This window comes from Rhinatrema bivittatum, chromosome 4, assembly GCF_901001135.1.
Source record: "Rhinatrema bivittatum chromosome 4, aRhiBiv1.1, whole genome shotgun sequence".
Taxonomy (NCBI): Eukaryota; Metazoa; Chordata; class Amphibia; order Gymnophiona; family Rhinatrematidae; genus Rhinatrema; species Rhinatrema bivittatum.
In genome coordinates, this window is record NC_042618.1 from 386,719,606 (window position 1) to 386,791,694 (window position 72,089).

A 72,089-nucleotide genomic window follows, 5' to 3' on the forward strand; every position below is an offset into this window, starting at 1 on the left:
ACCACTGCCACTTCCATTATCAGTGTTGTCCCCTACAGCTCAATGTACTGCCAAAGATATTCAACAACTATGGACTCAGACAAAAGAGATGCTTCTTAAAGGAGGACTTCAAGCTAAAAAAGGGAAACGATGCTCACCACTCAAGGCTCCAGAGTTTCAGCCTGGTGATAAAGTCTGGCTATCCACTAAGCACTTGAGACTTAAACAACCTTCAGCTTGCTTCACTCCTCACTTCACTGGACCATTTCCCATTCTCTGACAACTAGGCAACCTCACTTATAGTCTGAAGCTACCATCTACATTGAAGATCCACAACACATTCCACGTCTCACTATTGAAGCCATTGATCCTTAGTGAGTTCTCTAACAGGACACCAGAAGCTACACCAATAGATGCAGAAGAAGACATTGAATATAAAGTAGATGCTATTCTCGATGTGAGAAAAAGAGGCAGAGTATGGGAATATCTTCTATCTTGGGAAGACTATGGAACTGAAGAAAATCCGTGGACTCCATTGACCAATATACTGGATAAAGAGATGCTACAAGACTTCCATAGATTGCATCCTCAAAAACCAAGACCTGGTAGGAAACAGTGTGGACGCCCTTTGAAGGGGGGTACTGTTGCATCCGTCAGTGCTCGACGGCTTCGCCCCGTTTGCCTCACCTTATTCACGGCTCCTCCCACTTACCTAGGAAAGATGGCTACCGCCGCGTCTACAAGCTGACCTCTCCGGCGTCCCCGGAACAGCTATGGTGCTGCCTCCCACCATGCTCCTCCCAGGAACCTACTAGGGTGCATGCATGCATGCACATCACCCATGTCTTTATGCAACCCTTGGCGCGAACCTCGGGGGCATTCCCCCTTACTGATGTCTTGCCATCCAGGTATACAACATCTTCAATTTTGCTAGCTCATTGAGTTAGCAAGGACTCTATTCCGGATACGCTCCATTCCTGTCTACGCTACTCTGCCGCTGGAAACTCTCTCTCTGCCCTTCGGGGTAACTGCTAACCTGGGTACCCGCTCCTCGGGGGCCCTCTGCTTTATTTCAGGTGCCTTACAGGGAACAGGTACTCGCTCCTCGAGGGCCTGCTCTCCCTGCCTCGGTGCCTGTACTTTCTTCTACAACCTGGTGGAATCGCCTATCTACAGCAAACATCTAATGAGTACTCTAACTCTCAGTCTATCCCATCCACAGTACTTCCTTGCTGGGAAACCTGCTTCGGAACTTCCAAATACCAACTGGGAGAGAAGGGCTCCCTCTGCCGAGGTCCCTGAGACTGCAACTACCAGACTGCCTCACTACTGCCACCTCTGGTGACACTTTTCAAGCTGTTTAATAAAGACTAACTGTGTTTTTGCATTCTGAGTCTAGCCTAGTACTGTGGCTCCTCAAGGGGCTCCTCCCCAATGGTGTGGTCACCTGCCACAGTACCCAAGTATCCATCCAAACACCGCTCATTCATAACACCTACTAGGCGATTATGATATTCTCAACATGGCCTTCTGGATGTCCCTTTGATGAAATATGCTTGGCTTGGAGAAACTCATTAATACTCTCTTTCTCCATTGCTGCTCCAGAGCTATGGAATCTCTTACCTGAAAATATGTATTTAATAGAATGCACTAAGTCTTTTAAATCATTGCTCAAGACCTTTTTCGTTCAAACAAATTTTTGCAGATTTTTAAAATGATGTTTTGATTACTTCACCAGTGATACCTGATTTCATGCCTTTTCTGCCTCCGTTATCTTAAACCATTCTTATCGTTTTGATAAATTTGTAACTAGTATTTTATTGTGTTTTAGTTTATTTTGTAGTAAAGTTATATATTTAATGTCTTGTACATAACAAGATTATGTACAGTATGTTCATGAAGTAAATCTCCTAGAGCTTTGGCACTTACATAATTAATACATGAAAATAAATACTGAATACCGGGTATATTACATTTCTATATATAGCAGTTTAGAGTAGACCCTACTCGGTTTGTCATTGTTGATTTTATATAGTCTCTGTTTACAGCCAGCTCTATGCAGTCAGCCAGAGACCTGGCCGGCCTGCTATACCATCCCACACTTTTGCTTTACATTCTTATTCTCCAGTTATAGCTGCTGATAATACTGCCTAGTTACCCCCAGGGCCTGTGGAGTTGCTAGGTCATGCTTCTGCTATTTCCTATTTTAAAATTAAGATCCTCTGCACTTAACCCATGCCTTCTTAAAGACTGTTCCATGCATTCACCACCCTTTTCCATGAAAAATAGTTTCCTGCCATTCCTCCTTAGTTTACCACCTTAGAGACCCCCTTGGACATCCTGATAACCAGATCCATTTTCATCCCTTCATGACCAAACCTTAATAAACCTGTGCTACAGTGATAGGTAATCACTGGAAGGCCACCTTGAAGGCATTTTCTTCTGTTGATTTCTAATCTGATAGTGGTACTAATTTCTGAGAAATGAGAGAAAAGGTGCAGTTCCAACAGTTAATGAACATTTAAAACTTCTATAACAATTCTATAATATAGTAACACAGAAACATATTATAAAAGGGGTTTAAGAATGAACACACTGTAGAATTATTCTAATGTGATATGACAAGCAAAGATTGTTTTATTTGAATCTTAATGGTGACTAACGAAGGAACTATAGAAAAAGAGAACCTGAAGCTAGAATCCTTTATATAAAATCAGGTATTCAAAAAAAAAAATGTGTATATTTATGACAGTTTGCTTGTCAGCCTGAGGCAGGTACTTTCATATTCACTTTAGTCACCAGGGTGCCATATCAAGGAAAGAACAATTTATAAAGGGAAAGAAAATCAAAATGTGACAGAGTTCCTTTCAGCCATGAGCTTAAGTAAAAGTCAGCATAATATGTTATGTTCCCATCGTATTTAGTACTCCCCCAGGAAAGCAAAGGACAAGTATTGTAAAAAATAATCAAGGTAGGAGCCTTCATTTCAAGTGTTGCTTATTCAAGTGCTGGAGGTCTTTAATTATTTTGGTGAACTTATTCTAAATGAAACAAGGAACAATGAAAATGATGACAAATGAGTAAATATTTTTAGGGTAATTTTGTAGCATCCCGGGTAACTTATGGGACACTTCTTTGCAAAAGTTACAGCAATTTTCAAAACATTATTTTGCGCATGTTTGCTATGAAAATTATCGAAAACACTGTGCCCAAACTCACCTCCACAACATCACACCTGCTCTTTGCAGGGTGTAACTCATTCCTGTTATTTTACATGCATGCTTTTTAAAATCAAATGTATCAGGTGAATTTTCAAAGGAGTTATGTGTGTAAATGTAACACATTATCATAGCAATTTTCAAAAACCATTTACTCTAGTAAAGTGCACTTATACAAGTAAATCTTATGTACAATTCAATGGTACTTATGGCAACAATTTTCAAAAGCCGGCTTTCTCAAGTAAAGTGAATTTACTCGAGTAAAACCCAATTTTAAGATGACAACTTTCAAACTTCCGGGCCGGCGTGCGCACATGGACGCGCTGATTCTATAACATGCTTGAGTCGACACGCATATGTTATAAAATCCACTACCCACGTGCAAATGTGTGCACGATTTTATATCGGTGCTCGCATGTGTGCGCAAGTGCCATCTCGAGCGTGTAAGTAGGGGGAATTTAGTAGATGCACGTGGCGACGGAATAGGCCTTTTGCCTCGTTCCCTCCCACTCCAGTCCAGTAAAGGATTGGACTGGAAGGGAAGTTCCTAAATTGCCGACCTAACCTGCCTCCCTTTTACCCAACTAGCTCAAACCCCTAAAACCCCGCTAACTACCCTAGATTTTTTTGTTTTTTTACTTACTTGCTCTCCGGAACAGCAACAGATTGCACGGGCCGGTCAGATCCCGGTTCGCGCTTCAGCAGGACAGTGACTAATGGCACTGTCCCAGTCCACCCACAACCCACCCATTCCCCGCCCCCAGCCCCCACCTTCCAATGCGCGTACCAGGAGATGCGCATGTGGCTGCAGGCCTCTGAAAATCTGCATGACTTGCATGCGGCCCAGCTGCGTGCATATCTCCCTGATTTTGCGCATGCAGGGCTTTTATAATTGGGCCTGATTTTCAAAGCATTTACATGCTTAAAACTGGGCTTTACACGTGTAAATGTACTTTACCTGTATAAGTAGGCTATTGAAAATTGTTACAATATGGACTATTGAATTTTTCCATATGGTTACTTTATGCAAGTAAATGGCTTTTGAAAATTGCTACGATAGAATGTTACATTTACGCACAGAACTCCTTTTGAAAATTCACCTTTAAATGCTTAAATCAAACCTCCACCCAAACTTATTGCTCCCCCCCATCCCGAATGCTTATCTTTTGTGCATTTAAAAAGTATGGTCAGAATAGGGCTACACATATTCTTTTATGTGCACAAGATAGGCATTCTGGGGGGAATGTAAAATTGGGATGGAGTTTGGATTCAGTGCATACTTAACCATAATGTACTGAGTCAGAGTGTATGTGTGAGTATTTGTGTGGGGAATAAGCTCCTGGATTCAAGCCCCCAGTTATAGTCCCAGTAATTGTGTATGTGTGTTTACACTGGGTAAGCTCCCAAAGTTGCAGGCAGAAGCCCCTTGGATAAAATTAATAAATGTGAATTCTAAAAGCCTGGCGCATGCATCAGTTAGGGGATGTGTGCACAAGTCGGGCTTACATGCGCCCACTCTATTTTAAAAACACAGAGATGCATATGCATTTCAAGCTGTATGCACATTTCACAGAGGGTGGGGCATAGGCGTGGTCTGGCAGGGCAAAGAGATGTGTGCATATGTGCCTGCATGCCTAGGCATGCATGTGCACTACTGCTATGGATAAGTGTAAGTTAAAAACTTACACTCATCCATAGCAACTTTCAGAGGGGTTTATAGGCTCTGGGGTAACTGGGGGGAATGCAGGCTATTAAACCAGGGGGTTTGGAGGACCTAGCTCATAACTGGGCAAACTGGTGGATGAACTGGTGAAACTGGCAATAGCATGGACAGGAGCCTGTTTTAAGAATTCCCTGACTTATTTATTTATTTATTTATTTAACAACTTTTAATATACCGACGTTCGTATGGCACATCACGCCGGTTTACAAGTAACTCAATTAAAGGAGGAATTACAATGAACAGGGGGCGGGGGATGGGAGCAGGCCAGAAAGAGGGGAGGGCTAAGGGAGACAGGAGAGGAGAGGGAAAGATAGGTAGCGAGAAATAGAGAATAAAGAACAACCATAAAAATAAAAATAAAAGGAACTTATTTACAGAAGGATCTATTTACAATAGTTGCAACTAAAGTAAAATTGTTTACCTCAGTTTATCTGAAAGATTTTGTAAAATTGCAGAGCGATAAAATGAAGGGGCGGGAGGGGGATGGCAATGAGGTATTGCCTTAGGATAAGGGGAAGGGCGGGCGGGGTGGGAGGGAGGGAGACTAGGAGACTAGACGGGGGGGACAGGGTAGGTGTGTCTAGGTTTGGTTGGTTTCAGGATAGGCCTTTCTGAAAAGCCACGTTTTTATGCCTTTTTTGAAAGTGGCCAGGCAAGGTTCAAGGCGGAGGAAGGTGGGAAGAGTGTTCCAGAGTGTAGGGCCCGCTATGGTAAAGGCCCTTTCTCTCGTGGAAGTGAGATGAGCAATTTTAAGAGAGGGAGTATGTAGGGTACCTGCGTGGGAGGATCTGGTTGGACGGTTGGTTATACTTGCATGGTAGAAGCACATTTACGTGGCTAGGTACACAGCCATTTAAAATTGGGCACCCATTTCCACGCATCCATATTTGCACACATGTTATAAAATTGGTTTGTTCCTGGGAGCGTGCCGGTGCACATGCCCCAGTGTACAGCTGTGCGCCAAGTTTGAAAGTTACCATTCCTGTGTTTGCAGTCAGAACCCAGAACACTCATATGTTCGCTTTTAAAATACTCAGTAAAGTCTGCGTATGTAATATATGCATGGACTTTACCACTTTGAAGGCTGTTATAAAATTACCTGCCTTATATTTAATAGTGGTAGTAAAATAAAAACCTCAAATAGTGAAAAAACCACACACTAGGAAACATATAAATGTTTAGAAAGTGGAGAAACTTTTTTTTCGTTGTAAAAATTTATAATTAGAGCGTTCACTTATTATGGTAAACTGATATCTTCATGTGTTACCAAAGTGACTATATACCCACTCTAAAATATAATCACTGGGCTTTCCACTTTACTAACCTTAATGCCACATCTCTTATTTTAATGATGTTAATTATTAATTTTTTCAAAACAAAAGACACTTATCGTTTCTCTCCGCATATCGCATTAGTGCACGGCCTGATACAGCGCATGTTTCGTAAACCTTCTTCAGGGGCCTTAATAGTAATTATTTGCACTATTCTGAAAGAACAAAACAAGATATAACATTTAAATACCTAAATATGCCCAGAATAATAATCAAATAAACTGTACCATATACATACATGTCTTAGTTCCAATCTACATGCTCTCATTTCAAACAGTGGCCATAGCGTTTCCAAAGGATCCGCCATTTTACTTAACTTGGCTTTTAAACCCTCCTACAACTCAACATTCAACCAGTCGCTGACCAATAGGATAAATCTATTAGAACCAATAGGATAGCAAAAACAGGCTCTTTAAATCAACGCCATCCATTCTACGTTCTCATTCATTCCGAACGGAAATTATGATGCAAGATTATAAATCCAACGCTGCTCTTTATAATTCAACAAAGATCCTATGTCACCTCCCCTGTTTGACGTTTGAACAACATCCAAAATATTACATTGAAATTGTTCAAAAACATGTTGCTTTGACAAACAATGTTTAACTATGGGAGCATCTGTATTTTGCATATGAAGCTGACTTCAATGTTCCCTCAACCGTACTTTGATAGGTCTAGATGTACGACCAACATAGAGTTGAGGGCAAATGCACTACAAAACATACACAACATTATAAGAATTACAATCAATGTGAAATTTCTTCTTATAATTTCTACCCGTGATGGGATGTTGCCAAATATCTCCTGGTATTGTGAATGGACACATGTCACAACTACCACATGCTTGATGACCAAGGTTATTAAAAGACTGTATAGTAGTGGGTAAGGCAGTGCGAACAATCTGAATTTTAATATTAGGTCCTCTTTTAAAAGATATCATTGGCTCCTCAGAAAACACTAAATGAAGTTGTAAAATATGCCAATGGCCATGAATGCTTTGTAAAATTGCTGAAGACTTATCCATGTGCTGTAATAAGCAAACATTCTGAGACAAAAAGGGTTTTGTCTGATATTCCAACAATGAAGATCTAGGTGAATAGAGAGATCTCTTATAAGTAATCCATATTATCGATAGTGGATACCCACATTGCAAAAAGCATGTGGCCAAATCATATGACTGTTTATTTTAATTCCTCTACAATTTCAAGTCAACATCAATAGTGGTAGTAGTCATATGGACACTGACCTTGTTGAAAGCATCTAATATGATTCATTCAGCTGGTGTGCACTTCCAAGTAATTCTCAGTCAAGCTGTGGAAAACCCAAGAAACCTTACTACAGCTTAATGTCTCTTTTGTACATTTTCCATTTCCTTAGGCACTGCCAGCTGTTTGTTTGTTTTTTAATTTACTGGTGCTTTTTACCTGCTTTTCTAAGAAAGAATCCATTCAAAGTGGCAAAAACATAAATTATCAACAAGGCACATTCTATTAATAAAACAATAAAAATACATAAATAAACAAAAAATAAAATAATAGTCAAATATAATAGGAATCAGTAAACAAAATTAAATCTCTTTATAATTAAAATCTTGCCAATAGCAAAACTGAACAAAACTCCAAAAAAACTCATGAAAAAACAGATGTTTAACAAGCAGCAAAACAATAAAGGTGAATTTTAAAAGACTGATGTGCACATTAATTCGGAGATGCACAAATATGTCGGGCTTTCATGAGCTGAGCAGATTTTAAAAGCCACCTGGATACAGCATACATGCCATTGCATACACATCTTGAACTTTTCAAAAAGGGATGAAGTGTGGGCATGGTTTGGCGGGGCATGGGCATTTCGATACCAGAAATTTGTGCGTAAATACTTTTGCAATCTGACAAACACTGAGGTCTCTTGCCACGTAACTTTAGTTCTTCAATGGATGGTGTGTAAGTTTAAAAAAATAATGAAACATATCAGAGGGGTGTAAAGGGTCTGGGGTAACTGGGGGGTGTATAGGCTATCAAACTGGTGGGGGGGGGGGGGGTTAAAGGATCTATCTGTTAACTGCGTAAACTGGGGAGGAACTGGTAAAACAGGCAATCATGTCCACGCACATCCCTTTAAAATTTTACCACTTTCGTGGTAGAATTGGCATTTGCATGCACAGGCATACATTCACTTAAAATTAGGTGCAGTTGTGCATGCGGCCAGCAATTTTATAACATGCGTGCATATAGACACTTATGTTATAAAATAGGTGCGTTCCTGGTTGCGGATCGAAGAATGTTCACACATGTGCGCCTCTTTGAAAGTTACCGTCTCTGTATTTATTGTGATGTATATCTTGTTTCATCACACAATTAAACAACATAAAATAAGAGATTAAAAATAATTCAGCAACTAAAACAAACAATGAAATGCAATAAATTTTAAAAACAACCAGGGCCTCCCAACCACTCAAACAGATTATGCTCACTTCTAATTTCTAATGCCATGTTCAGATAAATGATGGTGCTGAAGTTGATTTCAGTTTTATGACTGTTGTACTTACACCGAGGCTGGAGAGCCCCCGTTGCTTCTGACGCCGGTGCAGGATCTTCGCTGCGCAGGATGCCAGAAGGACACCGAAGCCAGAGAGCCTCTGTTACTTTCAACGCCTGCGCAGGGCCGCCGGCATGCAGGATGCTGCTGGCTCTGCCCCCAGCTGCTTCCTGCTCTAGGCGTGCACGTGCGCCTTCTACTGAAATTTAAAGGGCCCAGGGCAGGAAATCACCACCGGCCCTTCCTACTGATGTCAGAGCTCTCCACCTATTTAAACCCTTAGCAGACATCCCTCCAACGACTTGGCAACAAGTATGCTACATATGTTAGTCTTCTGTTCCTGCCTCCAAGTCCTGTTTCTGCCTTCCAAGTCCTGTTCCTGCTCCAGCCCCCATCTTTGGTTCCATTGGACAGGTTTTCTGGCTTTGACCCTAGACCTGCTATTGGTGACTCTCTGGCTTCTGACCTTGGACTGGCTTTCAGTGACTCTTCTGGCTTTGACCTTGGCCTGGATTTTGGTGATTTTTCTGGCTTTGACCTCGGACTGGCTATCGACGACTCTCTGGCTTCCATCTCTGGACTGGCTATCGGTGATCCGCTGGCTTCTGATCCTGGACTGACTTCGGATGACTCTTCTGACTGTGAAGCCACCATCTTTACAGGGGTCCACCTAAGACCAGCTGGCCCTATGCACCCAAGGGCTCAACCTGCGGGGAACAAGGCGGGTATTGGTGAAGCTCCAGCCGTCCCCTCTGTCTGTGTGGTCTTGCTTTCCAACGGTGGGGATCTGCGGGGGTTCTCCTCCTCAGGTAGTGCCAACTCCACCTCGGGCAAAGGGTCCACAACCTCATCCGTCGACACAACAACGACAGACAAAGAAGGAACCCAGTCTAGTCTTATTCCCTGGGCACAGTGGCTTAGCAGGATATGTCACTGCATTCAGTGAGTAAAGTAAAAAGGAGCTAATTCATATAATGACTTAAACCCAATGTTAAGACCAAACTTGTAATAAAAACATAGTAAAAGCCAATTAAAATTGTAAGATTGAAAATAATACTGTCAGACCATTTCTTATTTGTCACCAACTGTACTAACTAGAGTTCATGTAAACTCTTTTTAGAAAAGGCCAAATATAAGGCATTGTGGTAGTTATGTAGGACTGTTGTAACCAAATTATTGTCCTATAAGGTCTGAATCTGGCGCGTAATAGAGGAAAGGTGGGATAGGGGAGATATGCTAGAAATATTTAAATACCTGCAAGATTTACATGCACAGGAGGTGAACCTCTTTCAAAAGAAAGGAGGCTCTAGAATGAGGGGTCATGAGATGAGGATGAGAGGTAAGTGGGAATAATCAAATAAAATATTGCCTTACAGAGAGTGTAGGGGATGCATAGTGTGTTGATTTTAAAAAAAGCAAGGAATAAGCACAAAGAATCTCTGAGAGAGTAAAAGGAATTATAAGCAGAATTAGTTGATGTGGATGGGCAGACTAAGTAGGCTATATGGTCTTTTTTTGCTATTACATTTCTGTGTTTATGCATGTAAAACACAGTTTTACACATTTATACAGGCCTTTTGAAAATAACCTTGGGGCTTTTATGTGTAAAAGTATGCACAGAAGAGATTTCACATGTACTTTTGTACGTACTTGAAATAGTCATTCCTGGGACAAAGTTAGGGCAGGGAAACCATTTAAGTGCACACCTTCAAAAATTGAAAGGATGCATATAAATGTAAGTACATTTACAGCTACACACAGCCCCTCAGTCCTACGCAAGCTGTAATAAAATTGGGCTCAATGTAATTTCCCAAATGCTTTCTTTAAAACCCTATCCATCGGTAAATCCATGGCAAGAGCAGTCTGGAATCATTCTGAGGCTGGAAACCTGGCTTTTCGACGGGCTGACAATATTATTTATAATAATAATAATGCAGCCACAAATCTACAGCTTGTAGTCAGTTATTTAAACAAGATCAGAATCAACTTGGATAATAAAAGGTGAATATCATAAGCATAAAAATAATAAGATAAATTTCACTGGGAAATAATGCCTGCCAGTGGCTTCAAATAAACATTAAAAAGTATAGGAGACACTATTTTACCCTGGAGGACTTTCAATTATAGTGGACAGGGTTTTGAATAAGTATTATCCCATAAATTTTGTTGCATATATCATGAAAGAAAAGCCTGAAATTAGCGTAAGACTATGCCCCTCCCCTCCAGACACAATAGACCACTCCATAGAATTGAATAGTCTACCATGTCAAAGGCAGAGGAGAAAGTCTAATAGGACAAGAACAGTCTATTTATTTTTCTTTGTCCATAATAAGAAGAAAACCATCTGATAAAACAAGAAGTATGGTCTCCATTCCATAACCCAGGTGAAACCTGGATTGGAAAGGATCAAATATATGAAATTCCAACAAGTGTTCCTGTGATTGGAAAGCAACCACATACAGATCTATCAATTTGAAAACATAAAGAGAATTTGAAATTGGGTAATATTGATTTATTGATTTATTTATTTATTTATACTTGATTACTTGGTTTCTTGGTAATTCAACAATAGGTAAAATACCCCATAAACATGGGGAAGGCAATTTTAAACTACTCCGCTATGGAAGGTAAAAGGTACACCCACAGTTTCAAAAGAGGCAAGGGTAGGTCAGGAGAGGGAGCGTACACACTGATATTTCATTTTGAAATCTCTGCCTGTATTTTGCTTCTGCTATAAAAATGAGCTTGCAGGGTTTGGAATTGACCCAGTTATTAAAATGAATTATAAATTCATCAGCTTAAAAGGGTAAAATAAGTATCACTTATCAAGGCAAGGTTTTGTTGGTAGAGGCAGGTGAAAATGAAAGACCAATGGACAATTTTAATATGTGTGGCAGCAGAAGGAATAACATAGATCAGTTCTCTCTATGAGGCTTCAATCATCACACCAACAGCTTTACATATTTATTAATTCCCTAAATCTTATTCTATGTGTAAGACCTACAAAATTCCCTTAGGTATTCCATACTACTTTCTGCTCCTTCAGCTTTATAAAAGAAAAATAAAAGCAAGAGCAAATGTTTGATCTTGTGAAATTTTATTCAATTCCAGTTCTGTTATCTAGCAAAATGGTAGTTCTGCAGACATATCCTATGTAGGATAAAATGCAACCTTGGTTTCCAAGAAGCACCTTTAGATTAAAATATCGACCTCTACTTTTAACTCAATAACACAACATCAATAATGATAGCACTAATGCAATAATGCTTTGTAATGTATTCCATATACTTGATTGTTATTATTATTGCTAAAATTCATTTCAATCTAAAGCTTTGGAAGGGACATTTTGAAAAGAGTCAATCCTACCTCTTCAACTGGGGAAAAAAAATGCCACTAACAAAGACATTATTTTGAAACAAAACTGTCAGTCATCTTGACTGAATCTCAATGCAGATGGTACCCAGAGATAAAATAAAATGTTTCAATGAAATGTTTAGTATTTATTAAATTTACTAAAATCAGTTTAGAATCATTTCCAGGGCCATAGAGAAATGGCCTGTGCATTGCTATTTCTACTTGAAAGCACCCCAGGGTTTGTTTCAAGATGTGCTTTTGTTGGTGCAGGTAATTAGGAACCTATAAAGAGGCACTGAGTTAAATATATTGGGCCTGATATTGTTCCCATTCTGGGGGGGGGGGGGGGGGGGAAGCTTAGTGAATCACATTTGCTTTTTTTAAATATTGACTGATAATCATTAGAGGAGAGCTATATTTTAGAATGAATTTCTTACAGTCTGGGTCTATTATTGTATAAATTTCAGGTAAAAAATAATCAGTTTGAAAATTCTACAGAATGAGGTAAAACTGTGTTGCTTATTTAAAATGCTGCAAAATCTCAATTTGTTTTAATCCCATTGTCATGACTGAGTGCCTTCACACAGTCTGATTATATTTTATTTATCAGTCACTATTTAGCTTGTCTTTCTTGCATTAGGATTCTCAAGATGTTGTATTATCTTTCATGGCACAGACAAAGATTTTCTATAGGCCTCACTAGTCCCTTTCTGATATATCTTGGCATCAGTGAAAGTGAAGGCGGAATTTACACAGAAAGACACATCTCTTTTTTTATCTATGCAGTTTTGGATGTTTCCGAGGACACTAATTAGATGGATGTTAACGAGTGTGGAGAAGGGGAAATGCGAGTGAAGAGGAAGGAGGTGTGCGAGTGAATGAAGAGGAGTCATTCCTGTCAGTGATGAAAAATGAACATAGAAAAGAGAGATTTTCATTAAAGCAGAGGTAAGAAGACTTTTATCTTCTCATGGAGTAGCATGCGTCTTTTGAGATCACAAGCATCACCGGGACAGGTGAGTGTGTGTGATTATGAGAAAAAGACGATTTAGAAGATCAGGAATAGCAGTTTACTTGGAAATTTAAAAATGTAACTTCTTAGTCTAATTGGGTTGATTTTCAAAAGGATTTATATGCATTAAACCCGGTTTATACATGGAAATCACCTTTTTAAAATCAACCAAAGGGGTGGTGTTTGTAAAAGTTTGCTCAATCTTTTTTGTGCACTCATAAGAGGTGCATACTTTTTATTTTTGACTATCTGAGCCTAAACAGGTGGAACTTTGCACCCCTATCATGGCGTATGTACAGGCGGCACCTGTGAATTTTCAAAGCAAACTTATGGCATAAGTCTGCTTTGAAAATTCAGGCTAAAGTCTGTAGGTACAAAGTACCCACAAACATAAGTGCTATGCAGGATGCTTGAAAATTACTCTATTACCATTGCTGTGCAGTGGAAAAGGTACAGAGAATTGCAATAAAAATGATAAAGGGAATGGAACGGCTCCCTAGGAAGAAAAGGTAAATGGGTTTGTCCTCTTCAGCTTGGAGAAGAGATGACTGAAGGGATATGATAGAGGTTTATAAAATCATGAGTGGTGTGGAATAGGTTAATAGAGAACAGTTAATTAGCTTTTCAAATAGTACTAGGACTAGGGGACATTCTATGAAACAATTTGGTAGCAGATCTTAAACTAATTTAAGAAAGGGGTTTTTTTTGTTTTTTTTTTGGTTGTGGAATTTGTTGAAGAGAATGTGGTCAAAGTTAATGGCATAGCTGGGTTTAAAAATAATTTTGACAATTTCTGGAGGACAGGCTCATTAGCACATTAGCCGGGCAAGCGAAAGGTTCATTACCTCCCACATCTGAGAATGAGCAGTAGGTAAGATGTGTTCCAGGTATTCCCAAGTGACTTGGCCTGACTACTGTCAGGGGCAGGATGCTGGGCTTGATGGGCCATTTGTCTAACCCAGCATGACACTTCATAGTATATTGTGATATTCAGAAATGTTTAATAAATCTTACATTTGGTGGAGTTCATTGATTTTTGAGTTCCATATTAAGTATTCCACTTCTTTCTCATATTTTTGTACATGATCCTTAAGAATTGATGCCTATGCTGAAAACATATTGGTATTTAATTAATAGGTTATTTATACGATGGGATATAATGTCCACAACAAACCCTCCTTGTACTGAATACATAGACTACCTAAGTTTGAGTCTTGTGATTTTTTGCATTAGATGATGCATATATGATTTGTTGATCTGTGAGAAAATGATACATTAATATGGCATTGGTCTACACCATCAATGGTTGGTTTTGATGCAACTTTTACCTTTGTTTTGAATGCATGGCTTACTTCCTTTTTGTTCCTTTTCATGTATCTGCTCACAATTTTTCAGTAAATAGGACTGTACAATTTTATGACCTTACCTCCAAACTGTATTTTTTTAATATATGAATTGTCATACTGGGTCAGACTGAGGCTCCATCAAGCCCAGTATCCCGTTTCCAGTAGTGACCAATCCAGGTCACAAGATTGGCAACTGGCAAAATTCCAAACAGTAAATAGATTCCATGCTTCTGTCACGCAGTTAAAAAGTAGTGGCTATAGTCTACTTCAGTGGTTCTCAACCTTTTTTCTATTGAGACACACCTGGCAAATAATGCTTACAGGTGTGATACACAGAACACTTGACCATCACGGGGTTCAATGTAAACATTTAGGGGAAGATTTTAAGAAATTGTGCGTGGGCATCCATGTCCATGCGCTACCCAGCGTGAGCACATGGGTGCCCGATTTTATAACATGTGCGCACAGGTGCGCGCATGTAATAAAATCGGGGGATGGCTCGCACAAGGGGGCATCGGCACGCGCAGGGTGCACAATTGTGCACCCTGCGCGTGCCGATGCCCGCAGCCTTCACCCGTTCCCTTCCAGGTCGCTCCAATTTCAGAGCGGCCAGGAAGGGAACTTCCTAATCCCCTAATCTAACCCTCCCACCCCCTAGCCCTATCCTAACCCCCCCCCTCCAGCATCCCCAACCTCCTTTCCTCCACCATCCACAGGGTGAAGAGCGCATCAGCAGCATCACTCCTAGACTCAGCAGGGAAAACTAAAGTTTGCATCCCATCTGGCCCAGAACAGCAGGAGCTGGCAATGTCTTGCTCTGATCTGGGTGAAGGAGGAAACAGCCTCCCACTGGTCCAGAGAGAAGAGAAGGAAATGAGAGTAGCCTCCTATCAGGCCTAATTTAAGAGAAGTCAACCAACTCCCACTCGGGCTGATAAGGAGGCAGCCATATGCTGGCTGTGCGACATATCACCCAGGACCTCGCAACATACCAGTGTGTCCCGACATACCTGTTGAGAACCACTGGTCTACTTGGTTAATAACAGTTTATGGACTTCTTCTTCAGGAATGTTTCCAAACATTTTTAAAACTAACTATACTGACTGCCTTAACCACATTTTCAGCAATGAATTCCAGAACTTAATTCTGCATTGAGTGAAAAAGAAATTTCTCTAATATTTTGGGAATATGTTACTAACTTCATGGAGTACCCCCTAGTCTTTGTATTTTTTGGAAGAATAAATAACTGATTTACATTTACCCATTCTATTCCACTCATGATTTTATACACCTCAGTCGTTTCTTCTCCAAGCTGAACAAGCCTAACCTCTTTAGCCTTTTCTTATAGGAGAGTCATGCCATCCCCTTTATTATTTTGGTCATCCTTATCTATACATTTTCCATTGCTAAAATACAAAATCTTAATCATGGGGAGGGCAATTTTCAAGAGAATCTGCTTGGGAGTCTAAGCAGCTACTGGGATAAATTCTCTGGGCTGAATATTGAAATCCTCTCGGTGATCAAATCTATGTGTGCTTTGATCACCAACAGGGCCTAGTCTGGGGGATGGGGAAGGCAAAGTATATACAGGGATTTCATTTTGAAATCCTCACGCCTATTTTACAGTGCATACTCTGAACTTACTGTGAAACAGGTCAAACCACTTGGTCACAAGAGTACTTGCAGTCCCCACAAGCCCTACATTTTCAAAGAGAAAGTCTGAAGGGAGTTTCCCTTTGAAAATTAATCTGCAGGTGCCTGGGTACAAGGTATCTGTGGACTTGCTTGCTACCAGTGGGGTATGAAAATTGACACCCCCCCCCCCCACGCCACCATCTGTTTTAAAGTATATTACAAGAATTCGGTTTAATTGATTATAGTTTTCTTTTATTATGATCCGTGAAGAATATAAACTGCTGGAAGTAAAGAAATAAATCCCTCTGCATATATTTTTTTATTATTATACAAATCATATTGCACAAATGAATATGATAGTGTAGACTATAATTACCTACTGGAAAAGTACAGTAGCATCATCCTATCCCCTCTTTGCCTCTTTGACAGATATATTTTGTCACATTGAATATCAGGGCATCCTTTCCTTTGGAACTTTATTATCACACTCTCTCAATAGTTCTTCATTGACAATGATACAGTCAGCAACCTTTCATTAATTAATGGTTCTGGGAAGTCAGTGATCATATTCCATTATTAATGGTACTAAATAAGAGCAGGTAATCTATAACTAAAATCAATAAGTGTGTAAACAGTACTGGCCATCATAACTCAGCTGAGTCTCTTTTGTCTATTTGTTTATCAACTGGAGAGAAAGCATTGAGTTTAGCTAAAACAAATATTCAGGAATATATTTTTTAGAGTCCACGCTGCTAGCTAAAGAATCTTTCTTTCTTTTTTTTGCCCAAGTAGTTTCCTCATTTCAGTAACAGTCCTGGACTGGGAAGCCCAGTACTTCCAGAATCCTGCAATTATGGACCATGAATCCAGTGACCAGATGTCACCCTTAAGCAACGATTATGACTCTCTTCACCCATGTGCTGTGAATGCTGCTTTAGCAGCATCCCCAGCCAACCTGGGGAGTGGAAGACCCAACTGGGAGAATTGAACTGGGAACCTTCTACATAGTAGTGCACAGCACTTGCCACCTGAGCCAGCTCAAGCATTCTTAATTTCTACTCTAAAATTTTACAGAACTGATCTTACAAGTTATATTTATTCCTGAGAACAACCACATGAAATCTAAATCTTCAATTATTACAAATCTTGCATTAACACAAATATATGATTTTAAGGGATGTGCATTCATTTCAAACGGATTTAAAAAATGTGATGAATAATGGCAATTCGTTTCATTTGGGGGAGTCCTCCCAAATGAAATAAACCTTATTCTTTGAATCCATTTGAAATTAATGCATTGAGCCTACATCTAGGCCCAAAGCCAATGCCTCGCCTAAGGTATAGGCTGAGACCCAAAATAGGGGTAATAGCCTATCCCCTAGCATGACATCAGTGCCTTGGCCTAGGCCCTAAGCCGGGGCCTTGCCTAGGGCATAGGCCAAGGCCCAAAGTAGGGGCCATGACCTAGGCCTGAGCGTGACTCCGGGGTTTTTTACCTGATCCATCTGGGGTATCTGATGGCAAGGCTGGGCCTTGGGTCGCGAAGTCTGGGCTTAAGCCAGAGCCTGGGCCCAGGCCAGACGCTGTGACCCAGCCTGAAATCTGGGTCCTGACACCGTGTCCTCAGTCTGGACTCACGTATAACACCATGACCCAGCCTGGAGGCTGGATACTGATGCTTGGGCCTTGGCCTTAGCTGGAGCCCAGATGCAGGTATGACACTATTATACAGTCCAGAGGCCAGGTCCTGATTCCTGGGCTTTGGCCTAGGCTGGAACATGAGGACCAGGAGGACAGGTTGCAAGGCTGGGGCCTAGGCCAGATCCCAACACTGAGGCATTGGACTGGACCCAACCCGACTCTGACCTGGCCAGGAGATTGAATCCCAATGCTGGGGCCTAGGCTGATTCCTGACCCTGGGGCCTAGGCCTGGACCTAGGCCCAATGCCAGAACCTGGCCTGGAGATGAGGCCCAAGGCCTGTGCCTCGGCCTCAGGTAAGACCGAGGCCCAGGAGTTGGGACCCGGCCTCCAGGTCAGGCCCCAGCATCGGGCTTAGATCCAGATCAAGACCCCAGCATCAGGACCCAACCTCCAGGCCGGCATCAGGCCTGGATCCGGGCTCCAGCCTAGGCCAGCACCCAGGCATCAGGACCCAGCCTTTGGGCCGGATTACAGAATCAAGCCTGCGGTCCCTGGCTGAGTCCCCGGCATCAGGACCCAACCTCTGGGTTGGGTCATGGCCTACGCCCTGAGTCCAGGCTCTGTCCTAGGCCGAGACCCAGGCATCAGAATCTGACTCTAGGTTGAGCTGCGCCATAGGGCCTGGTTCCAGACCAGGCCCTGGCATCGGGCCTGTGTTCGGCTAAGGCATCATCCTTGAATAAGCTGAGGACACAGTAGGTCATCATGACCTTGGCCTAACCAAGACTGAGGATTTACCCTGGGCCTAGGCCTCACGGGCATATCCCCTGAGGACCTGGTAAGTGGGGGCTAAGGGGGATCCTGACCCTGGCATTTTCCTGGGCTGAAGAGCGGGCGCCCCCATTTTTTATTTTTGGCCTTTTTTTTTTTTTTACGTTTGATTCATTTTTTTCTCATGAATTAAACAAATCAAAGAATCCACAAACTGAAATTCATGGGAAAAGAAACGGACCCATAATAAAAATGAATATTTTTCCCCAGCACATCCCAAATGATTTTATTGTACTTGTCCTAGCTTGCAATCTGATTTAGGCCTAGATTTAAAGACTAGAGTTCTCCTCTGTACCCAAAAAAGCCAGTATAATTAGAAATATTTTTTTAAGCAGTTATAACAGATTTGAGGTTTGCATGGATAACTTCCCAATCATGCAAAAAATTAAAGTAATATATAAATAAAGTAATGAGTTTAACCCCAGACTTATTTGGAAAGTGAAATGTGACATTTTTATATTATGGGAAGGCAGCAAGGCAGGGTGGGAAGTTAACAAGGATAACCTAATTCCTAACCCGGCCTGAGAGCACTGTACTCCCAGCATGCCCAAATGAGGGAAGAGGAGAGAGAAGGGGAGGGGTGAATGCCCTAAAGCCTCAACCTTCATAGTTGCAACCATGCAGTGAAAAATTACCTTTGCTGGTTGGTGGTCCATCAAGGGGAGGTTATAGGGAAGAGGATGCTGGAGGCAGAAGGGATAAAAGGTAGTGTTAAAATGGATTATAAGCAGATGTGATAATTTTGGATACTTTATTTTCTTAATGAAATACAATAAGTATTGGTATAGAGAAGCATTACTTTATTCTTTGTTTTATGTTGATTTATTAATAATTTTATTAACAATTTTATTTTTATTACATTTTAATGTACCTTTTTAAACAATTTTATAGTTGATTTTATGATTTTGTAACATGTAAACTGTTGTGATGTATATTATGAATGACGGTATACAAGAATCTTTAAATAAATAAATAAATACATAAATAAATAAGCTTCTTAGAAAACAGATTGCCAGATAGGAAACTTCAAACATGAGAAGTAAATCAAAATTTTGTTTATATCAAAATCTCAATGCTTTATGCAATAGTTTTCAGCAAAATGGTTGACTGCAAAATAGAAAATCTGTACAAAAGAGGAAGGTAATTGGAACAAATGACATTCTGATAAAAGAGTGATGTATTGTAATCCAGAAATTGAAAAATAATGATTTAATAAGAAAAATACATATAATGGAAGTTCTATATTCATTGTAAATACAGTGTAAAACTTTGGAACATACAAAATTGCAAGAACTGGCAACCAAAGATTTATTACAAACTGTTGAATAAGTAAACTGATGAACAGAGTAACTTTTCACTTTACCCTCCGTTGCCTCAGATACAAAATTAGATTGTAATCCACTTTGTTGTACACTTTGAAGTGCTGAAAAGCAGAATATAAAAATCTAAATAAATAAATAAAAAGGTTACCTGGACAAAAACCTGTAATTGGACATTTCATGCTCTTGCTGGCTAAATTTAAGTTGTGTACATTTTTAGCTGGATAGCACTGATATTGAGTCCTACCCAGATAAGCCTGCCCATGTAAGTGTGGTCAGACAAAACACAATACAGTAACTTTTAAACAGGCGCACATGCACATTCATCACCCCGCACCCAGGTACTCAGCCATGTTATAACATGAGCCCATATATGCGCACATTATAATATAAGCTGACTGTGACACATATGTGCCCAGTTTTAAGTGGATGAATGCCTGAGTGCAAATGCAGCTTCTTCTATTTATCTGGGGTGATTTTAAAAGACAAGCGTGACGATGCCATTACCAGTTTTCCCAGTTTATTCCCAGTTCACCCAGGTAAGGGATAGGTCTTCCAAACCCCTCTACTTTAATAGCCTCCCATCTCCCCTGTAAGCACCGATCTTTAAAATCCCTCCAATCTATTTATCTTTATTTTATAACTTACTCATCATCCATAGCAGGAGTAAAGTTACACAGCAGAGGCCTCTGTCTCGTGCCTATGCGCATAATTATTTACGCGCATAGGCACGTATAGGCACTTTTCATTTGTGTCCACAGCAGGAGATATGCACATACTTGGGCTGCTTTTAAAATCCGCTCGGTACTCACACATCCCCTAATTATTGTGCGCTTTGGGCTTTTAAAATTCAACTTAATAGTTTTAGCTGGGTATATTCTGCAGAAGACTCACCTAGACAAGTCCCACTGAGTATCTGACTAGTTACACAGAAAACTACCTGGGCAACTTCCTGTTCGCCACCCAGCTCAATATGGTCCTTTTAATATCAAATAAGAACACAATATTTTTGAGAGCAAATGGAGATAAATTAGATAAGTCAGTAAAGCAAAGTGACAAGGCTTTTCTCAAGTTATATTTGTGAAAGAAGGAAGCATGGGAATGGGATTGAAAGACTGAGAAGGACTTGGGTGTATGCAAGAAATTGTAAAACAAAAGTAGGTGGACAGACTTGATAGGCAATATGGTCTTTTTATGCCATCACGTTTCTCTGTTTCTATGTTACAGGGAAGTGAGGCAATATGGTCTTTTTATGCCATCACATTTCTCTTTTTCTATGTTACAGGGAAGTGTAACATAGAAACAGTATTCAAAATGGTGCCGATCGCCTTTGCCCTTACTGTGTCACAGGGCCTACCGACGGTCGGCCCCTGTGACATAGTGAGGGCAAAGGTGATCGGCGCCATTTTGAATATGGCATTTTGAATATGGCATCTGATAGCCGGAGTGCAGGAGGTCGCTCCCGGACCCCTGCTGTACTTTTGGCAAGTCTTGTGGGGTCAGGAGGGTCCCCCAAGACATGCCAAAAGTCCCTGGTGGTCCAGCGGGGGTCTGGGAGCGATCTCCTGCACTCGGGCCGTCAGCTGCCAGTAATCAAAATGGCGCCGATAGCCTTTGCCTTTACTATGTCACAGGGGCTATCACATGGTAGGAGCACAAGATGGCGCCAATGGCCATGTGACAGGGGCTGACCAATGGTACAGGTAGCCCCTGTGACATAGTAGGTCAAAGGCTATCAGCACCATTTTGAAACCGGCAGCCGAGGGTATGAGTGCAGGGGATGGCTCCCGGACCCCCGGCTGGACCACCAGGGAGTTTTGATAAGTCTTGGGGGGGTCAGGAGGGTGGGGGGTTTGTTTAAATTGGCTCCTTTAGGCGACATAATAATTCAGCGAAGATTCGTTGTATTAGTGGGGAATCGCGATACGTTTTGCTTCCCCACGAATACAATGAATAGGGCCCTATACGTTGCGGATTCCCGATTCATAGGGAACAAATGCACACCCCTAGAAATTGGCTCCCAAGCTATCTTAGACCACACTCCTGTTTGGGTGAATTTAAAATTTTCTAACTTTGGGGTCAGAGAACAAAATTTTGAAATTCCCAAGTTTTTTAAAGAATGACATAGAATTCTAGCAGTTTCTCCAAGAGAGAGAATGATTTTGCATCTCACAATAGGCAGCATATGACGACACCACAACTCTTTTGGGAAACTGGCAAGGTAGTTCTCCAGGGAGAGATTATTTCCTTTCTGATAAATAGAAATAAGCACATGAACAAGAGTATTCTCCAATTAGAGATTCAGTTAAAATCTGCTAAGCAGAATCTGGTTAAAAATTCCAATAAGGAAAATAGAGCTGCCTTCTGTACAATCTTAGAAAGGATCAATGTTCACCTTCATCAAGAGGCCACGGATCCTTACAGGTTTCTGAACATAACTTTTTTCAGTTTATGAACAAAGCAGGGAAATACCTAGCCAATATGATTCTCACATTTTGGGGAAAAACATTTATAGACCATATAAAATCTTCATGGGGCAGATTGTGACTAAGAAGGCCAAAATTTGCAAAGTCTTTTCTATGACTCTTTCTACATGGATGATATCCTGGGGGAAAGGCAGGAAGAAGAAGCTTTTTTTGCAAATATCCCGCAGTTATCAGAGGCACATTTAAATTGTTTAAATAGGTCATAAAAAGCTTTGAAGTTCTCAATGTCATCAGTTCTAGCAAAACTGGAAAGTCCCCAGGTCCCAAAGGCTTTTCATATGATTTTTATAAGATGTTAAAATCACAGCTGCTTGGACCTTTGACTAACTTCTTCGAAGATGCACTAAACAGAAACCCTCTTCCCATGGGTTTTAATAAAGCCCATATTACAGTCTTAGCTAAACCCAGGAAGGATCCATTGCTCCCCTCTTCATACCAGCCTATTTCTCTCTTAGATTTTGATCTGAAGATCCTTGCTAAAGTATTGGCAGAATCAGCTCCATCCTCCCCCTCTTATCTCAGATAACCAGGTCAGTTTTGTCAAGGGGAGAACAGCTGGTACTCATATAATTAATAGGGATGTGCATTCATTTGCATTTCAGGGGGCTGACAAAATGAAAGGAAAACCCGCAAAATTTCATGTGGTTTTCCTATTGATTTTTTTTTGGGGGGGGAGAAAGGGATCATTAAAAAAAAAAAAACCCAAACCCACCTCAACCCTTCAAATTTAATTAATTACAAACCCCCACCATTCCGACGCCCCAAGACTTGCCCGACCCCCCCCCAAGACTTGCCGAAAGCCCCTGATGGTCCAGTGGGGGTCCCAGAAGCAATCTCCCCCTCTCAGGCCATTGGCTGCCAGTAATCAAAATGGCGCCGGTGGCCCTTTGCCTTTACCATGTGACAGGGGCCATCGGTGCCATTGGTCGGTCCCTGTCCCATGGTAGGAGCAATGGATGTTTTATGATAATCCTTTCTTCTCTCTTATAGCCAATGGTTGTAAATCTAAAGATGTTAAAATACAATGAGGAGTGAGACAAAGCAGCCCTCTCTCACCTTTATTATATATTCTACCTATTGACCCTTTAATGAGGGAAAATAGATTTGACACGGAGCATAAATGGTTTTGGCTGTAGGCCTCAACCCTTTAAAGTTGTAGCTTTTGCAGATGACATTCTCATTTTTCTCACCAGAGTATTTGAATGTCCTGCTGGATCTTCAGGTCAGTTTTGGTTGGTTTGCTGATTTGAAGATTAATCAGGATAAGTTGGAAGTGATTGATGTGTGTGTGTGAACATCCAACCAAACTGGAAAGGTACTTTCCCCTTAAAGTGGGTTGAAAGGGAAATTAAATATTTGGGTATTAAAATCCCTATTGATCTTAGCTCTATTTACATAGTTAACATCAAGCCTCTGTTGAAGGCCATGACTAAATCCCTAGAGCAATGGAAACTGTTTCCACTATCTCTCTTAGGAAAAATTCATCTTCTTAAAATGATGATTATACCTAAGTGCCTTTATATTCTTCAAATGGTACCTTTATGGATAACCAAAAGAGATCATAAAGAAATAGACAAGATTTTTCACAATTTTCCATGGAATGGGAAAAAAGCCAGAATTTCTCTGAGAGTGTTCACTAAGCCTTTGGGGCAGGGGGGCCTGGGATGTACAAATTTAAGGATGTATAACCTAGTTTTTATGTTATGGTACTTAGGAGATTGGACATCTGGAACCTCCTATTATGTTCCCCTAGAGCATTTACTAAGTTGGAATGAGTTACCTTCCCTGAATAGTTTGCTTCAAATCAAATATAGACTAGCACCACCTGCCTTAAAATCGCATTTACTAGTGAGTTCCTGTAGGAAAATTTGGACACAATTATGTATGCTTGTTCGTCACCCTGGCAGACTGACATTCCATTTGTCCATTTCTGACAATGGCTTGTTTATTCCCAAAATGGGTAGGTCAGTGTTTCGTGGATGGCATGAGAAAGCTCTCATTAGCATATATCAGGTGTTTTCAGAACATACAGGACTCATGTTCAGTTTTTAGGAACTACAGGAGCAATTCTCATTACCCCATAGATATTTTTTTTGTATATTTACAACTGAGACATTTTTTTAGGGAATCTACTGATTTCTTTCAGGAGTCCCTTTCTTATAGGCTAATAAGGGAGATAATACAAGGGGTTAGGAAACACAGGCCTTTGGTAGCACATTTTACTAAGTCTCTCAACTCTGTTCCATGTACTGATGGACTACAGGACTTGTTTGTGAAATGGCAGAGATGGTATGAATTTTGACTTTCTTTCCAAGAATTCAAGGACTGCTTTCTTCATCTTTCGGATATGACCGAAAGTGTGATATTGAGAGAAACGCAACATAAATTTCTATGGTAATTGTATTGGTCCCTAGACAAGGCATTTCAAACTAAGCTTTGTGCATCAGATATCTGCCTTGAGTGTGACAAGGACACTGGCACTGGTAGCTACTATCATAACTTTTGGACTTGCCCTGTACTTCGGTCCTTTTGAGACGAAGATCCTTTTGGGGAAGATCTGTACGCAATTGCTGGGCATTGACATTCCAGGAGACCCTAGCATATGGTTTCTTGGTAATTTCAATCACACACTCTGATAAGAACATAAGAACATGCCATACTGGGTCAGAGCCCAGCATCAAGCCCAGCATCCTGTTTCCAACAGTGGCCAATCCAAGCCATAAGAACCTGGCAAGTACCCAAAAACTAAGTCTATTCCATGTTACCATTACTGGTAATAGCAGTGGCTATTTTCTAAGTCAACTTAATTAATAGCAGGTAATGGACTTCTCCTCCAAGAACTTATCCAATCCTTTTTTAAACACAGCTATACTAACTGCACTAACCACATCCTCTGGCAACAAATTCCAGAGTTTAATTGTGCGTTGAGTAAAAAAGAACTTTCTCCAATCTTGTGGGGTTGGTAACTGCTTATTTTTAGGGAAAGCTGGATTAGTAGGTAAGAAGATAATACTCTCTACGTGGGTAGGTAATCAGTGCCCTCAACTGGATCACTGGTTTCATAACAGGGTTTTCCCTATAAAAATGTCTTGTCTGGCAGGGACTGCAGATTTTGTTGGTACACATTCCCCATGCCCATCAGGAAGTATACATGGGGAGTTAAAAATGAATTCCCTGCATATACTTTGCCTGGCCTTGTCTCCATCCAATCCCACTGCTGCCTCTTTTCCCCACACTGTGAGCAGTTCTGGTTTCCCCTTCTGAAAAAAATATAGGAGAACTAGAAAAGGTACAGAGAAAGGCAACAAAAATCATAAAGGGGCAAGGAATGACTCCCATATGAAGAAAGCTAAACAAGTTACAACTCCTCAGCTTGGAGAAGAGATGACTGAGAAGGGATAGAGCAGAAGTTTATAAAATCATTACTGGTATTAATAAGGAATGGTTATTTACCCTTTCAAGAAGTACTAGGAAAAGAGAGCACTCGATAAATTTACTGGTAGCAGATTTTAAAACAAATTTAAGAAGGTATTTTTTTCAGTCAGTGTTCAATTAAACTGTAGAATTTGTTGCCAGAGGATGTGGTCAAGGTTAATATTTATTATAGCTGAGTTTTAAAAATACTTTGACATGTTTCTGGAGGACAGGGACATTACTGATTATTAGCAAGGTAGACGAGGGGATCACCACGTCTTACTTCTAGGGGTAAGCAATTAGAGAAGGAAGTTCCCTATAGGATCTGCTGGGTTCTACCAAGTGCCCTGACTTAGCCATTGTCATAAACATGATGCTGGGCTTGATGGACCTTTGGTCTCACCCAGCATAATACTTATGTTTTGATGATCTTATGATAGTGGCTATATGGAGCAGTCTCCCAATGAAAGCAGTAAAGGCAAACACAATATTGGAGTTCCTGACAGTATAGAGGGAAGAGATTGTAAAACTGGATATTAGGTGACAGTCTACAGTTTTTCAACAGAAGGGGAGACTGAACAGACTGGATAAGCCTTATGGTTGTTTTCTGTTATCATTTTTTTTTCATTTGTACATTTTGTGTGATTTACAAAGCAATAAGGAGAATTATAATTTATAAATGTTTTAGAAGTGACAAGTGACAGGTAGCATAAGGCAATTTTATCACAGTAGTCCTTTTCACAGTACAGTATTTTATGGTATAAACAGAGAATACATATGACAATATGGGTACTTCAAATTATAAGCACAAACACTTGGATTACAAGTAGAGAGGGGTAATTTTCAAAGCCATTTCTGTGGTTAAAACTGTGTTTTAATTGTAAAAATAGCCTTTCAGAAAATTGCCCTCCCTGTGAGCGGGTAAATGTACTCACTTAGTGCTACTATATTCATAATTTTATCTAAGGTGAGAAGAGGTGTGCCCAGGGGCACGGATGGGGAGGGACTTGTAATTACGTACAATCAAAACATTTACAAGCATAAAATTATCAGATACATGCATAAGCAGCTTATGCTTGCATACATGCTATTTTAAAAACTTCCAAAGTACGGGTGCATTTTCAATATTTTCCACACATTTACTCATGGAAAATAGGGTGGTCTCAGGGCGGAACAAAAGTTGCATATTTAAGGGAGGGAGGGAGGGAGAGCACCTGGCCATAATGTCATCCCCATAGGTAGGTATTTGTATCCCTATGGGAGGCCCACCTAGTAATTCGAGGTGGGGTTTAGGTAAGAGTGTAGGGGGTTAGGGGCCACTTTGACATTCGTGACACATACGAACAGAACAGTGGTCTCTTGTGAAGACTTGATGACCTTCGGAGTGAGGAAACTCACTCCAAGATGAGATTTGGGCAATGTTCTCTCTACCTAGCTTGATGTTACCCAGATAGAGAGTCCATCAAGCTAGGTGGAGAGAACACTGCACAAATCTCATATCTCTCTCTCTCTCTCAAAAATGGTCCACCCAGTGGTCATATGCAGGAAATACAACAGGTCTGACACCTATTGCAAATTCAGATAATGTGCACTAACTTAGCTCTTCGCATAGCTAATTAGTGCAAATTGAGATAAACTGAATTTTTGCATAAACCATGCCTCTTTTGCTATCGCATGCGGTACTTACCGCATTTTGATAAATCCAGGCCTTAGGTTGCTATGGGAGTAGGAATGTGTCTAATTAATGTCCTTTAAATGTATTAGTGAATTCACTATATGTGGCCTACACGGGAATGATCAAACTCTCAATAAGGTGTTGTTTGTATGTTTTTTTTAAAGTGGCACCTGCCTATAAATTAAAGGATGAGCTAGGGGTGGGTGGGCAAGGGGTGGGAGGGTTGGGAAATACAGTCTAACTTCAGTTAGTCAGCCAGAGTGACTCATTGCTCTCTTGATTAACAAATGTTGGTACCTAATCAAACCAAATCACACTACCTCAACATTTTTCCAAGGTGAGTAACTGAATTTTTTAACCTTTTTACTTAGGTATACACTGCTCCTAGCTTATTTCTAGCTTCTGGCTACTTTTTTTTTCTTTTTTTAATATACAAACACTCTAACTTCTGCTTACTAGCTGCCTTACAGACTTTTAAATATAAACACACTAGCTACTGCTTATTAGCTGCCTTACTGACTGACTATTTAAAAATACAGTCTTTCTGTTTATTTGCCTCCTTACTATTAAATGGCACTACAAAAACCCACACTGTGCTGCTTTTCACATTTTTTCATGAAGTATTTTGAAATAACATTTTAAGAAAAATAAAAAAAATAACAAAAAATTATCTTTGAGAAAATAAAAAGGACTTTAGGGTGGATGGTGGTGCTCATGATTAAAAAGCTAAACAAGGTACACCAGGATGGTGCCCTAAAAGTTTTATGTAGCATCACTTACACTCTTTAAAAAAATGTTTCTGGTAACCTAACCAATTGGTGATTATGTCTAAATGGGAAAAGCGTTGTTTCAAGCACGTTTTGAAGCTTTGAACCATTTAGGTTTTGAATATAACAAAAAGGATAAACATCTATGATCTATTAACACCCAAAAGGGTTAATTAGTGTGGGTTTTGTAGTGCAATTTTCAGTAAATACCCCCACTGTGTGTGGATTGGTAGAGCTTTTGTGCCTTACTATTAAAAGCACAAAAACACAAACACATTAAATAATATTACCAAATAGTTAACTTTGCCCCAATACTTTTAAAAAAGACAATGTCCCAAGCAAAAACTTACTGATTCCTTTCAGCCACCAGCAAGGTGATGCTCAGTGTATGCAGTTAGTTTTCATAGGATAATTTTCAAACCATTCAAATACTTTTACTTTGAAAATTATTGTTGGTAATTGACTTTGCATCAATGCAAGCAATTACAAAATTACCTCCTAAATGGCATTAAGAACAGTGAAGTATTGTGGTAAAATATCTTATATTGATAATTCAGGTATAGAGGCAGTAGATAGTAGCAGTATTAAAACAGATGCTCCAGTAAAAGTGATTTTAGATTTGTAATGAAAATATTAGAGGTTTGCACAAAAACATTTTTGTTTCATTTTTTCATTCCATTTTTTTTAATTCATTTCTCATTTTGTTTGTTTCTTTTGTTTTGTTTCATTTATCATAAACAAAATAAGCATTATAATGAAAAGAAAAACCCCAGGTAAAAAAAGGCAAAACACCAAAAAACCCTAGTGCCATCAACATTTCAAAATTGACCACCCCCCTCTTCTGGGCTGTCCCTATCACCCCACCCTCCCCAGATGCCTTGTACGCCTTTCCTTGGGGGTCTGCAAAAAGGGTAGAAGGAACCATAGTCACTCCTGCTCCACTGGGTCCCATTTTTTAAATGGCCAGCCCTGATGCCAGCACCATTTTGTTCCATTTATGTATGTGGTTGAAGTTATATGTGTGAGTGTGTGTGTGTGTGTGTGTGTTTGCTTGTGCATGTGTGCATGTGATTGAAGTTCTGCTAGAAATCTTTTTGGGGGTTTATAATTTGGTGAATGCAATTTATTTTATAGTATAGTGTTCATGCTGGAATACCATGATCCCATGCTATCAGAGACAGGCAGAATAGTTCCTAATTTTTGCCCCATTATTTATTTTATTTATTTATTTATTTTATTTTATTTAACGGTTTTATATACCGACATTCATCAATGATATCACATCGGTTCACAGCGAAACAAGAAACTAGTGCCTGTGGCGGCGCTTTACATCGAACAAGTTTAACATAATACAATTAGAACATATTGAAACATAATAATTAGAGAGTAAGGAAAGGTAGGGGAAATAAAGCATTAATCTAAAATTAAAATAACATGAATACAAGAGGGTTAAAAAGAGAAAAAAGGAGGAAAAGTGACAGAAGAATGAAATTAGATTAATAAATTAGTGTAGGCAAAGATTGCAGGTATATACAAAATGTACAATTATAGGGAATAACATGAAATATCAAATGTGAAGGGAAGGGGTGAGGAGAGGGGGGGAGAAGAAGGGGTAGGGAGGGGGTAGGGTAATACAGAAGGGAGTGAGAGGAGGAATGATGTATGCTTAGGGAGAAACCAGTTCGAGGGGGACTCATACGCATTTAGTGAAAATCTGGGTCAAGGGGGACAGAGATGGGAGGGCATAGATGAGAGAAATGAGAATTTAAGTGTATGCTTTGGTGAAGAGCCAGGTCTTAAGCTTGCGCTTGAAAGTTTTTGGGCATTCTTCTTGGCGAAGTTCAACTGGCATTGTATTCCAGAGAATGGGCCCTGCGATTGATAATGCACGTGCTCTCGTGGAGGTTAATTTGTAGAGTTTAGGTGAAGTGGTGGGCATGGTGGCGAGATGAATGTGTCTAGTGGGTTTATTGGCTTGGTGAAATCGGAGGGAGTCATTGAACCAATTCATTTCGGGGTTGTACAAGGCCTTATGAACGAGTGAGAGAGCCTTATATTGTATACGTGAGGCTATGGGAAGCCAATGTAGATCTTTTAGTACCGGTGTGATGTGATCGTATCTGTGTGTGTTGGTCAAAATCCGTGCTGTAGTATTTTGTAGTATTTGAAGGGGGTGGATGGCATTGTTGGGGAGTCCGAGGAGAAGGGAATTACAATAGTCTGTTTTGGCAAAGATAATAGTTTGTAGAACCGTACGGAAGTCAGGGGGATGAAGTAGAGGTTTAAGTTTCTTAAGGGTGTGAAGTTTAAAGAATCCATCCTTTATTATATTACTGATGAATTTCTTCAGTGAGAAGTGACCATCGAGAATAATACCCAGATCTCAGACTTGTTGAGCAAATGGGATGTGTGAAAGCGGGGAGGGGTTCAGTTGGTTTTGAGGTGAGATAAGCATAATTTCGGTTTTAGTGGTGTTAAGGGCTAGGTGGATGGAAGAAAGGAGGTTGTTTATGGATTGGAGGGTATCATTCCAAATATCCATGGTTTTTGAAAGAGAGTCGGTAATGGGGATGAGCAACTGAACATCGTCAGCGTATATATAATGAGGGAGGTTGAGGCTAGAAAGGAGGTAACAGAGGGGTAAGAGGTAGATGTTGAAAAGGGTTGAGGAGAGGGATGAACCTTGTGGGACACCTTGCTTGAGGGGTATGGCCTTGGAGACATGGTTTCCTAGCTGAATTTTGAACTCTCTATTACTGAGGTAGGCGTTGAACCAATTAAGGGCAACACCTGTGATGCCAATTTCAGATAATCGCTGTAGGAGAATGGAGTGGCTGATGGTATCAAATGCAGAGGAGATATCAAGAAAGGCAAGGATATAAGATTGCCCTTTCTCGAAGCCTTTGAGAATATGATCTGACAGAGAGAGTAAAAGAGTCTCGGTGCTGTGGGATTTCCGAAAACCATACTGAGAAGGTGCAAGGATGTGGTTTTCATCGAGATATTCAGTGAGTTGTTTGTTAACGGTTTTTTCAAGGAGTTTGGATATGAAAGGCAGATTGGAGATGGGACGGTAATTGGCTAGATCAGAGGGGTCTAGTTTAGGTTTTTTTAGAATAGGTTTGACGATTGCCTGTTTAAGAGGGACAGGTACCTTTCCTGAGTTAATGGACAGGTTGATGATATTTGTTAAGGGTTTAGCAATCAGGTTAGGTATTGCGAGAAGATGTTTGGTGGGTATTGTGTCGGTAGGATGGGTGGAAGGTTTGGCTTTTTTGATGAGAATTTCTATTTCTAGTGTAGAGGTGCATTCTAGAGAAGATAGAATATTAGTGTTATTTCTAGTCTTGACTTGGTTGCAGTCAGGTTCGGATTGTTGGATGGGAGTGGATGATGCATTGGTGAACTTGGATATCAACTTGTCTATTTTAGTTTGGAAAAATGTGGCAAGTTCTTCACATTTAGATTTGGCTACGTCATCTGGGACGTCAGAAGCTGCTGACTTGGTAAGAGAATTAACGTACTCGTATAGCACTTTAGGATTGTATTGGAATTGGTGTATTTTGTTAGCAAAGAAATCTCGTTTAGTATTATTGAGTTTTTCTTTGTACAGGTGTAGGGAGGATTTGAATTGTGCCAAATGTTTATGAGATGGGTCATGGCGCCAAATCTTTTCGGATTTTCGAAGTTGTTGTTTAAGGTGTTTTAGTTCGTGGGAGTACCAGGGTTTCTTTTTGTTGTTGTTTTGTGAGGAGATAAGTTTGGCTTGTAGGGGGCACGTGGAATTGGCTATAATATTTGTAATATTATGCCATGAGGCCAGTGCTGTGTCTGCGTCGGAGAGGTCTAAGTGATCAAGATTGTTTGAAACTGCTGAGATAAGGTCATCTCTGGTACAATTTTTCCTGTAATGGATAGTTTTATTTATGTTATCATGGCATGTGGGTATCTTGAGGGAGAGAGATGCATTGATGAGGTGATGATCTGACCAGGGGATGGGTGTGTGGGAAGGAGGGTCAGTTTGAATGAGGGCATTAGTGAAGAGGAGATCGAGAGTGTGGCCTGCCTTGTGAGTAGGGAATTCAATGGATTGTTTGAATCCTAGAGCGTTTAGTGAGTCGAGTATAGCGTCACATGATGGGGACCGGGGGGACCTGTCAACATGTAAGTTGAAGTCGCCTAATATGATTGCTGGGGTGTCGATAGAGATGTTCTTAGCGATGTATTCTATAAGAGTTGAAGGGTTGCTATGTAGAATTCCTGGGGGGGGCATAGACGAGACAGATTTGTAGGGATGGGGACTTGAAAGTTTCTATGGACTTGTAGTTTCAATGGCTCAAAAGAAAAGGGAGTCATAGAGTAAGTATATTATAAATAGACTTTGGTTATCAGTTTTTCATTACTTTGGGTGGAATTGGTACAAAATGACTGAGAATAATGGCCATTTATGAATGTGTGCATTATTGGTGGTACAGAACAATTCTATGACTGATTTAGATGTATAATTACATTATCCTAATATAGCTCATTGTTTAGTATACAGCTAATCTTGATCCCTTGAATATACATGGTCTTGCATTAGCTTATAAAAGTTAAAATTGACCTATTACTGTAAATATGCATAAGTAGAAAAGATATGTCTATGCAAATGTTTTCACAAAACTGACATTCTTAGCTTCCAGTCATATCAGCTCTTAATTATTCTTTCATCTGTCTTTCAACACTTCCTAACAATGGAAATTATTACTTAATTATACAGAGGCTAGTGTTAATTTAGTTCTAGTGATGAATGTTCAGTTTTTTTTCACAGACAAGGGACACCCATCTACTGGGTGAAAAATAGAAAATATATGTTAACCTGAATTCACCATCCAAAATACTGAATAGGATATCTTAATTTTGGAGAAGAGGCCTACGCACTGAATCTTAGCCTACATGCATGTATGCTAAACAGTCTGCAAAGATGTTAGTGTGTACAGGGCCGACACATCTCATTAGGCAAACTAGGTGGTCACCTAGGGCGCCAACCATTAGATGGTGCCGAAGAGCAGCCATATGGGGCCGCTAGCAGAGCCTATCCCACTTGCGCCAAAGAGGAGTAGAGATTCAACGGGCTGCGAGTGGCACCCAACCTGCTTATGGCCCAGAGAAGCACACACTTGGTGGGCATGAATGAGGTAGGAGTCGAGACCGAGACCCGAGGGGGGTGGCATGACTGGGGAGAGGGCGGGCACAAGGCAGAAGGTTCACCTAGGGAGCTTAATACTCTTGCACTAGCCCTGAGTGTGTACATGTTAGGGATGTGCATTCATTAAAAATGAACATTCATTCCAAAATGAATATGCCCCTTTCATTTCATTCATGGGCCCCTGAAAATGAAGAAGGTGTTTCCCACAAAAGAAACATATGTCCGTTTAATTTGATCTTGGTCCCATAGATTTGCATGGCTGCATTGTAAAGAATAGAACCAATGTACTCTAATGCAGCTGTCTGAGGCTGATCATGTGAGAGTCTCCATAGCAACCAGACCTTTCCTATGAGGTAAGAGAATAACTGGGATCTGTTTGCAAGGAAACCAGAATGACAGCATATTAAGGGAATGTATCAGAATGAAGCATTTTTCTAAATCAGTGAATCACTGCTCTGAGTATCCTTTCTTATAGTATGAGCAGACTTTTTCAAACTGAACTTCTTTCCTTTGGAGGAGAGAGAAAATGCTTCTTGTTTTGCTGTAGTATTGATATGTGTTCCACAGTGTTCATAATCAACAGTGCTCGTCTGGTTTAACATCTGAAACAATCCATTTCAATCCTTTTGGCTGCTGTGTTCATCTGCACAGGCTTTAAATTTTTATTTTATTTAACATCTCACTATCACTCCTATTGACAACGGAAGGCTTATAGGTTTGTCTTTTTTAATAAGCTTTCTTCCGGTCCCCTTCAGTGGAGATGCTGTGGCTGGCAGCAGTGATTTGGGACTTGTCACAGTGAACCAGCAGCAGCTAGCTATGTTGTAGCTGTGCCATACACAGTGCACAAGATAGACTTTTTTTCTCTGTTTGGGTCAACTCTGTACAGTGCACTAGAGTTGTCAGTGCATCTACAAATCAGGCAATCACTGATTACAGGTACAACCACTTTGTGGATCTTATAGCCTGGAACTAGTGCACACACGTACTACAGCATTATATATTCATATGTGCTGTGCGTGCAGTACACCAGTGTAAAGAGCAAATAGCACTGTAGTGCATTGTTTTGTGTGTTTCTCACCCTTACATACAGACGGGCGGATTTTAAAAGCCCTGCTCGCGTAAATCCGCCCAGATTTACGCGAGCAGGGCCTTGCGCGCCAGCGTGCCTATTTTCCATAGGCTGCCGGCGCGCGCAGAGCCCCGGGACGCGCGTAGGTCCCGGGGTTTGTCGAAGGGGGCGTGTCGAGGGGGCAGGACCCGATGACGCGGCATTTTGGGGGTGGGGTGTGGCATTTCGGGGGCGGGACCGGGGGTGTGGTGCCGGCCCGGGGGCGTGGTCCAGGCCTTCGGACCAGCCCCCAGGTCGGAGCACGGCATGCCAGCAGTCCGCTGGCATGCGTAGATTTATGTCTGCTTCTCGCAGGCGTAAATCTATGGACAAAGGTAAGGGGGGGGGTTTAGATAGGGCCGGGGGGGTGGGTTAGGTAGAGGAAGGGAGGGGAAGGTGAGGAGGGGAGGGCGAAAGAGAGTTCCCTCCGAGGCCGCTCCGATTTCGGAGCGGCCTCGGAGGGAACGGAGACAGGCTGCGCGGCTCGGCGCGCGCCGGCTACCCAAAATCGGCAGCCTTGCGCGTGCCGATCCAGGATTTTAGAAGATACGCGCGGCTACTCGCGTATCTTCTAAAATCCAGCGTACTTTTGTTTGCGCCTGGTGCGCAAACAAAAGTACGCGAACGCGCTTTTTTTAAAAATCTACCCCAGAGTGATCAGTTCAGTCAGTATCAGAACTACACAGTACATGCACATCCACTTCACTGAAAATAATAAAGATTAAAACATCTATTCTCCATCATATCAGGCAAAGGTAAAGGCCTGAAAATTGGAAGAAGATTTTTTTTTATAAGACAACAGTAAGTTCCCAACCAGAATAAAGGGTTTTTTTCAAATCTAAAACATCAGGAGATGCAGGCATGTCAAGCTGTAAGAAAATGAAATTTGGGGAGGATGTGCCACCACCAGCTGTGTCTCTGCCAGATCTTGTTGTGTCAGAGAAGAGGAAAGGGAAGGTACTAGGAGCAATAGAAGGGAACCACCAGTGCCACTGGAAGTAGAAGTGCAAGTGCAAAATCCTAAGCACCAGTAGCGCAATCCATTAGAGCAGAAGAGGCAGTAAAAGCAGTTTTTTTCAGCTTCTGATATTGAGGCAGAATCAAAGTCAGAGAGCTGTTAATTGAAGACCTTTATAAGGAGGATTAGTCAGTAGTGTGTTAGCTTCCACTCAGTGATGGAGGAGAGAGAAGCAGAAGCTGATGTTGGTAAGGGAGAGCAGGACACACTGACAATGCAGGAACAGAGAATGAATGAATCCTCTGCACAGTTTCCCAGGGTCAATCTGTCTTCACCAGCATCATCCACTCTCAAGGATGCTGACAGAGCCAAGGGATCACAAAAGAAATCTGTGATCTGAAAGCATTTTCAAATGAGGGAGGATCCATATGTTGCTCGTAATTATTACATGAAGGAGATCAGCTGAGGGAAGCATAAGAACATAAGAAATTGCCATACTGGGTCAGACCAAAGGTCCATCAATCCCAGCATCCTGTTTCCAGCAGTGGCCAATCCAGGCTACAAGTACCTGGCAAGTACCAAAACACTAAATAGATCCCATGCTACTGATGCCAATAATAGCAATGGATATTCTGTAAGACAACTTGATTAATAGCAGTTAATGAACTTCTATTACTATCAACAGAAGCATGGAATAGACTTAGTTTTTGGGTACTTGCCAGGTTCTTATGGCCTGGATTGGCCACTGTTGGAAACAGGATGCTGGGCTTGATGGACCCTTGGTCTGACCCAGTATGGCATGTTCTTATGTTCCCCCAAGAACTTATCCAAACCTTTGTTAAACCCAGCTACACTAACTGCACTAACCACATCCTCTGGCAAGAAATCCCAGAGCTTAATTGCCAGCAACAGCAATCCCCAGCTATACTAAGGAAGTGACAGCCTACCATGGAGGAAATGGAGTGGTATTTATGGATGATCATTCCAAAGAAATGAAATAGGAAATGAGACAAAATTTACTATTTCATTTTGAATCATTTTCAAAATGTAACAAGTTAAATTCTAACAAAAATTTTCACAGCCTGAAACTGGGGCATCATATAGGGAGTAGGCCGAGACCCAAAGCAGGGGTGCTAGCTTATGCCCAAGTGTAATTCTTGCACCTCGGCCTCTGCCTGGGCTTCAGCCTAGGCCAGGGCCCTGACCCAGGTCTGATGACGTGGCTCAGCCTGGAGGCCACTTCCCAATGCTGGGGCCTCGGCCTTGACCCAGACCTGATGCCATGCCCCAGTCCAGAGGCTGGATCACAATGCCTGGGCCTCAGCATAGGCCATGGCCTGGACCCAGGCTCGACGCCATGCCTGGCCCAGAGAGTGGGTCTGAGGCATGGGCCTCAGTCCAGGATCAAACCCAGGTCAGGGGCCCAGGCCTTGGAGTTTCTCTTCAGTGTCTTCTATCTTTGGCTCTTCTTCACCAACTGACGGTGTACACTAAGGTCATTGCAGAAGAGTTAATTAACCAGCCAGTCATTGTGCTGTAGTTAACTAACCAGCTGGTCCTGATTCCTAGGCCCAGTCTGAAGCCTTGGCCTCGCATAGGCCTAGGCTGTGGTAGGTTGCTGCCACCTTGGCCTAGGCCCCACAGAAAGCCCCGACTTAGGCTGGGGCCTAGGCTTCTTCGGCAGAACCCCCCAGACCGCATAAGTGGAGGCCAGTGAGGATCCTGTTTCTGACATTTTTCTGGGTAGGGGCACGGGAGGCCCCATTTAATTTATTTTCCATTATTTTTGTTTTGTTTTTTTTTAAACTAAAGAAATTAAATAAACATTATATAAAATGAAATTCATGGGGAAAAAGCCCCCCAGAACAACATTTTCTCCCTTGCCACCCTTAGTGGTGTTCAGTGGCACCTTCACAGGGAAAAAGGCTGCAGCATCCAAAGTGGTGACCAGGAGGATTGGTGGGTTTCAGGTGTTTGCTGCAGATCTTAGCGCCAAACTATAACGTGCTCTCCAGAATCACTTTCAGTACAAAGGTCATCCCCAGTTTGTGCAATCATTGTGATAGTCACACCCAGGCACTGCTGGAGAAGGTACAGGGGAGCAATGTACATTTCACTAGCGACATCTGAACATCCACAAGTACCTCATACTCCTTCCTCTCTCTGACAGCACATTGGTGGGACCTGAATGAGATAGGGGCACAGGGGATGGAGTATGAGGGAGTAGATGGGCTTTGCTGCACACTCACCTGGCAGATGGGGCCCATACCTCAGCCAATATTTTAGGAGCCATTAGAGAAATGCTGGAGGGCTGGCAATTTGACTAGAGAGCCAGAAGTCTAAATGCAGTGTTCTTTGTCACTGACAACGGTTGTAACATGGTAAAGGCAGTATCTGAAAGGGGATATCAGGGTATATGATGCTTTGCTTACACTCTGCACCTAGCAGTGAAGGAGGCCTGGGGCTGGGGTCCAGGGACCCAGAGAATGTCTACCTGCATGGTTTGATAGAGAAGTGTAGGAAAATAGCAGGGCACTTCCACCAAAGTGTAAAGGTGGTGCAGCTTCTCACTGAAAAGCAGGAAGATTCTGAGATGCCTCACAAGCGTCTCATTCAAGATTTGGGCACCTGCTGGAATTCTACCTATACGATGCTGCAGAGGCTAGTGGAGCAGTAGATATCCTTGCATGATCTGTCTACGGAAATAGAGATAGGTGTTCAGTGTTCCCTAGAGCATCATGATTGTTCATTCACGCCTCTGCTTGTGAAAAACCTGAAATCCCTTAAGAATGTCACAGAGGAGCTGAATGCCAGAAATGCCACCTTCGGAGATATCATACCCATAGTAAATATCCTGTTAGAAAAGTTGGAGGGCTTTCAACAGAAGAGAGATTGAGAGTTGAGGTACTGCACTGTCTGGACCCATTGTAAAAGCAGGTGACAGAGAGACTAGGACCACTGACCAGAAACCCCACATACATGCTTGCTACATTATGTGAGCTTCGCCTTGCAGGCCAACAATCTGACACTTATGAAGAGCCTGCTAATAGAGGAGGTCTGTCAACTGGAATGCTACAGGGTGAGGCAACGGAGGGATGTAGCACAGGAGGAAACACCATTATCGGACAAGTCAGACAGTAGCATTCCCGCCTCCACTGTAAAATATCAAAGCAAGGTTGCCCAAAAACAATCCTCGCTTCTGTTCCAGACAATCAAGAAAACAGCTGGAAAGAAAGACACACATCTGACACAAGCAAAGGAAATGGCAGCTCAAATCTCTGTGACACGCTATCTCTGAGACCATTGTGGACATGGATATGGATGTGCTAGCATATTGGTTCCACAACTCCAGCGTATGGCCAGACCTAACAAGAGTGGATCAGCGCTATCTCTCTTGCCCACCAAAGAGTATACCCAGAGAAAGTGTGTTTTCACAGGGGACATCGTAAGCCCTCATCACTCAAGGCTATCACCACATTTGATGGAAAAGCTAGTGTTCCTGAAAATTAATCTGCCTTTGATTGGCTTTCCAGATTCGCCATGCGAATGGCAAGATGAATGAAAGTAATGTGAAGGTCCTGTAGCTGCTCTGCCTGACTGCCTGTCATGCCTCAAATACCAGCAATGGGGCCTACATCCAGCATTCAGCAACATCAGTGACTGAATGCATATGCCTGCTGTGTTCCCAAAACTGTCAGTTGTGCCACACTCCTGCAAAAAACTGCTTGTGCCTTCCAGGACTGAGATGCCATTCTGAGAGCCACAACACACCGAAAGCTGAGTCCTGTTGTGTTCCCAACACTCTCAGTTGGGCCACACTCCTGCAAACACACTGTTGCTAACTTCCAGGCCCAAGATACCATTCTGAGGGACACAGTACACCAAATACGGAGTCCTGATTTGTCCCCAACACTGCCAGTTGAGCCATACTTCCACTAACATACTACTGCTGCTGTCTCTCAGACCAAGACACCATTGTAAGGGCCACAATTTACCAGATGTAGCATCCTGCTGTGTTCTCAACACTGCTAGTTGGGCCAGTCTCCCACAAACACAGTGCTGCGAACTCCCAGGCTCAAGATGCCATTCTGAGGGCCATAATACACCAAATTCTGAGTCCTGCTGTGTCTTCAGCTCTGTCATTTGGGCTACCATATTGCAATTTCTCCTATCATGTCTATAGAAACACCACTGGGGCCATCATGCACTGACATCATCTACCCCCATTGCCCTATATACCACCACTGAAGTCATTAAGTACTGACACCATTTGCTTGCCTTGCCCTGTGTTCCACTACTGGGTCCAAAAAATAAAGAACCAAAGCACTTGTTTTGTCAATCAAATCGTATACAACCAAAAAAACAAGTATACTATAGTGTGAACCGTATCTTCAATGTGCTGTCATCAAACAAAATTTCAAAAAATATATATTGTATTTTACTTAGAATTTATAACTGCATCAGCAAGCCAGACAACGGCAGTGAATTCACTTGCCGTCCGGACTACTCGTCATTTGCGGCATGGTGGTAAATCAACTGTTTTTGTATCAGCTAGGTGTAACTGCAAATGCCTTCTAAGTCCCGTTTAGAAATAATATGCATCATATGCCCCGAAATGTCAAAATGTCAAACAATGTAATTGTTCACACTATAGTATACTTGTTTTTTTGGTTGTATACCACTACTGGGTCCAACATGCACTGATACCATCTGCCTGCCTTGCCCTGTATACAATACTGGGCCAGCATGCACTGATACCTTCTGCCTGCCTTGGACTATATGCAACCACTGGGCCATCATTAACTGATACCATCTGCCTGCCTTACTCTATATGCCAGAATTGGGGCCTGATCAATCCTGCTGACTCCTGCCATGTCCCCAACAACAATACTAGGGATCTGAGCAATCCTGCTGCCTCAACTCACATCCCCAACAACACTGGAGCTTCATTCTTTCTTCTTTCTCCTGACACTTCCCCAACAACAATACTGGGGCCTGCTTCTTCCTAACACTTCCCCAATAACAACCCTGGGGCTTTACTCCTTCTCCTTCCTCCTGACACATCCCCAACAACAACACTGGGGATTCACTCTTCTTTCTTCTTCCTGAAATGTCCCCAACAACAACACTGGGCCCTGACACTACAGGGGTACGAAAACATCCAGCAGTAGCCTTCCACTGCCATACCCCATTACCAACAGCACAGGGGTCTGACAGCACATGCTGCAGCTGCTTTCCACTGCTATACCCTTAACATCACCACAGAGGTCTGACACATCCTGATTCTGCCTGCTTAGCCCCAAGCACCACTGCAATTTCATGACTGATTTCCTCTGCCTGCTTTTCTACAATTAATCATCAGCGCAGGACTGACACTTCCAGCTTCAGCATGCCATGCTCCAACTATATATATTGAGGCCTGATATATCCTGCATAAGCCTGTCTTGTTTTAACTACAACCCCTGAGGCCTAAAACTTCCAGCTTTTGCATGCTATGCTCCAACCGTATCCATTGAGGTCTAACATATATTGCACAAGCTTCTCTCACTCCAACCAAAACCCCTGGGTCTGATACTTCCAGCTTCAGCATGCCATGCTCCAACCATATGCACTGGAGCCTGACATATCCTGCATAAGCCTGTCTTGCTCTAATCACAATCCCTGGAGCCTGACACTTCCAGCTTCAGCATGTCTTGCTCCAACCATATCTATTGAGACCTGATGTATCCTGTGTAAGCCTGTCTTGCTCTAGCCATAACCCTGTGTTCATACACTTCCAGTTCCAGCATGCCATGCTCTGACCATAATCCCTAGGGCCTGTCACTTCCAACTTCCAAATGCCATGCACCAACCATATCCACTAAGGCTTGACGTATCCTGCATAAGCCTGTCTTGCTCCAACCACTACTCCTGAGGCCTGACACTTTCACCTTCTGAATACCATGCACCAAGCATATCCACGGAGGCCTGATATATCCTGCTCCAACCACAACCCAGGGTTCTGACACTTCCATGCCATGCTCCAACCATAATTCCTGAGGCCTGACACTTCCAAGTTCCTCATGCTTTACCCCAACCATATCTTCTGAGACCTGATGTATCCTGTATAAGTTTGTCTTGCTCCAACCAGAATCTCTGGGGCCTGACACTTCCAGCTTCAGCATGCCAAGCTCCAACCATATCAAAACAGTCTTGGAAAGGCTCAGGATCCTTAAAAATTTCAAATAAACTTTGCAGTTCCTAAGAATGCTACATTTTCTACCTGTAGAGATATTTTCTGAATGATACACTTTTTGCTGCGTTCCTTTGCTCCTACTATTCCAGTTTTTAACATATATTAACCAAGATCAGTTCTACCGCCACTGCTGCAAGCCATTCTTGCCACATTATAGTGCTCACTCACTTTGCTGCTCTGTGCATGTGTAAGAATTGGGAAACGACTTTGAAGGTGTTATGGCTACCCTTCTCACTGTATTGCTCTGCTCCTACTATTCCAGTCAAGGTATACCAGCACCACTGCTATCACTACCATTCTAAGCCTGTCTTAGTACCTTAGGATGCTTCCTCCACTCTTCCAGTTGTGTTCAAGGTTGTTGACAAATCCCCCTCCCCTACTGTACTTGCCCCCTTTTTTCTTGTCCTAGCTATAAATTGTTTTGCAAACTTACTGATTCACTCCTCAGGCTTTTAATACCATTTTTACTCTTTGGTGTTCATCTTCTCGCCATGGCTATCCATTATTCTGCACATTTGATGCACCACCCTATGAACCATAACTGGGAAATTTGCAGTTCTATTGAACTGCATCCGTGGGTACCTATGACATGAGTGGCTTACCCCATGACACAAACATTTGCTACTCAACTGGTGGATCAGCCAAGGACAGTCATACTTTGACAGGGAGAGACATCCCCTCTCCAGTTGTCTTTATGTTTGAATGGAATAACTGGCACCTCCCATGCCACTATGCCTTAATGCTAAGCCCCTCATCCTATATGTTGTGCCCGTCGGTCGCAGACAGCTGCGCCCTCTCTGTCTCACCTCTTTTCTCTCTCTTTCCTCTCCTCTGGGCAAGATGGCTGTCTTGGCCTCTCCTCGCCGACCTCTCTGGCGTCCCTGGACCGGCATGGGCGATGCATTCACCATTCTTACACTGAGGTCACTTAGGGCACGCGTGCCGCCCTCTTTTGAATACGTCATGGCGGGAACCTTGGAGGCGTCCCCACCACATGACGTCACTATCTCCGAGTACTTAGCCTCCGATCTTCAATCCAGCTACAAGTTAGCAAGGATTCCATTCCAGCTAATTTCGACTTCCTTCAGAGGCTTCCTGTTCTGAGTTCTTGCTCCTACAAACCCTCCGAGGTTATGCTGGCTACACCAGGGCGTTCTAAGTACCTGCTCCTTGGGGCCTTATTCGCTCCTACTTACCCTCCGGGGTTATGCTGTTCCAGCAAGGATGCGCAAGGCACCTGCTCCTCGGGGGTCTTGCTTCACGCCTGTCTTCTTCCTGGGTTAAACCTGCTTCTACAGAGGACATCTTGGCTCCGGCGTTCCGGGCCTTGCATCATCTCTACCTCCACTCTGCGGAGGTCACCTCTCCTACAGCTACCAGCCTTCGTGAGTACTTTCTTTCTTCAGTCTCTCTGCCTTGTCTCACCACAGAATAGATTCTCGGCGTACTCCGCTCTGCAGACCACTATCGGATCTACCATCACTCACTACGTCAACTGTGACTGGGTTCTCGGCCTACCCCGCTCTGCGGACCACTACCGGACCCTTCACTTCCCAGCTTCTGGTGAGACCTTCTCTGCACTTGATACAACACAGTGCCTGGACTGAACTTTATTCATCTGAGACATACTCCACTGGCTGAGGAACGCAGCCCGCTCCTCGGGCATTGCCTACTGCCGTATAATAAAGCTTCCATTCTCTCTGTGGTCATTTACTGTAGAGGCAGCCTATTGCTGTATTTTCCCCACAGGGCTCCTCTCCATGGGAGGAGTCATCAATACAGCAACCAAGGGTCCACAAACATGTCAAACCCACAACACCATATCTTTGGATGGTGTTGCCTTGCACAGAGTTTTGGAAGCTGTTGCCTTGCATAGACTTTACAGCTTGGGTTCCTTAACTTCTTTCTGCTATTGTCTCTTCCTGGCATATTCCAGCTCTTACACCTTGAGGTCTTCTTGCCAATTCGGGGTGCTGCTGTGCCCCTCTCCTATGCTTTTGAAATCTTGATACCACTCTTTCTGATACTTGGTCCCTTTATCTGTACCTTGGGATTTTTCCTGTTACGTTTTCTGCTTCATTCCCCCTTCATGGTGACTTAGGGTGCTGATGCCACTTTTGGTGTCACTTTTACCTCAGGTGATGCCATCAAGTATTCATCACTATTGCACTTTTTGCACTTTGGGGTGTTCTTCCTCTTCTTACTGCTTCTTGTTTCTCTCATGGTACTTTGGAGAGCTCCTGCCAGTGCTGGAAGCCTACTACCCTTTTGCCCCTTTGTGGAACCTTAGGCTAGCATTGATGTCACTTTTGATGCCACTTTTACACTACCTTGCATTTCTTTCCCCTTCACTGCAGATACAATTATGTGTGGAGTGGCACTACAGTTACAATTTTACCTGTACAAAGGGTGGGCAGTTTTCGAAAATCCCATTTCTGCAGGAAAAACAATGTTTTGCCTGTGAAAATGGCTTTGAAAATTGCACTCTCTATACCCAAATAATTCTTTAACCTAGAGATCAGTTTTCAAAATGCCACACTGAGCTTCAAAGTTTAACCTATTAATTTGAACCTATTAAATTATCTTTAGGTAACTTATAGGTTGAATCTAATTGGTCATGCTTTGGCTGAACATTTGCTCAGAATTTGGTTGGCTAGAATTAAGCCATCCATTTGTGTGAAAATCAGTGCTAAACCGGCTGAGTTATAAGCCTCTGTTTTGACAAGTTAAATGTCACCAATTAGTAGGGGGACATTTTTAAAAGCAAAGATATAGCTGGCTAACTCCCAAATTTAGCAAGTTAAAGCTTTTGAAAGTTGACCCTTAAGGGCTCCATTTCCTTTTTGTTATTGCAATATTTTACTCAATAGGAATCCAATTGATTACATAGAAATGTACATTGAAAGATCACATATAGAAATATTACTTTTAAAAACTACTGCATAGGATACTGTTCACAGCAAAAAAAAATGTATTTGGTTGGGGGGGGGGGGAGTTTAGTGAATGAAGAAAGACTTTTTAAAAAATCTTACTGTAGGCAAACTGTTTCCCTAATATGATGGAAGCCCTGTTTTCCTTTATCCTGTAGCAGAAAAGAAAAGAAATTTAAGAATCACAATCACTTTCGCTTAACCTTGTTTGTTTCAATGATTGACATGAAATTTGGCTTTCAGCTGCAGCTCACTCCCCCCCCCCCCCCATCATCCACATCTGTAAAATCAGAAAACCAGAAGAACATCAAAACATTTACAGTACCTGCCAAATAAAATTGCCATTTTCTGTGACATTTTAAAGCCTTTCATGAAGCCTTACAATAGTCAAAAGGTTTTGAGCACTACCAGCAGGCGTTTCCTCCAACCCTCTTCCCTAAGGAATAATTTATTAATCACCTTGCTTCTACAGTAAAATAAATACACTTATAGAAGGGAATAGATGGCTCGGAGAGTTATTGAATACTTCACTTGTAGGTCATGAGTTAAAATTGGATTGGGTTCGCAGTGGTGAAAGTCATTGCCCTCTAAAAGCTGTTTAATGGTCAAAGCAAAATAGATTGGTGGTCTCAGTCCAGATCCCAGTAGGCAGATGCCAAGGTCATTACAGAAACCTCACAGTTGTCAATAATTGGCATCCTTTTTCATTTTTCATACCCTGATAATGCATTGCATTTAACTAAATTTATTTCTCATTATGGGTCTGATTTATTAAGGCTTTTTCCCTATTCTATGTCTAAGGGAAAATAATTTAGTTTGTAAGGCCCTACTGCTGCTACTACTACAGTTTATGGGGGCAATTTGCATAGTGTTCACTTTGGTGCAGTGTCCGTGGGTACCTTATAACAGCAAACTTTTCACCCAATTCCAAAAGGAAAGTTTGTGCCGATTTTCCCTTTCAAAATTGCTGTAGGTTCCAAGTTCCTACTGGCTTGTTTACCTGCATTTCATGCAGGTAGAATTTGTATGGAAAAAAATAATGTGGCATAGATTGGAAAACACAGTCTACATGTTTTTGGGTAGATTTTAAAAGGGCACCATGTGCACCTATCTCGCCATGTGCAAAGATACACTCTATTTTATAAAGTATACATGTTGGTGAGAGAGAGAGAGAGAGAAAGAGGGAGACTCTTGAAAAGGTTCAGCCTGACACACAATATTGGACCATTGTAAGGTGGCACTTTGATTCGGGGTGAGTTTTCGGGAGGTGGGCAGAGGTATTCATTGTAAAATTGACATCATTAAACAATTTTAGAGCTTAAAAGTGATGAAAAGGAGTTGATTTGTATACTGTACTCTGCAATTTTCAGACAGCCAAAATTCCTGCATAAATCACTATTTACCCACGTACAGTAAATGATTTTGAAAATTGCTCACCATATTTGATTCCATGGGTTCATATAAATAAGTGACAGTAAAAATTGTGCAAGGAAGCACTATTAATTGGCAAATTAGAGGCAGCTAATTTCACTAAGTAATAAGACTTGTAAAGATTCCAAAATTCTAGGAGTTAATGCAGGGATTCTCTACACTTGTCTTGTAGGGTTGCAGAATTCTACAACTTCATTTATAATTTAAACATGATATCCAGCTACAAATCAGAAACTACAGTACAAGCACCAAACATAAAATATAAAATGCAATGCATATCTAAAATCCTATGAAGCTCACACTGTACCCTTGTAATAACCCACCTTAAACACTCTTCCCCTATTGCCCACCCTCAGCCTCCAACCCCCTATAACCACCCCTCACCATCCCAGCTCCCCACCCAGCAAAGTCCATTTTATCTCCCTCTTTCCATTTTCCCCTAATATAACACATCAAGAGAATTATATGGGAGAATAACTGTCTTATATTATGAAAATATGTTTTAACTTCTTGAGACAACCACAAACAAATAATTGCCCATACTCATTTAGTTTGATGAAAGTTAGACTTGATGAACTGATGTTTTCTATGAAACAAATAACCTTTGTAATATGACTGATAAACAGAAACATAACAATCTTGAGATAAGACAAGTGACTAATGTTAGGCAGAAAGAAGCAGCATATTATAAGGAGATACACTGCACTAGGAATAAGATAATACCTCCAGCAACTCAGTTTGTTTAATACTGCTAAGCATTAGGCGTGGGAAGAAGTAAAAAATTTCCTTTAGTTTTTCATTCCATTTTTTGGAAGGGTTCCCTATGAATTTCATTTCATTTAATGTTTACCGTTTCATTTATTTAGTTTAAAACAGTGGTTCCCAACTCTGTCCTGGGGAACCCCCAGTCAGTTGGGTTTTCAGGATATCCACTAGGGATGTGCATGAGAGAAAATGTGCATGTTATGGAGGCAGTGCATGTATGCATACCCGACTGGCTGGGGGTCGCCAGGATAGGGTTGGGAACCACTGGTTTAAAAAAAATGAAATAAACATACCCCCCAAGAAACAAAAATAGGAAAAAAAAAAAAGAAATGGGGCCTCCCATCCACACCACCAATCCCACCCACCCAAAAAGTTTACGGGGGCCAGGATCGTTCCCGGTTCCTCCTTGCCGGGTCTTGGGGGAATCCAATGAAGAGGATGGTGAAGCATCAGCTTTGTGTAGACATAAAGGATAGCAGTCATAGGTCAATAAAGATGGAACACAATTTTAAAATACTTTTGATTATTTATCATGTTTTTTTATGTAGCCTTGTATTTTGATTTTAATGTATGATTTAATTATTTGCTATGCATTTTAATTTAGCTTTATTGTAAATCACCAAGTTTGTATCCTAGATTGACGGTATATAAATAAATAAATAAATAATAATAATGGAATTAGGCCACGGTAGGTTACCAAGATCTTGACCTAGGCCTGATGCTGGAGCTCAGCCTGGAGACCGGGTCTGAACAACTGGGCCTCAGCCTTAGACAGGGCCAATGAGAGCCCAGGCCTCTTATGTCCATCATTTTCTTTCTTGAAATGATGCCATCCACTGGGGACTTGCCTGAGTAAATTAACTCCGGTGCATCCTTCTTAGTGGAGGGCGCCATTTTGTTCTGCAGGAGTTAATTGAACTGGGTTCTGGCCTGGGCCCCACCCTCAGGCTGTGCCCTGGTCTAGTCAAGACCCAGGAGTTGGGACCTGGCCTCCAGGCCAGGCCCAGGCATCGAGACTGGGCCTGGGCTGAGGGCCAGGCATTGGGACTGGGCCTGGATGCAGTGACAGATTCTCAATGGGTAAGGTAAGTGGGGAACGCGAAATTTCCCGAGCCTGGGTCCTTGCTCAGGTCTTGGCCGAGGGCCCAGTATCAAGCCAGGGTCTAGGCTGAGACCCCAGCATCGTGCTCAGGCATAGGCTGGGGGCCCTTCCTTTGGATCTCAGCCTATTCCTTACATGAGGCTTTGGCTTCTTGCCTAAGCCTAGGCCCAGCAGGTGACTTTTTTCCCCCAGTTTTCAAGGCAGAACAAAATTTAGTTGGGATTTCAATTGTTCTGTTTTGAAAATGACTCGAAACAAAATAAATTTCATCTTATTTCCTATTTTATTTCTTCCCAATGCCCATCCCTTCTAGTCATATTTAGATATTTCTAAAATCAAGGAGAATTAACCAACAATTGGTGTCAAATGGTAGATGTTATTTAGCCTTGTCTGGTAGAAGGTGCATATTCTCTTAGGGGCAGATTTTCAAAGGGGTACACGCGTACCTCCAGAAAACCTGTCCCAAGTTCCCCCTCCGCGTGCCAAACCTATGTTAAATAGGCTTGGCGGTGCGCGCAAGCCCTGGGACAAACGTAAGTCCCGGGGCTTTCCTGGGGGGGGGGCGTGTCGGGGGCATATCGGGGGGGGGGCGTGTCGTGGTGGCGCATCATTAGGGGGCAGGGCCATGGGTGTGGTTCCGGCCCGGGGGCATTTTGGGGGCATGGCTGAGACCTCCGAAACAGCTCCCAGGCCGGGCTGGGGCCAGGACGGGGAATCACGCGCTGGCCTCTGGCGGGCGTAACTTTTAAAACAAAGGTAGGGGGGTTTAGATAGGGCTGGGAGGGTGGGTTAGGTAGAGGAAGGGAGGGGAAGGTGTGGGGGGGTGGAAGAAAAGTTTCCTCCGAGGCTGCTCCAATTTCGGAGCGGCCTCGGAGGGAACGGAGGCAGGCTGCGCGGCTCGGCGCTCACAGGCTACCGATTTTGGGCAGCCTTGCGCGCGCTGACCCCGGATTTTAAAGGATACACTTGGTTACGCGCGTATCTATTAAAATCCGGCGTACTTTTGTTTCCGCCTGGTGCGCGAACAAAAGTACGCGCGGGTGTACTTTTATAAAATCTACCCCTTAGTGTTTTACCTAATCGTTCTACAAAATAGTTCCTTGCATAACAATATATTTATTAGGGATGTGCATTAATTTGAACCTAAATGGGAACTTTTCATGAAACTTCCTATTTCATTTAATTTGTTTTACAAATGAAACAAGAAAAATAAAATGTCATTTGCTTTTTCTTTTTTCATTTCATAAAATGTTGCCACCGCCAACATTCCTCACCCCCTATCCTGTTCCTCCATTCTGATCTCCCCAACACCCTCCTCCATACCCTCTTGCCATATTTTTCCTTTTCTTGACTCCAGGTCTGTCAGTCGTATGCTTTGTGATTGATATTAGCAGACCGAAGCTGGCACCATTGTTAATTTATTCCTTAGAAATTGGTGCCGGCTAGTCCCAGATCCAGGCTGGAGCCATTTTATATGGAAAAAATGAATAATGGTGCTGACCTGGATCTGCTGGTACTATTTCTAAGCATACCTCTGGTGGGGCAAAAGCGACCAGGGATCGCTTCGGCTCCATGAAGAAAAGGAAAAATATGGTTAAGATCACCCAGAGAGGAGGGGGGATTAGAAAGCAGGCCAAAGAGGATTGCCATTCTTAGACAAGGCCCAACAGTTTGTTTTGTTTCCTTTCATTTATTTTATTTTTTTAAATTTTATTTGTTGTTTATTTAATTTTTTCATTTCAAATGAAATAAACATGACAGAAAAAGTGAAAAAAAGCCCCCCCCCCCCCCCAAATGAAAAACACAAAAATAATGCCTGGGCAGAACTGTAATATTTATATTTGATTCATAAACTAAGTAGCGCTCAAACCTGTAAAGAATGAAAAAGGCTTTTAAAATAAAACTTCCTTCTGCTTTACAAGTATCCAATTCACAGGGCAAATCAACCCAGCAATACTGAGGACTGATATGCTAAGAGGTTTGCAGTAGTTGATAAGCCATGTAAAATTTCATGTCATTTCTCATGAGATAAAGTGCAAGACTAACAAGGGAAGTGCAAGACTGTGCTGCTCATTGACACTTGATGCTGTACACTGTGACCCCTGTTGGTTGTTTGGGGACCACAGAATGCAGGGATTGAAATGTGATAGGTTAAGGAACAGAAAAGTGAAAATTTTAAGCAGTAAAATACAAACACAAGACATTTTGATGTCTACTGAAATGCACATAGGGTGTGATTTACTAAGGCTTTTTTTTTTCCAATTCTATCTCTATGAAAAAAAACCCCAACAACTTAGAATGTCAGGTCAATAGTGTATGATCGATGGAGATGGCATGGGACAAGTGACAAAGAAAGCAAAAATTAAAAAAAAAAAAATTCTAGACACAACTTTTTAAAGGTTATTGCTAATGTCACATTATCAATGTCAATTGCCAGTAGCTTTCAGCAAAGAGAATTTAGGGAAGATAAACAATGGAAATGTTCTTTCCTTTATAGAACTGATGGTTGAATATGATATTCTTTTGACGTAATTCATCCAATTATCTCATGGATCAATGAAGTACTTAGATCATAAAACACAGGATTGAATTAAGGAGGATGAGTATTTTAAAAGTTAGAGCTGTAACTGTGATTCTGGAGAAGTGCTGGGGCATGAGTTTAAAACTTCTTCTTAGTAATTGACTCTCAGTGTGACTTTGGGAAAATCAGTTTCTCAATCCTTCCCTCAAGGACCCATTTGAAAACAAGGCCTTGGTCTTTATCTGGTTTCCCTGGTCAACACATATAAAATATACATTCTTTTAAATTTGTTAAACAGGAATTATTGATGGAGATAGATTATTCTTTAACAGACACGATATAAGACACCTTAAAAAGTTGGTCAGATGACTCTGGTATTCAAATATGTTTTAGATGATACAAAAGAGAATCACAGAAAAACTAGTGTAAAAATAAAGGAGGTAGTCTGGAACATTCTCACCTTTAAAGAACAAAGTGTTGGGGAATTTGAAGGTGATACACTACAGTGTATAGAAAATAAAGGCTTGTAAATATATACATATAGTAGTCAAGGGTATCACAATGCTGTGACAATGATCAGTGTGTGTTCCAGAGCCTAAACATGAAATTTGAAAACAAAAAAAAAAAAGACCATAATGATGTTGTTTGATACAATTGCTAACGGAGCACAAAACAGAAGTTTTAATGTGGGTAAATGTGTGTTGACCTACACAGAACGCTTTTGATCATAGTCTCCCATTCCCCATGCACTGGGAGAGAGTCAGATCACATATCACAATAAACATACAAATACTGCACAGACTCATAAATGGGATAACGATGGCCTCAACTTTATTGGATTGATGATAGGATACAATCAAATCCTACCTGAGCTGTAACATGCCTTGTCTCCAAGACAACATGGAATCCAGAAGATAGTGGCAGTTTCAAGAGAAAAGGCTCACATCTGAACCCCCAGACATGCTTCATCTAATCAAAGTCCCGGTCCTACTGAGAGGCAGCAAAGCAGGGTGCTAGCAGTCAGCCTGCCACTTACAAGTAAGCCTAACTGCCCTCATACATTGGAAACAACTGGTCTGCTGTCACACCAGGGTTAGTCTGATTCTAACAATAGACTGCCCCCTGTTATACGGGCTGATTCAGTAAAGTCCGCGGAAGAGCAGGCGAATGCCCGCTCTCCCGGTGCACGCACAGGCCACTTGCCTGTGCGCGCGATTCTGTATTTAAATGAGGCCCGGCGGTAGAAACAGGCAAAAGGAGGCCCTAGGGACACTAGCGTGTCCCTAGCCCCTCCTTTTGGCCCAGAGTGGCGGCTGTCAGCGGGTTTGTCAGCCGATGTTCAATTTTGCCGGCGTCTGTTCTCGAGCCCGCTGACAGCCAGGGGCTCGGAAACCAGACGCCTGCAAAATTGAGTATCCGGTTTTTGACCCAACAGCCGCGGGCCAACTTCAAATTTTTTTTTTACTGTTTTTACCCTTCAGGACCTTCGACTTAATATCGCCATGATATTAAGTCGGATGGTGCATAGAAAAGCAGTTTTTACTGCTTTTCTGTGCACTTTCCTGGTGCCCGAAGAAATTAGCGCCTACCTTTGGGTAGGCGCTAATTTCTGAAAGCAAAACGTGCGGCTTGGCTGCACATTTTATTTTCTGAATTGCGTGGGAATACCTAATAGGGCCGTCAACATGCATTTGCATGTTGAGGGCGCTATTAGGTTCGGCGGGTTGGATGCGCGTTTTCGGCCCCTTACTGAATAAGGGGTAAGGGAAAACGCGCGTCCAATGGCGGGTTAACATGCCCTCAGTCAGAGCGCACTGTACTGTATCGGCCCGATAGTCTGTGAGGTCACAATGCGTCCTGGAATCCCACCCCTACTAGGACAAAAGTCATCAGGCTTGGGTACTCTCACCACAGGACCAAGGCAGCAGAGCCAAGCTTGCCTGGGGTCACCTTCAACACCAAAACTTCACTCATCGGTCCTGTCAGTAGAATAGAAACTTTTGGATGGCCCATCTTAGTGTATTTAGGAAGAGAAGAGGTGCTGAGTCATATCAGAAAAGTGAACCTCATCTTTGTGGAAGAGTTTCATGCATTCCTTGCATAACCAATCTTGCCTGAGGTGATAATCACAGTGCCAAGTGGTTACATTTCTGATTTGCTTATTAAGCTTAGCTACTCACCTACCCCATAAATACAAATGCTGAAACTGATGATGAGGGATGGCATCAGACCACAGAACACATGGGGTAGATTTTATGACATGCACGCGCGGCCTACATCTGCACATGCTACCCTGCGCAAGCACATGTACGCCTGATTTTATAACATGCGCGCGCATGTTATAAAATCCGGGGTCGGTGCACAATTGTGCACCTTGCACATGCCGAGCCGTGCTGCCTTCCTCTGTTCCCTTCCCCCTAGCCTGACCTTGCCATCCCTTCCCCTAACCTTTTCCCCCCTAGCCCTACTCTAAGCTCCCCCAAAAGTTTTATCCTATCTTTTGCGCCTGCCGGCAGGCTGCCAACACACAATCCCTTGACACAGCGGCAATGGCTGCTGTGTTGCAGGCCTCTGGCCCTGCCCCCACGCCGTCCACACCCCACCCCTTTTGTAAAGCCCTGGGACTTACACATGTCCCAGGGCTTTACGCGCGCCGCCGGGCCTTTTTAAAATAGGCCCGGCGCGCGTAACCTTTTGAAAATCCGGCCCATAATGAGTGCAATATCGCTTCTGTTGTCGATCAACAACAAGGTGAAAACATCCCGCAGATTGTTGCTCCCCAGATGAATAATTAGAACCTCTGGATGAATTCATCTGACCTGCAATTGATTTAGAAGTAGAATGAGCTGTTCTTAATGCATTCCTCTTTTGCCAAGCCATCGCACCATCACATCCCAAGGCACTAGGCACAAATGTGTGCCTATAATGTCAGTTCTTGCTTCATGGTCCACCCAAAACACAAATGCGAGTCCTACGATCCAGACCATTCATTGCTGCTCGTGGTGACCTACAAGATTAGAATGGGGACATTAGAAATTGACCTGGCCTAGGCTGCCATTTGCCTGCCTGACATAAGAAAGATAAGCTGCCAATATGACGAATGGTGGTTCCAGCACCGGAGGTGGCACCAATTCTGTATGAATGGGCTATGAATTGTTCTGCCTGAAGGTCAGCCACACTGGGAGTTCACTTCAGAACTGTGCTGAATTGAAACCTGCTAAGAGGGGGAGTGCATGGAAAACTGGAGAAATCCAGATGGCCTACAGGAAAAGTATTACAAAGCATTTGTGACTGGGCAGGTGACAAGACCTGGAACCATGGCCAAAGGAATTGTCTTGCCTCTACCTTTTTGGTTTTATTTATTTATTTACAAATATTTATATACTGTCCTTCCTGGGGAGATCAGGGTTGTTTACAAGGTTAAAAACATGCATAATATATGCAAAACTGCACAACAGATCATAAAAGCTAACACTAAACAACACAAATATTTCTCTGCATCCTACATGGGAAAACGTGGTTACTTAATCTCAAAAGCTGATATAAAACCTAAGTCATTCTTAAAAGCCTTAGGGGGTCATTTTCGAAAGCTAAATTGGGGCCGGGTTGGGGCGGAGTCCGCACCAGAAGTGGAGGAGTTGGGGCAGCCTCGGGACTGACTGCGACTGCTTCACTGAAACATAGAAACATAGAAACATAGAAATGACGGCAGAAGAAGACCAAACGGCCCATCCAGTCTGCCCAGCAAGTTTCACACTCTATTTTTTTTCATACTTATCTGTTTCTCTTGGCTCTTAGTAACCTTTTGGTTCTATTACCCTTCCACCCCCACCATTAATGTAGAGAGCAGTGTTGGAGCTGCATCTAAATGAAATAACTGACGGTGAAAGGTAAGATTCCTTATCGCCGCCAGATTCGCACCAAATAACTACACCTTTTATGGTGTAGTTATTCGGCTCGAAAGCCAGCAGCGATTGCACCGCGGAGGTGCGACCGCTGCCGGCTTTTGCAGGCCCACCCCCCGCTTCACCACTCGCCCCCCCCGTTACCGCCAGATTTTCTAAGATCTGCGACCTTAGAAAATCCAGCTCTTAGTATCAGTTGTTCTCAGGGATACAGGCATTGAATTCCATGATCTTGGGCTGAAAATAGAGATTGTTCTGTAGTGAACTTCACCAAGATGAATATGGTGTACTGAGGGTACATCTGATCTGTTTTGGACCTTTAAATTTTCAACAGCACTTTACTGTCTGATACCAAAACATTGGATATTATGAGTACAGAGTTATCATCTCAGGTGCTAGTCAATGGTACAGTCTTACTTACTCTCAAGCTGCAAAGAAAGTGATTGTAAAAGCAACTTGAAATAAAACCAGCTCAAAGTAGCCAGTGGCAACAGAAGGCAAGACATGCAAAAGCTTGAACAAGTGCCCATATAAAATCAGCCGGTGACTATCAGACATCATGGTCTTGGACTTAGCCATTATGTGCTTCAACATAAAGATCTAGGTAGGGTTAGGCCACCCCTGAACCTTGGTGAAAAAGGCGAGGCTAGCCAAGCTGGTACAGCCTCTGGACAGGGCCCTGGTGTCGGGCTCTGGCCTAGCTCAAGGCCCAGGTGTTAGGATCTGGCCTCCAGACTGGGCCCTGGCTTCGAGCCTGGGCCTAGTCTCCAGCCTAGGTTAAGACCCAGACTTTGGGACCCAGCCTCTGGCCCAGGCATCAGGACCCATCCTCCAGACCAAACCCCCGGCCCAGGAGTTGGGACCCAGCCTCCAGACCAGGACTGCAGCCCAGGTCTGGAACTTAGCCTCCAGCAACCTAGCCCAGGTCTGGAACCTAGCCTCTAGGCCAGGTCCTGGCATTGGACCAGGGCTCAGGCTTTCACCTAGGCTGAGGCCCAGGAGTTATTATCTGGCTGAGGCTGCAGCCACGGTGTCTGGCTTAGGTCCCAGCATCAGGCCTAGCCAGGGGCGGATTGTGGGAAAAATAGTGGCCCAGGGGATTTTTCTCCATACTGGTCCATGGGTACCCAATTACACATACAATTTGGTGAGTCACCAAATACAGAATAAAGGGACCATAAAATATACACAGAAATGCACAGACAAACTAAACTGGAAATCACAAGTTAGACTGTATGTAATGCAGCAATGAAAAAACAGAAAATACCATCACTCCTCATAAAACATCAAACAATAAAATCAAGAACTATAAAACATCAATCACAATAGGAAAATCATACTAAAAATATATATTTCAAAACTGCTGATGAATAGAACCTCCAGTAATTTAACTCATATACAAATTTTTGAAAATTTCCCTAACACCAATAAAATATTTCAAAAACAGCAGCCATCAAATAATAATCAATAATTAAAAGTAATAAGATAGAAAAAAAATCCCCGGTTCTCCATACCTGGGAACTTTTAATTCCAGTCACCTTGAGATGGTCCTGAATTAGTTGTTCTCTAGCACAGTGGTTCTCAACCTTTTTTCTGTCAGGACATACCTGACTGATGGCTTTTACATGCGTGACACACTGAACCCATGACCATCATAGGCTAAATGTAAAAGTACAGTTTGCATCCACAGAAACCCCCCCTGAACCACAATTATGGATGTAAAGCAGAATTATGACATTCCCCGTACAACTCACCTTACAAAAAATATATTCTGGTTCTAGTGTCATCTCAGTAATAGCAACACAAACTCCAACTACCAGGCTCAATAGCCCTACTTATGAAAAGACAGCAGTTTATCACTATTGCATGTCTTCTTGAGAAAATACAACAAATAAGACTGATACAGTAAAATACCTCACCTCGGTCACATACACAGAATCGACCTAACATACTACCAGGATCTGCAGTAATGCACATAAACTAATCCGCACACAGTTACACTTGTATTATGGAATGCACTCAAACAGTAACAACCCTACCTATGAAAAAGCAACACTACAAATATTAAATCAGGCCCTAAAAACCAATACACCTCCTATTAGGAAAACAGAACTAGCCAAGCAGCTATAGATCCCAACACAGAAATAATTGTATAACTATACTAATAAGCAGAATAAATGTTTCACAACAACTATGAACAGAATAATATCCAACAATTAAAAACTCATAAAATGTATTTAAAATTCTCCAAACACCAATAAAATATTTCAAACAGCAGACATATCACATACTACCCAATAATTAAAATGGTAGTCAATCAAGAAAAATGAACTTAAAAAGCCACCTTTACTTACTCTCTCCAGTTGTTCTCCTACTCCTTTCCCTTGCAGGCCACACCAGAAGCAGTAGTAGCTGCTAAAGCTGTCCTCACAGTCCTCTTCCTTAGGGACCACAACCAGTCTCTTCTCTCTCTCATACACACACACCAGTCACACTCTCAGGACCAGTTTCTGTCTCTCACACACCAATCATCTCCCCAACCAGTCTCTTTCTCTCACACACACACAAGCGCATACATACCAATCATCTCCCTGATCAGTCTCTCTCACACATATATACGTCACCTCTCTGGCCAGTCTCTCTCAATCCCACAATATTCTCGCTCTCTCTTACTTACACACAGGCTTTCAATCACACACATGCTCTATTTCAGTTACACACAAGTTCTCAATCACACACATGTTTTATCTCACTTACAAACAGGCTCAATCACACATATGCCCTCTCTCACAGCCACAAGCCAGCCAAAAACATGCTCCATCTCTCTCACACACACACATTGACACACACAAGCACCCCCCTGACTCACATATACACCACACACATACAGAAGCACCCTCCCTGTCTCACATACACACCACACACATACAGAAGCACCCTCCCTGTCTCACATACATATTACACTCTCACAGAAGCACCTTGCTTTCAGACTTGCATTTTTCACTTTTACTAAAAGTGAAAGTGATGCTCCCAACCATTAAATAAGAAAACCACATACCTATCAGAAGGCGAAATGACACCCTTCCTTCAGGTTCTGTCCTCCCAAGGGACAGCCACCCACACCATACAGCTTCTCTTGTTTTACGCTTTCAGGCAATAAAGCAAGTGTCTTTCTTTAAACCATCAGTCGTATGATTATTCATGTGGGAGATATGGAACAGAAAGACATCCTTAGTCAGCTTCCCTTTTAAATGGGAAGATTCCAGTCTTAGTCATTTAAAAATATACATTTTCTAAAAGCTTAAAAAAAAAAAGCAAAACTGTTTCAGATTGGAACTATTCTAGTCTTCATGCTTAAATTATGCTTCAAAAAAAAACAAAAACACAAACAAACCTCACCTGGCATCAGTATCTTAAATTTGTGATTTTGCTGAGATGAACATTTTAAATACTTTAATTTTGTATTGCTTTAGTATTTGTCTCTACCCACTTTGTTAAATTTTACTTTCCAGAAGAGGGATGCTTAAAATTCAGTAATTTCATCTTTCATCCAACTTTTCAAAAGTTGCGCTACCAGTACAAAAGTTGAGGTATATGTATTAAGATTTTTTTAAACTGGCAGATTCTTTTCTCACATACATATCACATACACACACACACAGAAGCACCATTCCTTTCTCACATACTCACCACATACACACCACATCTCACATACACAGAGAAAGAAGATCGGCGCAGCTGGTCTAGCTGATCACGTGGCTGCAGAAAGGAAGATCAGCGCAGCCAGAGACCAGGCACCGAGACTTAGGGGACGCCGTGGCAGGCAGCCCTCGACTCGCCCTGCCTTCCCCCCCAATGCCACCCGCCCACCGCCCCCCTGGTGGTCCAGCAGAGGGCCTGCGAGCGATCTGCCACTCCCAGGGGCCTCGGCTGCCACTAACCAAAATGGTGCCGGTGGCCTTCAGCCCCTACTATGTGACAGGGGCTACCAGTGCCATTGATTGGTCCCTGTCACATGGTGGGGCTAAAGGTCACCAGTGACATTTAGCTTAGTGGCAGCCGAGGCCCCGGGAGCGGCAGATCGCTCCCGAGCCCTCTGCTGGACCACCATGGGGGGCGTCTGGAGGGTGGCACTGGGGGGGGAGGCAGGGCGAGTCGGGGGCTGGCAGAATTTTGAAAGGGCACTTTTTGCCCTTTCAAAATTCTGCCGCCTGCCATGGTGCCCCTAAGTCTCGGCGCCCTAGGCACAGGTTGCCGCAACCAACACCTATCATGTGATTGGGGTGACCGGCCCACCGGGGCATGCCCGAAGCCCCGACAGGCCAATCCACCCCTGGGCCTAGCCAAGGCAAAGGGACCAGGCCTCGGCCTTGCAAAGAGCCTATGCTGAGGTTGTGGTGACCTACCGCAGTCTCAGCCTATGCAAGGTTGAGGCTTCAGCCTGAGCCTCTTGCCAATGGATCCCGAATGGACCGGGTATGTGGGGACCAAGAGGAATCCTGGCCCCAGCACTTTTCCAGGTGAGAGAGATAGGTGCTGGGGCAGGAGGCTTTGTTTCCTTTTTTTGTTGTTTTTTTTATGTTTGATAAACAAAATGAAAATCGTGGGGGAAAAAATCTCCCGAAAAAGAACTGAAAACAAAACAATTTTTTTTACCCCTGCATTACCCTAATGATAGCCAGACATCACAATTCTTGTCAAAAACATAATGTTGCACTTCTCCACCACCTTCAAGCCCCACATTCCTGGGCACCATTGATGTAACCCTTTGCTCTATATTCAGATGTTCCCTAAGGGCCATAAAAGTATTTATGTGCTAGGGCTATCTGCACAATCATTTTCTCCCCTTTTCTCCAGTTCCTAACTGGTGGAGGTAAAGGTAGTCTTTTGTGGCCCAGGTGATAGAGTGTGATTTCCTGAATGTGTGTATTTATATGCTGATCTTAAGGGGTGAGATGCTGAGACAAAACAGACTGGACACTTTGCCGGGTGCTCAAACTAAAATTTACAGATTCTCTTAAAGTTAAATCAATGTCCAATCAATCCAAATGGTGAGATTACAGATGTGTTGTTTACAGATGTTTCTCTTTCTCTCAGAATGTGTCCTGTCTCTCAAATCCCTGGTATGCAGTTTACCACTTCTTTTCTTAGTGAATAATCTGTCCCAGAAGTTCAGCAAAATCCTATGGATGATGGGATCCTCTTAGACACCGAAAAAAATCCTACCTTAGTCCATCTCTTGAACCCAGCCTGTATCCTTCTCCCCAGAGGCATAAGCAGAACTGATTTTTTGAGTGGGCACAAGGTTAACATGGGTGGGCTGTAGGCAGGCAGGCAAGTCTGAAACCTACTAGTTGTATTCTTATTGATAAATAATGCCATATATTGCACCCTACAGTGGCTTTCTAAGTAGTCTGCAACAGCAATTATTCATTATGTGTGAAACTTTAAAACATTTAACCTCAATTATTTCAAGCACTTACGATAATTAAAAATTCCTTATTAATCTGTATTAATTTATTTTATATTTATTGCAGTTTATAAATGCACACGTATATCATGTAAAAAGCAAAGAAAACAAACATATCCAATCAATCATGTAATAAAACAAAAATTAATGAATTCTTTCTTGAATTCTCTTTGCAGAAAGCCAGAGATCATCATAACTACAATAAAATAGCATTAATCATCAGAACAGGTGCAGAGCAGAGCTAGGACAATTCACATTACAACCAACATGAAAAAAAAAAATTCAAATTCTGGTGTCACCTCAGCAAAAAATATCCCTTCATTGCTATTTTGTGAAGTAACACAAACTACTGCAATAAAAGAGACATCTAGAACCTTGTCTGACTCTCGGGACTCAAATAACAGCTAGGGATATGCATTTGTTTAAAACAAAACTGCAAAACTCGATGATTAAGACTAATTCATTTCATTCAGATCCTGACACTGGGATCTCTTTCTGGACCCAGGCCCGACACCATGATCCGACTAGGAGGCTGGGTCCCAACAACAGGGACTAGGTCCGGACCCAGGCCCGATGCGACAACTTGACCCGGAGGCTAGGTTCCGACACTGGGGCCTAAGCCTGGACCCAGGCCCAATGCCATGACTTCGGCCAGGAGACCAGGTTCTGACACTGGAGCCTAGGCCCAGACCCAGGCCCATTGCAGGAGCTTCAGCTAGGAGGCCAGGTCCCAATGCCTTGGCCTCAGCTCAGGGTCAGGCCCAGGCTTCAGAGTCTCTTCTTCGTCTTCTTCCTTCTTCAGCTTGTGCAAGCCAAAGGACACTGTCCGCTGGGGTCAGGTTGGATCTGAATCTGGTCCTAGGCCTCTGCGTCAGGCTCTAGCTTCTGGGCTGGGTTGTGGTGTTGGGACTGGGTCCGGGCCGAAGCCCCTGCATCGGGACTTGACCTTCCTGGCTGGGTTGTGGTGTTAGGCCAAGGTCCGGGTCTTGGCAAGGCATCGGAACACAGCCTCCAGGTTAGGCAGAAGCCTTGACCTTGAATAGGCCGAGGTCATGGCGACCCACTGTGCCCTTTGCCTATGCAAGGCCGAGGCTTCAGCCTGGGCCTATGCCAAAGCCAGCAGATCCCCACCAGACCGGGTAAGTGGGGGCTGGGGCTGGCATTTTTAGGGCAGACAGGAGGCCGCAGGAGGCCTTGTTTTCATTTTTTGGCCTTTTTTAAAATTGTTTGATTCTTTTTTTTCACACAAATAAAAATGAATCAAACAATCCACAAACCGAAATTCATGGAAGAAACCTCCTGAAAATGAACCGAAAACAAAAACACATTTTTTTCTCCAGCACATCCCTACAGCAACCTTATGAAAAAGCAGCAATGCAAATACTACTACAGGCCCTAGAACATTAATACATCACCTACTGGAATAACAGAAAATACTGGACTGCTACAGAGAAACTACACGCTAGCAGAAATACTGCACTTCAGTCTCATACAGACAAAACAGAGACCAACTACAAATTAGAAACAGAAGCATGCAGACAAAACTGAAATAGAAAGCCTGAACAGTAGAATACTGAAGAAAGAACAAAATACAAAAATATAAGAAATGCACATTCCCAAAGATGGCATATTCAAATTCTGAAATCTCAAAATAATTTTTTTTTTACCTTTGTTGTCTGATCTTTGTATTTTTCAAATTAGTTGGTCTTGGTCTCTTTTTTCCTACTTTTGCCTTGTCAGTCATTTCCTAATTCCTTTTCAGGGTTTCTTGTCTCCTGCTGTTTTCTTCCCTTTCTCCCTAACACACATACAAACACACGCACATACATACAGACTCTCTCACAACACATTCTCTCACTCTCTTATGCTCCCCCCCCCACACACACACAAACACAAGCTCTCACTCTCTCACATACCCCTGGGTTCCCATTCCTATACACACCCAGACGCACACTCAGGCTTCCATTCTCATGCACACACAGATACATACTCAGGCTCCCATTCTTATACATATACAGATGCATGTTCAGGCTCCCATTCTCACCACACCCACACTGGTTCCCATTCTCATTCACATACACACACACCCGGTCTCCCAATGCCACCCCCTCACATACACACACCCAGGCTCCCATTCTCACCCCCCCCCCATTCTAATCCAAACAGGCTCCCATTCTCACCCACATACACACATTCAAGATCCCATTCTAATCCACGCACACAAGATGCTTCCATTCTCATCCACTTATACACATTCAAGCTCCCATTCCCATTCAAGCTCACAAACGCAGGGCCTTTTCATTAGGCACAAATTCCTACTTACGTTGCCATGGGGATGGGATCCCTTGACAGCACTGCAGCTCCGGCCCTCCTCTTTGCCACTGCGGGGATGGGATCCCGTGATGGCCTTGCAGCTCCTGCCCTCTTTTTCACTGTCACAGGGATGGGATCCCGCAACAAATTTGCCTTTCTGAGGACCTCCTCTTTGCTGTCATAGGGATGGGATTCTGTGACAGCCTTGCTTCTGAGGGCCTCTTCTTCACCATTGCGGGGATGGGATCACATGATAGCATTACTCCAACAGGCTTCTTCTGGTATGATACAGCCCTGATTGGGTTGGACTAAGCCCAAAGTGGTTGGGCCATGGTCCACCCAGACCCACCCGTGGCTATGCCACTGCTTGTCCCTTGGAGTGAAGATCCTGATGGAGGGTCTTCAGATATTTCTGCTCCTGTTCATCTTGCTTCTAGTTTGATGTGACTTTTCAGGGAGAAGGTCTGATGAAAAATCTAACTTCTGCAGTCCTATGTTCCAGAGTGGGGAGGGGTGGACAAAAACCTTACACACTTCCAAGAACCGATTCTTAACTATCAAAATTGAAAACCACATGGAGAGAACAAAAACCACCTTTACTGCAGGTCTACCTTGCCCTGTAGGCAGATTGTCACAGATTCAGTATCCTGGTTTCTAGCTTGGAGATTGGGCCTTTACTAAAAAAAACCAGGTGTCCACACCAGTCTAAAACAAAAGCTATAAAAACTGAAGTAAAAGCTCACTGGCATGGGTTGCACATCAGGGTTAGCCTCCTAAGGAACAAACAGTGAGGGGTTAGGCCCCACTCTAAAGGAAAAACTCTGAGGTGCTCCTTACTTCTCCAAGTCTGTAATCAAAACTGCTACAGATGCTCCTATCCTAACCCCATTAAGTAACCTGAGACAACTAATTACAGGATTGTGGTATCAAAACTAAGCTGTTATAATTTCTAATGTGCAGGGATATAGTGCCATCTGGGATCAGATGCTTATATTTACAATCTTTCACAGAACATTTCCTTTTATCGTACTGCCAACAGGCTTTGGATGTGATGTGGTCTGCACATCCCTGACTGAATGATTCTATGCTTCCGACTTGGATGATCTAGCCATCATGTCTGTGGGCAATAGTTCAATATCATGTTATCCCCCAGGACATGCCATGCTTGGTGTATTTGCCATCCTTTCTCTAAACTTCTCATCATAATTGAGCCAAGCATATCCTTCATATGTGGAGTGCACACTTACAATGGTGTCCAAGTACAACCACATGACAAGATGCTATGAAGGATCTTCCCTGCCAACTATTGAAGCCAAGTGTGCAAAAGACTTTGCCCAATTGTTGATGTTCCTGGACACTACCAACTCTTCCAGCCAGATACTGCCACTTGTGTTCCTTTCTTGTGTTGCTCTTTATCCTATATCCCTCTAGCAAGCTGAAAATATCTACATGTGGTCAGATTCTAATATGGTGTCTCAAAGATCAAGAAAATTCTTGCAATAATTGCTTCATGCTATTTTTGTGCAGGAAGACCCAAGTTTGCTGTAATTGAGTTCCCCGAACTTCCAGCTACTGAGGACCCTCTCAAGCCTGCAGAACCTGAAGAAGAACTCCCTCTGCTAGCAAATTTGGAAGAGGAAGAGTGCCACCTGCTCTTACACTTTTGTTTTTGTTTAGAAGCTTTTGCATTCCCTTCCTTATTTGAAGGAGCTGTCATTGCTAACTCACCTTCCACATCCTACATTGCTCACTGGTAGGAACCTGCTTAGGAACTAGATTTGGTGTTATGGGGCTCTTTGCCATCCCGGACAGCTACTGAGATGAAGATGTGTTCAGAAGAGTGCCCTCTGAAATATGTGGAGGCTGATGGCATTCCAGGACTGGTTTCTTAAGGTTGGGTAGAAGCAGCAACCCTTAGTGTGACCTGCAGAACTGAGAGAACAATACTCATCTGATAGGCCTGCATCCATGGGCTCTGAGGGTGAGCTTCACAATTGCTTGAACCTTGAGACACCCAAAAGAATCAACCTTTGGAATGGAGGTTTTGTGGGACTATTTGGTAGGAGGGGGGAATATGGGGTCATCTGCGAAAACCCAGTGGCCTCCATACGAAAGTCTGGGTAGAGCTTAGGGCAAGCAGCATCAGGGAAGGATGGTAAACCCTCTGAGTTTCCTCTCCAGGGGGACATCCCAGGTTTAGAGTCTGCATTTGCTAGTCTGTGAGGCTAAATCGCTCAATGCTGTCATCTTCACTGTCAGCTGGAGTGCAGGTAGCTGGAGTTGGAAGCTACCTTTGCTGTCACTAGAGTACATCACCCTGCATAGCCCTGTTCCTGCTCCTGCTACCAGATTGCTTGCACTCATGAGTGCTCCTCTGCCTGGTCTGCCAGTAGAGGAGGCATAGGACCCAGCCCTTCCTCCATCTTGGGAACCCCTAGACCTGCTCCACCCACCCATATTAGGAAGGAGATCAAAGGTCCAAACCTCCCCCAATTTCTCAGCAAAAGTAATTCCCTCCGCAGCCCCATGGGCCTCTGGCCCACCCCTTCCAGATGGGACTAGCAGCAGACTGGGGACACCAACTTGGATCAATGGGATATGGTTGCCTTGTTTCCTAACCCCTGTTTCAGTTAGAATTGGGGCGGAGCTTTAAAGATACTGGCTACTGTCCCCAACTAGCTGACTTTGCTTTTTTTTTTTTTTTTTTTTGTCAATCTGGAGAATTGACTGGTATGTGCAACTTACCAGCACTTTTTTGTTGTGGATTTTGAAAGCTTAGCATGTCTCATGCCCTCTTCCCTTTTCAAACTATAGAATGCAGAGAGAAAGCTATGATGCACAGGAATAGTGACTCACATCATTCTATCATTCTTATGAGAGACTAGCAGTAAAAGTGTAGTATAGAACACATTGAACTAATGTAAAAAATAAGACTTATTAAACAGGAGTATGAAAAAAAGGATTGGAGTCAAAATATAAAAATGACAAATCCCATGTCTAGCTGCAGATGAAAGTTTAATCAAAATCAGTGACAAAATGTTTTAGAAAATTCACAAGTCTCATTAAATATTCTAGGGTGAATTTTCAAAGAAGTTACACATATTAAATTAGCATATACATGCATAAGTAGCTTGTACTCAAGTACATGCTAGTATTTATAAGCATCAAAAATATGCACGTTTTTGGTTTCTTATACATATTTACACATACAGAAAAGGAGCAGTCTAAGGGCATTCTGGGGCGAGGATAAGAGTTACCCATGTAACTTCCTATTTTATAAGAGACTTACATGAGTGCAATTGGCAACTTATTCATGAAATTTTACACCTGGTAATTAAGTCACACAGTTTATATCAGAATAGCCTGTTGTCTGCTCTTGGCTGGATAGGAGGTCTGGATGAATTGGGGGGAGGTCAGGATGAAGAACTAGGAAGATTTCAATAATTGAATTCTCTAATTCAATTAGAGGATGTCTGGGTAAACTGGTGGAGGTATCTGCAAACTGGTGATTTCAATTCTGCATGCATGTTTTAGAACAGTGGTTCGCAGTGTGTCACCCAGAACACGCAGGTGTGTCGTCAGCTGCTCCCCGGTCCTCCTCCACCCGGGCTTAAAATGCTGTCAGCCCGGGCAGAACACGGCAGATCAGGTGGCGTCAGCGACATCGGCATGGTCCCTCTCCCCCCCCCCCCCCCCCGCAGCCTGGAAGAGGAAGTGGTGAGCAGCGGGTGCGAGCACGGGAAGAAGAGACCATGCTAGTGTGGTCAGTGTCAGCCTGAAGAACTGAAGAGAGGAGCGGCTGGAGGATTGAGCAGTGTGGCTCAGAGAAAAATGAAGAACGTCAACCCTCGCAGCCGATGGAACTCCTTTCTCTGCGCAAGGGCTGAAAATGAAGGAGGTTAGGGTTGGGAGGAGGCTGCTGCTAGTTCTGGGGAGGGAGGGAGAGTGAATGAGCAAGCAAGCAAGTGTGTTTGAGATCCTGTGTGTGTATGTGTGTGAGTGAGATAGCATGTATGTGAATGATTGAGAGCCTGTATATGTGAAAGAGAGTATGTCTGTGATTGAGAGCCTGCCTGTGAGAGAGAGAGCATGAATATAAATTTACGATTGGGAACCTGTTTGTGTAAGTTTGTGATTGAAAACCTGTTTGTGTGAAAGAGTATGTGTGTATGATTGAGATCCTTTGTGTGTGAGAGAGATCATATGTATGTATGGTTAAGAACCTGTATGTATAAGTAAGAGAGAGAGTATGTGTGTCTGTGTGTGATTGAGAGCTGTTTTAGGTGAGGGGGCATGTCAGTATGTGATTGAGAGCCTGTGTGTAAATGAAAGAGAGAGAGCATGTGTGTCTGTATCTGATTGAAAGCTGGTTTAGGTGAGGGAGCATGTCAGAATATGATTGAGAACCTGTGTGTTAATGAGAGAAACAGAGCATGTGAGTCTGTGTGTGATTGAGAGCTGGTTTAGGTGAGGGAGCATGTGAGTCTGTGAGAGCATGTGTGAAAGTGAGAGAAAGAGACAGCATGTGTGTCTGTGAGTGACTGAGAGCTGGTTTAGGTGAAAGAGCATGTTGGTATGTGATTGAGAGCCTGTGTGTAAATGAGAGAAAGAGAGAGAGCATGTTTGTAAGCATGTGAATGAGAGTCTGTGTGTGAGAGAGAAGAAAAAGACAGCATGTATGTGTGTGATTGAAAGCCTGTGTATGTAAGAGTGAAAAGATAGCATCTGTGTAAATGTGTAATTAAGAGCCTATATAAGTGAGAGAAAAAGCATGTGTATATGTGAGTAACTGAGAGCATGTGTGTATAGGTGTGTAATTGAGAGCCAGTGTAAGTGAGAGCGCTCGTATGTGACTGAGAGAGAGGAGAAAGTTCCAAGCAAATCGCCCTTCCTCCCGTTAATTCAAAACAATCTCAGGAGACCTGGATATCAAACATTCCCAGGTATGCAGAGCAAAAAAATGTTTGTATCCTTATTTTTCATTACTTGGTCTTTGTGTCTGCTATTTTGAAATATTTTATTGGTATCTAGAAATTTTTTATGAGTTTTTAATTATTGGATATTCCACTCATCAGCTGTCTCAAAATAATCTGTTCTTTTTGTTAGTATAGATTTACTGCTACTGATTTTATATTTCTTGATTTGTTTTATAAGGATGGGTGATGTTTCTTTTTTCCTTTATTACACTGCATACAGAGACTCTGGCTTGTTGCAGTTTCCAATTCAGTTTTTGTCTGCATGCTTCTAGTTATGCGTTTTGGTCTCTTTATTCTTTGTTAGGTGAGGGTCAGCACATGTGATTTAGGTGAGGTTTTCTGCTGGCATGTAGTTTCTGTGTAGGGCTCTATAGCAGCCTGACTTGGTCCATTTTCCTAATAGGAGATGCATTGATGTCTTAAGGCCTGGTGTAATATTTTCAGTGTTGCCTTTTCTTAGGTAAGTGCTGGAAATTGGTGTGGGATGTTTACTATTTATGCAATTTCTGTTGAGACAGAATATGTATCTTTTCCTTGTGTCATTTTAAACAATAAAAATAATTACCGAACCTTTACTTTTTATTTCCGCCGTGAATTGGAATGAGCAGTGTGTCACACATGTGAGCGTGGCCTGTCAGGTGTGTCACGATGGGAAAAAGGTTGAGAACCACTGTTTTAGAATACGTCAGCTTCCAAGTGTAAATCAGGGTCTTATACAAACCCTTTTTTTTTGGTACATAAAATATATGTGCATATGTTTATAACATAGATATGAAAAGTATGCACTTGCTATGTGTAATGGATAGCTTCATGAAACACACCAGCAGCACATCTCACAAATACAAACTACAGCCCAGTTGGTTGCAGTCAGCAGGATTTTTTTTAGCTGGAATCTGCTCAAAGGTCAGAGGAAACTTCTTAATAATCAATATCATCTTAGTTTTGCAGGAAAACACAGCAAGTGATTATATAGTGGAGTTTTAAATATATAAAGTAAAGCACACAAAAGGAAGCAAACTGTAGTTCATTTTTCTGGCTAATAAAGCTATAGAAATGCAGCCATGCAGCCTGCTATTATAAAGCTGCTCTCTGAGCTCTCAGTTACTTTCCCTTCAATCCAGAAGTAAATACAAGCCAGACTTAGGTAGGTTGGTAAAAATGTCCATTTCTAACATTCTTTCTATTAAAACCACAAAGAAGTTTATCGGCACATTTTACCTGCTGAAAACTCAGAACAAACTTAATGGGTCATTCATCAAAATGCGTTTGGGCGCAAACATGCATTAAATGGGTCTAACACAAGTGATAAATATTGTAACGCAAGTTAGCGTGCACATTTTAAATTTGTTATGCAAGTGGGATTTAACATAGGATTTAACACCCTTTTTTTTTTTGCAGTACCAGGGGAAAACTGTTTTTATCACACGACCACAGCCATTATCGGGGAGAGAGAGATCGCACTGTAATAGGGAGAAAAAGATATAGTTGTGATGGAGAAGGTACAGAGAAGGGTGACCAAAATGATAAAGGGGATGGAACAGCTCCCCTATGAGGAAAGGCTAAAAGGAATAGGGCTGTTCAGCTTGGAGAAGAGACGGCTGAGGGGGGATATGATAGAGGTCTTTAAAATCTTTAAAGGTCTAGAATGGGTAAATGAATGGCCGCTGTGTCGGAGGCCTCTGGCCCCGCCCCAGACCACCCATTTAGTAAAGCCCCAGGACTTATACGCATCCCGGGGCTTTACGCTTGTGGCCGGGCCTTTTTAAAAATAGGCCCGGCGTGCATAACTCCATATACGCGCGTAAATCCGGCCCAAAATGAATACAAGATGAGAAGTAAGGTAATCAATTTCCAAAACTGTGTGTTATGAGGAGCTAACTAAACTTAAAGTAGATAAGGCAATGGGACCAGATGGGATGCATCCAAGGATATTGACAGAACTTAGAGAAAACCTATCATCTCCACTGGCTGACCTTTCAATGCTTCTTTAGAGTTGGAAGGTCAGGAGTAGTTCCAGAGCACTGGAGAAGGGTGGATGTGGTTCCTGTTCATAAAAGTGAAAGTAAGGAAGAGGCAGGAAAGTATAGGCCAGTTAGTCTGATCTCTCTGATTAGCAAATTAATGAAATCTTTGCTAAAACAGAGGATAGTGCAGATTCTGGAATCCAGTGGATTGCATGATCCAAGGCGGCATTGTTATACTATAGGTAAATCTTGTCAGATGAGTCTGCTGAATTTCTTTGATTGGGTGACCAGAGAGTTGGACCGAGGGAAAACACTAGATGAAGTTTACTTGGATTTCAGTAAGGCCTTTGACTCAGTTCCACACAGGAGACATAAATAAATTGAGCACCCTTGGTATGGAACCTAGAGTGTCTAAATAGATTAGAAACTGGCTAAGTGGGAGGTAACAAAGAGTAGTGGTAAATGGAATATACTCTGAGGAGGAGGGCATTATTATGGGTGTGCCTCAGGGATCAGTCCTGGGACCAGTCTTTTTCAACATTTTCATGAGCAACAGAATGGAAGGTTTGTCAGGAAAGGTTTGTCTTTTTGCCAATGATACCAAAACCTACAACAGGGTTGATAACCAGTAAAGTGTGGAAAACATGAGGAGGAATCTATTGAAGCCGGAGGAATAGTCTAGAGACTGCAACTAAGATGTAATGCTACAAAAAGGAAGATTAATCCATAGGATACAAAAACCCAAGGGAGAGGTATAGTATTAGAGGCAAAATACTTCTAAGCACAAAAAAAAAAGAGTAGGATCAGGGGTGATTGTATCTAATGATCTTAAGATAACCAAACAGATGGATAAACTGATGGCAAAAGTCAGAAAGTTTCTTGGCTGAATAAGGAGAGGAATGGTCAGCAGAAAAATAGGAGTGATATTGCCCCTGATAGGTTCCTGGTGAGATTTGGAATTTTGAATGTTGTGTACAATTCTGGAGGCTGCACCTTCAAAACGATATAAACCAATTGGAACCAGTCCAGAGGGTGGCTACTAAAATGATCAGTGGTCTTCAATCTAAAGCATATGGGGATAGACTTAAAAATCTACCCTAGAGGAAAAATGAGATAAGGGAGATATGATAGAGGCATTAAAATATTTCAAAGGTTTCTGTGCACAGGAGGCTAGCCTCTTTCAACGGAAAGGAGGCTCTAGAACGAGGAATCATTGGATGAAGGTGAAAAGGGGTAGACTCAGGAGTAATTTTATGGAAATATTTTTTTACAGAGAATATCGTGAATGCAAGGAATGGATTTCCAATGGTGGTGGAGGCAAAAATGGAATCTGAATTCAAGCAAGCATGGGATAAATACATAGGATCTCTTAGGGAGTGATGGAAAATGTAAGGGCTAGGTAAATTGGATGGATGAGCAGATTAGATAGGTCATATGGTCTTTTTCTGCCATCATGTTTCTATGTTTTTATAACCAATTAAATGTAACTAGTTATAGTTAGCTGGATTTTCAGTTGAGCCTAACTAACTAGATTTTCAGCTGAAAATTCTGCTACATCTAGTTGGTTAACATTTGAGTAAGCTCTTTATTGGTGCTGGGTTGCCCAGCAAACTTAGGACCTGATTCACGGGTTGATTTTAAAACATGCGCATGTGCATCCATGTGCGCGTGCACATGGACGCGCCGATTTTATAACATCCGAGCGCCAGCTCGCGCATTTTATAAAATCCATTGGCCATGCACAATGCGCACCGGATTTTATAATCCATGACGCATAAGGGAGGGGGGGTGGTGAATTTTTGCAAAGTCCACATGGTGACGCAATCAGGCCTTCCCCAGTTCCCTCCCAGTCACTGCAATTAAGGCGTGGACTGGGAGAGAACTTCCCTAATTGCCTGCCATCCTTCTTTCCCCTTCCCCTCTCCTTCCCACCCCTTAAACCTAACCTAGCTTGCCTCTATTTTTTTATTTTATTTTATTACTTACTGCTTCTAGGGAGCAGAAGTAATTTATGTGCACTGGCCAGCTGCTGGTGCGCGCTTCCCCGGGAGCCACTGTCCCGGCCGGCCTCTGTCCCTCCCTGGCCCACCCCTTTCTCAGGGCCCAGCACTTGTGCATGTATCGCCACTTATGCACGGGGCCAGGCACTTTTGAAAATGTGTGCAGCACGCGCAGGGCAGGCCACGTGCATAAGTGGTGATTTTTACACGAGTGGCCAATTTAAAATTCGTCTGAAAGGGTTTTTCCTATAGACACAAAATGGGAGAAAAGCCAGAAATTTGTGAAAATCAGTGTGACTAAGTTTAGTCAACATAAGCACCCCCCAACAAAGCTGACAGTCCATCCCTTCACTCCTACTCAATTAAACAACTTACAGTTATAAAGCAGCCTCAATTTCCTTTTCAAACTCCAGCAGGTTGCAAAATAAAAGGACCCTGAAACCCCCATCACCACCAATCCTCCCTCCAGTCACTAGTATGAATTTTCAATGAAGTCACCTGATTCTACAACTGGCCTGATTTATAAAAACTATCCCAGCTTAGGAAACTTTTGGAGGGAGGGGGAATTTAGGGTGTTGGACAGTGCACTGCAAGGGCGTTCAGCCACCCTAGGTGGTGACATCATCAGCCCATCACGTGATATCTCTCTCTCTCTCTCATCTCTACGTCCCAGACTGCGAACTCACTCGCTTTCAAAAATACCACCCTTATGTCACGCCATGGCACAGCCCTAGATGGCTGTCTAGACCACCTAATACCTCCTGCCAGCCCTGAAGTTGGAAGGAATTCTGAATAGCGTAGACTATTATTGGGTATGGGAAAAAAAGGGAGAGAGGGAGCCTTTTTTTTCTAAATCATGATGGTGCCTGGAGGGGAATTGGGATGGGGTCTCAGGGGACTTTTTTTTTTTTTGTATCAAGACTCAGGGGAAGGTAAGTGACTTAAAGATTTA